The 72,089-nt window shown below is 35.9% G+C and overlaps 3 protein-coding genes and 1 long non-coding RNA gene across 6 annotated transcripts; 2 read left to right on the forward strand and 2 right to left on the reverse strand.

Moving 5' to 3' along the window:
* The first annotated feature begins 13,468 nt into the window (after window positions 1–13,468).
* Mfap1 (Microfibril-associated protein 1) lies at window positions 13,469–16,080 on the forward strand. Its single transcript, XM_073980881.1, has 4 exons — window positions 13,469–13,696; window positions 13,753–14,546; window positions 14,612–14,736; window positions 15,368–16,080. Exons 1-4 carry the CDS (start codon window positions 13,627–13,629, stop codon window positions 15,801–15,803), a joined length of 1,425 nt encoding a protein of 474 aa, XP_073836982.1. The 5' UTR covers window positions 13,469–13,626; the 3' UTR covers window positions 15,804–16,080.
* Window positions 16,081–18,466: 2,386 nt separating this feature from the next.
* On the reverse strand, window positions 18,467–21,204 carry ida (anaphase promoting complex subunit 5 ida). Its single transcript, XM_073987051.1, has 3 exons — window positions 20,934–21,204; window positions 20,339–20,726; window positions 18,467–20,281 (listed from the first exon to the last, which is right to left on the reverse strand). The coding sequence occupies exons 1-3, from the start codon at window positions 21,045–21,047 to the stop codon at window positions 18,522–18,524; spliced, it is 2,262 nt and encodes a 753-aa protein (XP_073843152.1). The 5' UTR covers window positions 21,048–21,204; the 3' UTR covers window positions 18,467–18,521.
* A 1,822-nt stretch (window positions 21,205–23,026) lies between these two features.
* Window positions 23,027–38,452, forward strand: LOC141404366 (uncharacterized). Of its 3 annotated transcripts, none has more exons than XR_012413000.1 (9): window positions 23,027–23,352; window positions 25,574–25,672; window positions 25,746–26,745; window positions 26,812–27,906; window positions 28,014–28,132; window positions 28,222–28,455; window positions 28,526–28,752; window positions 37,902–38,000; window positions 38,074–38,452. It is a non-coding gene; the product is annotated as an uncharacterized lncRNA (long non-coding RNA). The 3 variants fall into 3 exon arrangements; XR_012412999.1 differs by having other exon boundaries at window positions 26,812–27,898; XR_012412998.1 differs by having other exon boundaries at window positions 23,029–23,352; window positions 26,812–28,132.
* A 783-nt stretch (window positions 38,453–39,235) lies between these two features.
* Window positions 39,236–40,436, reverse strand: LOC141404365 (UBX domain-containing protein 1-B). Its single transcript, XM_073987909.1, has one exon. It carries the CDS (start codon window positions 40,282–40,284, stop codon window positions 39,346–39,348), a length of 939 nt encoding a protein of 312 aa, XP_073844010.1. The 5' UTR covers window positions 40,285–40,436; the 3' UTR covers window positions 39,236–39,345.
* Window positions 40,437–72,089: the final 31,653 nt, after the last annotated feature.

Below are 72,089 nucleotides of genomic sequence, written 5' to 3' on the forward strand. Positions count from 1 at the left end.
CGTAGCTTCGCATTTGTTAAGTCCTATGGCGTTAAAAAACATAATATTTCACACATTTGCAGTCTTTTGCCAAGCAAGTGACGATACGGAAGTCAGCCAAACTGTCGAAGGCTTAGCTGCAATCAAGGTTCCCAAATATCATGAAATGCCAACGACCAATCTATGTATGTGGACCTTCAAAAAAATGTTTCAGCTACCTTTAGTAAGTAAAAAAGCACACCAACTTTTGTAGTCCTCAAAGCGACACTCTTGTATGTTTGAATATTCCTCCACTACGTAGCGCTAACATTTGCATACCTCGCTGGTGGCGCATAGCTTACCATAGACCGGCCTACTACTTTGTAAGAGGTCAAAAAGGTTTCTTTGTCAGCACCCCAAGTGTTGAGATAGACCCCGACGACAACATCGCACACTCATCCGCACACATTGCGAACTCTATGTCGTCTGGAGGGTATGGAAATTCAGAAAGGTAGAGGTTAAACAGTTCCGGAGATATTACCCCCTATTGGCGAATAATTCCCTGTTTCACTCTACGGGTCTTATTGGCTGATTATATTATAGTTGTTTGCATGGTTAACCTTCATTATAAGGATTTATTTGACGTATACTAAATAGAATTGACATTTGAATTAAATCCGGTTATATGTAAACGTACTATTAGACTTCTTATTTCTGTAGTGGGACTATCTAACGCATTTTTTTGGTTATCGACAAAAATCGTTAAAATTAAGATGCTTATAATTTCGGTAATTATCGATATTATTCCGTAAGTTAGCGACCAATAAAAAGTAGTCGCAAAGTTCTACCGATAACAACAGTGATGTCAACTTTTACTTGAACTTTTCATTCATCAAGTTGAAAGTAACACCCGTTCTATCATACTTCTTTCCCTGATTCAAGAGTGATTGGTTAGTTTCCTACAATTTACATAATCCTGTACTAATTTTGCATTGCTTGGTTGCCACTAGCCACTTCTTCTGCTTATGTTTGCCGACTAGCCTGTTGGCTTGAAGAGCAATTTGTCCAACTCTTGGGTCTTCAGGGTTGTACGACGACGCTCATCAAGCTCAATTGCTAGTCTCGTCGCCTCGACTGCGAATTTGGTTTGGTGGCTAGTGTAGGCTACAGGTAGTGGCTAGTGTAGGCTACAGGCGACGGTGGGCTTTGTTTCCTGGATCGCGGCGAAAATGATGTTTTTTCTTTGCAATTGAATGGTAGAAACAATGGGCTTCCGGAGCGCTGAACAATAACTTGTGTTAGATGCTGTGCGTATTGTTGTCGTTGGAGAGACTGTGGGGGTGTCTCGACGAAGTTGCAGCAAGGCTAGAGGCGAGGATTCGCTGAGGTAGTAGGGCAAGACAGCAACCCCATTAGTCGCAGCACTAACAAACGGCCCCCTAACTTTTTTTAAACCTCATTAACCTCAGCACGATTTCAGGTTTCTATCTGATCGAATTAGCAAACATCAGGTATTTCGGGTTCTCTGTGATCAAAAAACTTATCCACCTAAAATGTGGCCATTTGGACTTTCGTACAGGAAAAATAGTTATTCCATATAAGTTAGAATATTTCATGGTGGCCGTGAGTCGAACTTCCGAGTTTTGGCGTGATTAAGATTCTGCTGAAGATTCATCTGAAACTAGCGTTATATCTTTGTTAACTGTTGTTTTAGCTTATTTATGAGATGACATATTTTCAGTCAAATCGAATGAGGATTACTTTCGTAGAGAATTTCGACCTTTTAGCTCACTTCCTTCAATGTCCCTTTCGTCCCTTATTTAAAGAATCGCTATAAAAGTACCACAAGATGACGTTTTTCAGCTTTGAAATGTCCTGCAAAAATGTCGCTCAGAAAATTTTTCCCATTGACAAATAATCGATTTTGTCTCGTTTTCATGGTCCTTTTGTGCATTTACCCGGTTTTTGTATGAAAAATCACTGTAAATTCTGTAAAAATGCAAATATCGAGATGATCTTTTTTGTGCTGCGTTGGATTCGCCGAGCACAATTTTTCGTCCATACATTGGAAATTTCCAAATTTACTCGATATTCGCTGAAATTGAAAAAAACCCTATCACTTCCGTAAAAATATGAATTTTTCAATTCCGTTAATTGGTTTGGTTAATTGCCAGTAAATTGTGCTAAAAGTCCCAATTTACATTGGGCGAGTTTACTTGCGGCAATTGTCATTTTGTAGGAGCGAGAGGTGAGGCATATGGTAACCCTTTGCCTCTCAGCACCCTCTCTCACCCACAAACTGACAATTGCCGCAAGTAAACTCGCCCAATGTAAATTGGGACAAAGTACGTTGACAGTCAGTTTTGAATGTTGGTGTATACCCCGCTTTATGCTAAGTTTACATTTACGAAATCCACTCGATTTCATCTGTCAATTCCATAGCTCAAACGTCAAATGAAATCTCAACTGAAATCCATTGGATTTCATTTGACGTTTAACCTATGGATTTGACAGATGAAATCGAGTGGATTTCGTAAAAATAAACATAGCATTACTGATATAAAATCGTTAATTATAACCTTGAGGTTACCATTTCTTTACTTTAAAAATCATGCAATTTATATGAGAGCAGTTCACCACTTTTACCATTTTTTGCCACTGTTACCATTATTAAAAGTAAAGGAACAGACCATATGTTGTAAATTCAATAGAATATCTGTGAAATAAACGTAAATTCCCAAAAAAACCTGTTTTAAATGACGTAAAAGTCCTTATAAGGTTGCTGGTCTAAGTCGAAGGTCACACTAGAGAGTTTCATTGAAACAATTTCATGAAAACAAGGGTTCCTAGGTCGAGTTTCACAGTAGAGTGATATCATAAAGTTGCTGTAGTAGGGAACTCGATCTATAAATACCTAAAAGTTTCACGAAAACCACTCTAGTGTGACCTTCGACTAACATGAATGGAAAGCTATCTAAACAGTTCAGCACAAAATTAAATTACATTTATGGTCTATTGCAGAACTGCAAGAATATACTAATTTTTACTATATTTTTCGATAACATAAAAATTGTTATCGTTGTAAAAATTTGTAGATTCTTGCAGGTTCATGAACAAGCAGTTTGTCAATAGGTCTTATCCCTTGTTCATACCACTACTTTAATTACGTTCGCTCTCACAATTACGTATACGATTTAACCCGTTCATGCGACATGGTACATACTTCATACCACGGTATAATAAAGTATGGGAAGGCTAGGGGCTGGATTCTTGTTCTATAAAAATTTTAAATGAAAAGTATTTTCTTTATAATTTTTTTCATTTGACAGTTTTTTCCTTTATAAAATGTTTCATTTCATATTTTCATAGAAACAGAATCGAGCCACAGGTATGAAAATCGCTGAAAAATACAACCCTGTAGCCATGGCTTAAAACGACAAATGAAATGGAGAAATAATAAAGGTAGATGTATATGCATAGTTAGTCGGTTTTACAAAAACATATGAATTTTAGAACTTCACTCATGGTAGAACAAATATAAGGTAAAGTAAATACCACAACAAATACAACTCGAACAACAACCACAAAGGATTTTTTTTTTTTTTGTTTGTAACGTTACTGCCAGTTGTATTTGTAAACAAAACAAGGAAATGTCTATAAATTATTGGAATTTAAAAAACTAATAATTTTTCACATTTGGTTGAATATTTTCTCTAACGAGAAATTAATTGAAAATTCGTTACATTTTAAATTTTTATGTTTCCACATCATTCCACTAAATGCATAAATTCTCGCAGAAAGTAGAAGTCTTGCAGAAAAGTTTGGGGTCGCTGGAAATTCATAGAAAAAGGAGAAACTGTTTCAATGTTTTGTTTTAGAAATCAAAGAAGCACATGTTTATTAGGGCTTTATTTTTTTTTTAAATTTTAACAAAATACCTCACATATTAACAAACGTTGTATCGCCTCTACAAGCGGGGATTTACTGCGCGGCTTATCATTCGAACTTGGAGGAGGTTACATATCATTGATACGAAGAAGTCTTTCTGGGAAATGGTTTTTTTCCGAAAGATATATATTTCTTTTTCTCGAAAAATATATGTCCCTAATGTACATCGAAATAGAAATAAATGTATAAAATGTCATATGAAATTTGACACTAACGTTACAACCCAGTTCAGTCAGCTGTGTATTGCTGCTACCTTTTCTTATTCTACCATGGCCAGTTTATGTATGTCGATAAGAAAATGAATGCGTAAAGCTGTGTACACATTGTCAGTTTTGAATGACAGCTTTGTTGGTGCTTGCTAGTGTGGCCGTTTATTTTTGTCATTCATCATGTAACCGCAAAATGTTTTGTGGTTGCTGGACGGTTGGACAGTTATCGATAACTGCAAAATATCGACATTCAAAACTGACAATGTGTACTGCACTTAAGGGCTGTTTACACCATCTATCAATGTCATATGAGCTGTCATTTCTTTCACCAATTCGACATTCTCTATGTTTGTCAAAATTGACGTCATACATACAACATTCAATTTGTGCGTTCATACCTACAAGCAAGGCAAATATAGAAGGTAGCCGATTCGGCGAATTGCTACAACAAAGCAACTTTTGCCGTAACATAATACGTCAAAATTTGTAAAGAGAATCAATTCGCCTTGGCGCTTAAATTTGCAGCGATTTAGCTTCGGCCAATCAGAACAAGATGTTTGTTTATATTTCACAATTACAACAATTTTATTTGACATTTCATATTCAATCAGCTGATACGAGTCGGCTACCTTCTTTAATGTGCCTTGCCTACAAGTGTTATTTTCGTATGACATAACCTATAAATATAAAAACAGCTGTTTTTGTCATTGTTTACATTTATTGTTGAGTTGCAAATTTGCGCAATTTTTAATTTTGGTTGAAGGAAAATAAATATCTAGCATGTTTGTTGTGGTATAATAGGCTTTTGGGGTTATAGAGGCATTCATGTTTTTGGCACAAAGCAATCATTTCCAAGACTGCTTCTTTCGACCAGTCGATCTGAAAACAAGTAAGAAAAGCGTTAAGTTCGGTCGGGCTGAACTTTTTATACCCTCCACCACAAATTTCAGCCATTTCGGTGGATTAATGTGGCCACAACCTTCAAAATACCGAAATTCGGAAGGTACCGTTCTATGGGGGCTATATGATGGCGTGGACCTATACCTACAAATTTCTGGGGGAAAGTTTTATACGCCTAAAGAAGACTAAATACCAAATTTCAGCTATCTCGGTGTGATGATGAGGCTAAAAAGTTCAAAATATCGAAAATCGGGAGATATTGTATTATGGGGGCTATATCAACACGTGGACCTATATAAACATTTTATGGTAGAAATGTTTCCTAGCCTCTGGAAACACAAAATACAAAGTTACAACCGATTCTTTAGTCAAATGGGTCTAATACATTCAAAATATATTAAAATGACGCGTACTTTATAAGGGGCCTTATGTGGGGGCTATACCAAAACGTGGACCTATATAACCCAACTTTGGTAGGAATGTTTTCTGGCCTCTGAAGACACAAAATACCAAATTACAACCAATTCTGTGGTCAAATGGGTCTAATACATTCAAAATATATTAAAATGACGCGTACTTTATATGGGGCCTTATATGGGGGCTATACCAAAACGTGGACCTATATAACCCAACTTTGGTAGGAATATTTTTTGGCCTCTGGAGACACAAAGTACCAAATTACAACCAATTCGGTGGTAAAATGGGCCAAATATCTTAAAAATTCCTTAAAACGACGACGCGTCACGCGTCATTTTGTATGGGGACTATACGAAAGCGTCGACCTACATAGCCCGCTTTCAATACCAAAAGTCCTACGTAAATATAACATATTTTCCCAAAATTTCATCCACCTACGTCAATCCGTTCGGACGCTAGAGTGATTTCCACAGACGGACAGACGGACGGACATGGCTATATCGATGTAGAATTGCACGCTGATCAAGAATATATATACTTTGTGGGGTCTACAATGATTATTTCGAGTAGTTACAAACGTAGTGACAAACTTAATATACCCCCATCCTATGGTGGAGGGTATAATAACAATATAAACACCATTTATTTACTTTTCTAAATATTTAAATATACATAACTCTCCATTTTCTTTTTTAAAAGATTTTGTTTTTCAATTTTTTGAGAATGCCAGAAAACAGCTGATTAATTTATGTTTACATACAAGAATGCCGTATCAAATAGAGCGCCCCCTAAATGAAAAATTTACATATGAGTTGCCAAATCATTTTGATAGATGAAAATTTTCATAGTGGTCACACTATGTGTACAACATTCGCAGGTAGAAAATTTGACATCTCATACGACATTGATAGATGGTGTAAACAGCCCTTTAAAGCTGGGTACACATTGTCAGTTTTGAATGTCGATATTTCGCAATTATCGATAACTGTCAAACCGTCCAGCAACCACAAAATATTTTGTGGATACATGATGAATGACAAAAATGAATGGCCACACTAGCAAGCACCAACAAAGCTGTCATTCAAAACTGACAATGTGTACTCAGCTTAAGAAAAACTACCAAATTTGAATGTGTTTTTCAAATTTGCTTTTTTGTTTTGAAGCAAAAGCAAAGGAAATATGTTTTCCAAAACTAAATTTTGGGTGTGTTCCATGCGCACACATTTTCGTTTCGAAATACAGTATAGTCTCGTTAATCCGGACAACGCGGTAATCCGGACATCACTTATTTGTCTTACTTCGATAATCCGGACATCAATATATTTTTCCTCTTTTGAGCATTAGATCATTATTTATTTCATTGAGCTTTTCTTTCTTAGCAATAACAATTGGTGTATAAATAAGAAAATTTATGTTTTTCAAAGTTTTTTTTTATCAAAATCTCGTCTTTTTAGGAAGCAAATGTCAACTCAGTTATACAGTCAATATGGAATTAACTGAATCTGTCAAATAATTTTCCCATCGTTCAACCATTGATGACCGACTAAGGTAAGCAAAAGTATTTTAAATCTTGGGTTGGATATCCTAGTTCCCTGAAAAATCGACGTTTAGTGGTCCTATCCTCTAAAGGAATTAGTCCATTAGCAACCCTATTAGTGAGAAAGTCCCTTGGGACATGTAATGTATTCCAAGGATATTTTACCTAGAAATCTTTAAATCATTTAAAGTGTTATGATTAGGGTGTCCAAAAAACCGGTTTTTCCAAACAAAACGGTTTTCGGTTAACCGAAATTTTAAATTTTTTCTAAAACCGGTTTTCGGTTTTCAAAAATTTTCAAAACCGGTTTAAACCGGTTTTGTAAAATAGGTACAAAATTGCTCATAATTGATAAATATTTGATTAAAAATGCGCGGAAACGGGTAAATCAAGTAAAACGACTTCGTCATTATATAATTATCTCATAATATCCCTGTTAACAACAACAAAAACATTGTTCCACAACATCCCATACGGGACAAGGGAGACTTCTCTCATATCAATGAGTGCACCCCGATTCATATTTAGCTCAATTATATGGGAACTACTGTTTATCGCCGAGTCCGAACGGCGTGTCTTAAGACACCACTTGTGGAGACGTTTTTCAAGGCTGAAATACTCAGGAAATGTCGCCAACATTACTGAGGGGTATTTTGCCACCGTTGAAAAATGTTTGATGTTGCTTGGCCGGGGAATCGAATCCCCGACCTTCTGCGTGCAAGGCGGGCGTGCATACCATTGCACCACGGTGGCACCCCATAATATCCCTGTTATTTGACACTAAACCTCGAAGTGGGGACAGTAAAATTAAGACTGAAGTTGTGCTCTAAAATTGTAAAAACCCTTACATATATAAAATTGTGTACCAAAAGAATTAAGTTTGCATTTTATTAAGTCTGGATTCTCCCTCATGTGTAGAGAACCTCAAATTATAGTGCCGGAATCAAACATGTATTTTGTTATCGTTACCCTTTACAAACTTAAATTCGACAAGTTCTGAGTTTACTGTACTAGTTCAAAAACGTATGAGTAACGTTATTCAAACTACCTTGTCATATTACGTATACGCATTTTCATAGATCGTTCAACTGAACTAGATTGGCACAACTATACATTTTACACAAAATATTTTTCCAATTTAAAGGTATCTGATATTTACAACTTTGCCCGTACCTTGTGTTAGTTAAGTCCCAATTTACATTAGGCGAGTTTACTTGCGGCAATTGTCAGTTTGTTGGAGAGAGAGGTGAGGCATATGGTAACCCTTTGCCTCTCAGCACCCTCTCTCACCAACAAACTGACAATTGCCGCAAGTAAACTCGCCTAATGTAAATTGGGACTAAGTTTAGTTTACTTTCAATTTAATATTATAAATACAGTCGGACCTCGATTATCCGTAATGGTCGGGACCGGAGGTATTACGGATAATCGATTTTCACGGATAATGGAGGCAATGTTTTCATGCAATTTTTGAACACATTTTTAAGTAAAAATGACATAGTATTGTACAATAATAATAGAGTCAGTAATTTTTGTTATATTTCTAAAGGTAATCTACAAAATCTTAGAAGGATACATAATACCATATTCAGAATTATCTGAATTGACTTTGTCCCATGGTTTTCGTAATACCATTAATATACAAATTGTGTAATATGGAAGAATTTCCAGTTTTCTTTTGTTTACCTTTTGTTTGCTTAATCAAATTTATTGGAAAAGCACACTCCCGGATAAAAAAGTTTATAACGAAAAATATAGGAAATGGAAAAAAATACCAACAGTTCTTATCTATCCCGGATAATGGAGGTTCCCGGATAATCGATTCACGGATAATCGAGGTTCAACTGTATTACTATTTTTTTGAAACCGGTTAACCGACACAATTAACCGGTTTTTTCGGTTAACCGAAAATGACCTTTTTGGCGAAAACCGGTTTCGGTTTTGTAACTCAAAACCGGGTAACCGGTTAACCGGTTTCGGTTTTGGACACTCTAGTTATGATTAATAGGTTAGTTTTAATTGGGATTTTATAGATAAGCGAGGAAAATAGTAGAGTCCTTATATAGGAATTTCAATAAATTTAAAACAAAGTTGTATGGCCCTTTTTATTTTCTTTCTCTGACATTCAAAATCACAGGTAATTAAGGATTCTTCTATTGCATTCACGTAATTATGCAACCAATACATTTAAATCACATTTTGTCTTATTCGTAAGCTATAAAATTTATATAAAACAATGTTTATCTTATTGTCGACGAGATGAAGTCATTTGCTGATGTTCATAGAAATCGCTAAGTATTGCCTATAATGAGATGAGTGCATTTGAATTCTTAAGTTCTATCGCGAGTCATAAGAGGCTCATGTTCTATGGACAAGGGAAATCATATGTATGTACATTAGGGATATAACCAAAAAAATACCACGACAGTACTATATGCGGAATATTGTCCTGCTAATGAAAATGCGTATTTCAGTTCGATTCGGTGATAGAGAAAAATTACACCATATTTCATAGTAGTTGTTCATGCTCTACGCGGCTATGCGTCGGTATTTTTGATATTTTCAAAAATTTCATTACAACGAAGTTTATATCCTTTAAAACTTTGGATTAATATAAACCAGTTGTAGAGAAGTTTAAGATGACAAAAATAATCAGCAAATGTCACCTAAATTACGCTGGTGGAATATAAGACGTAAATTTAGTAGCGAGGGAAGCTGTTTCTGGTCTATATCGCAACCCATAATAGTTGCTTAATATGAAATATTTTACCTTATATGTCAAGATATTATCTAGTATAAGTTCATTATTAATGATTTAAACCATGGTAGAACAAATATAAGTTAATACTACAACAAATACAATTCGAACAACAACCACAAAGGAATTTGTTTTTGCTTGTAACGTTACTGCCAGTTGTATTTGTAAACAAAACAAGGAAATGTCTATACATTATTGGAATTTAAAAAAACTAATAATTTTTCACATTTGGTTGAATATTTTGGAAAACATGAATGAAAATTCGTTACATTTTCTATTTTTATGTTTCCACATCATTCCACTAAATGCATAAATTCTCGCAGAAAGTAGAATTATTGCTGGAAATTCATAGAAAAAGGAGAAGCTGTTTCAATGTTTTGTTTTAGAAATCAAAGAAGCACGTGTTTATTAGGGCTTTTTTTTTAAATTTTAACAAAATACCTCACATATTAACAAACGTTGTATCGCCTCTACAAGCGGGGATTTACTGCGCGGCTTATCGCTCGAACTTGGAGGAGGTTACATATCATTGATATGAAGAAGTCTTTCTGGGAAATGGGTTTTTCCGAATTATATATTTTTTTTTTCTCAAAAAATATATGTCCCTAATGTTCATCGAAGTAGAAATAAATGTATAAAATGTCATATGAAATTTGACACTAACGTTACAACCCAGTTCAGTCAGCTGTGTATTGCTGCTACCTTTTCTTATTCTACCATGGATTTAAACGTACAAAATTATATGTTTTTTATTACTCGGTAATCCGGACAATTCGATAATTCGGACATCGTCGAAACATGTGGTGTCCGGATTATCGAGATTATACTGTACATAAACAGGGGGTAAAAAATAACTCTTGTGCCAGACACTGAAAATATAACATGAAAATTGTTTAACTTTTAGGAGAGAGAGGATGTGAAGAAACTCCCTTTCTCCCTTCTTACCAATGGTAGAACAAACCAGGTAAAGTAAGTACTACAACAAATACAACTCAACAACAACCACATAGGAATTTGTTTTTGTTTGTAACGTTAGTGTCAAAGATAAATGTAAACAAAATAAGGAAATGTCTATAAATTATTGGAATTTAAAAAACTAATATTTTTTTTCACATTTGATTGAATATTTTAGAAAACATAAATGAAAACTCGTTACATTTTCAATTTGGATATTTCCATATCATTCCACCAAAAACATTATTTCTCTCAGAAAGTATAATTCTTGCAAATTTGTATGTTTGAGGTCGCTGGAAATTCATTGAAAAAGGAGAAGCTATTTTAATCTCTTGTTTTTGAAATCAAAAAACACATGTTTATTAGGGCTTTATTTTTTCAAACTTGTCAAAATACCACACCATATTAACAAATGTTCTACCGCCTCTATAAGCGGTGTTTTAGTGTGCGGCACGTCGTTCGGACTTGAAGGAGGTTACATGTCATGTATATGAACAATTCTGTATGGGAAATAGTTTTTTTCCGATGAACTTATTTTTTCTTCAAAAAATATATATCCCTAAAATACATCGAACGTAGAAATAAATATAAAAAATTTCGATTTTGACACTAACATTACAGCCCAGTTCAGTCAACTTGTACGTTTTCTTGTTCTACCATGCTTCATACCCATAACTCAAAACATTTGGTATGTTCCCGTACTGCGAGAATCTACTATTTTTTCCGATAACATAAAGGAAAAAATGATATCGTAGTAACAAATAGTAGCTTCTTGCAGGTTCTGGAACAGAGCTATTTTCATGAAAATTTTCATAGTCTGGCACAAGACTAAAAATCACTTCAGTTATGCTCAAGAATATTATTGCTATATAATGCTCTGTTCCAGAACCTGCAAGAAGCTACTATTTTTTACTACGATAACATTTTTTGCTTTATGTTATCGAAAAAAATAGTAAAAATTAGTAGATTCTTGCAGTACTGGAACAGACCATAAGTGTTCCAAAAATAGCAAAAGTTGTACCCAAAACTTAAGACAGTGAAAACAAAAATCCGATTCTCTTATCATCGACTTGAAAAGTTTGTTTGCTCTGTTCCAGAACCTGCAAGAAGATACTATTTTTTACTACGATAAAATTTTTTCCTTTATGATATCGAAAAAATAGTAAAAATTAGTAGATTCCTGCCGTACTGGAACAGGCCAAAAGAAAAATGTTATCAAATATGAACTATTGCTCTGTTCCAGAACTGCAAGAATCTAGTCATTTTTAAGCATAGTACACACGGTCCAACAAAACTGACAGTCAACGTACTTTTACGGCAATTTTCTGGCAAATAAAAACTTTTTGTTAGCTAAAAATGATTGAAGTACAACATTTAAGGTATAATTTAGTGATTAGGAAAGTAATTATTCAGCTAGACTTTGATATTAACGAAATAGACCTCGATGACTGTCAGTTTTGTTGGACCGTGTGTACTATCCTTTACTATTTTTTCGATAACATAAAGGAACAAATGTTATCGTAGTAAAAAATAGTAGCTTCTTGCAGGTTCTGGAACAGAGCTATTATGTTCTCGGAAAAAATAGTAAAAGTTATTAGATTTTTGCAGTTCTGGAGTTTTCATACTTTTTGTTTGTTGATTTTAAATGAAGTTTTAAACAGAAGACATGCAAACTTAGTTGATATGAAACGGAAAAACATCTATTTTATGTTATATACTATACTTTTCATTCATATTTTCTATTTTTTATTAAAATTGTGATGTTTTCAACACATTTTTCAAGTTTTCTATTTTCTAAAATTAAAGAGAGAGAATTTTGTGTGGAAAATGAAGAATGATGATAATAACACAAGCTTGTTCAGTAAAAGAGAAGTGAGAAGTACTTGCAAGTACTTTTTACTTGCGAAGTTATCGAACAGACCTCACTCCTTTGCATGTACATATCGACGCCTCCAAACAATAGTATGCTAAGTCGACTTAGCATGTTTTCAAGTTCTTTACATTTTTACATTTTACGTCCTTTAACTTAAATTCTGTCAAATTTTGGTAATGATCGGTCAATCCGAACAGAAGTTATAAAGAAATGTTTACTCAGAATAGTAGTGAAGGTCAAAGAAAACTGTAAACTTTGAGAGCTTCTCCTGCAAAACTCACTTTTCAGACTTAGCATACTATTATTTGGAGGTGTCGATATGAACGTCATATGAATCTCATATTCTTACCTAAAACTCGTGTTTTAAGTGGCAGTGTAAATTATGTTTCATTTGCAATGAATTTCAAACTTATCTTTGACACCCTGCAAAATAGAGCTGGCAAACCATCGATATTCCCAACATTCGAATTTTCGATATAATATTTTAAAATATCGATTGCTATCGATATTATCGTTAAGTTGCCAACACCATTACTTTGGAGATGAAAATGGCGGAACTGTCAATGCTTTTCTTGACATTTTGTACAAGTAGTTCTCAGTAATGTAAAGGATAATAAACAATTGCTTTTATTTTATAAAAATATTCAAAAAATACATTTTACTTTTCCGAAAAATGTCTACGTGTGACTACGGGCTTACTTTCTCACTCACACAAAACCGAAAAACAGCGAAATTTCTATTTATTTCAATGAATCTTTTGTTGGGGAGTTTTGTTCCGATAATATCGATAGGCAAAACTATCTATCGATATTCAATTTTTAAAAAACAATCGATTTTATCGATAGTGCCATCGATTTTTTGCCAGCTCTACTGCAAAACCGATTAAATATGAAACTTTCAAGAGTTGGCAACGCGCCTCTCATCGACTATCGCTAGGCGAGTGTAATCGACAATTTGTCATCTCTATGACGTACGCATTGTAAATAGTGTAGATTTTTTATTCACTCGAGTAAAAATAAAATTAATATACAAATTTGTTAAGAATTAAAGGAATTTTCAATACACAGTCGAAATGAATAACCCGACTGTGCCAATGGGTATCCAAAGTACGGCTGGAGCTGTGGCCGTACGCAATGAAAAAGGTACATTTGATTTTTTTAATACACAACCTGACTATTATAGATATAAATATTTCCAGGTGAAATTTCTATGCAAAAGGTAAAAGTGCAGCGTTATATATCAGGAAAACGTCCCGACTATGCAAAGTACAATTCCAGTTCCGAGGAGAGTGATAATGACGACTTCTTAGAACATCGTCGTAGACAACAGTACGAAAAAAGACATCAAAGAGAAGTCAAGGATGAAGGATCTGAGGGCGAAAGTAGAAATAGACGTCATGAAGAGAAACATGAGGAGGAAGACGATGATGAAGATGTCGATGACCCACGTCTCAGACGTTTACGAGCCCGTCCTGTGGAACAAGATGAATTGGAAAGAGAACGTATGGAACGTCATCGTCACATACACGAACCTGAACTACTGGAAGAAAGTGATTCGGAAGAGGACGAGGATGAAGACCAAAAGGCAATGCAAAAAGCCACCAATAAAATCACATTGGCTTCCGAATCAGATTCGGATTCAGATGTAAGTGAAACAGAATTGGAGCAGAGGCGTCTTAAATTACGTCAACGTATGTTACAACAACAAAAAGAAGAGGAAATTCTGCAAAAAGAGGAAGAGAAACAATCAGAATCTTCCGACTCGGAAAGTTCCGAATATGAAGAGGAGACAGAAAGCGAAGAGGACAACGAGCCACGTTTAAAACCGTTGTTTGTGCGTAAAAAAGATCGTGCCACAATACAGGAGAAGGAGCGTGAGGCCCAAAAACAAAAACAATTGGAACTTGAGGCTAAACGTTTGGCCAAAGAAAGAAGACGTAACACATTGCGTTTGGTGGAGGAGAGTGTGAAGAAGGATTTAGAAAAGACAAAGGTATAAGTAGAAAATAGAGAGAACGATGGGAGAAAGTATTTAAATTGTAATTTTCTTAATTTTAGAATGACACCGCCGAGCCACAAATTGAAGATGTTTGTACAGATGATGAAAACGATGAGGTGGAATATGAAGCATGGAAACTGCGTGAACTCAAACGTATGAAACGGGATCGTGAAGAAAGGGAAAAGTAAGTAGCCTTCCAATAATTAAGAAATGACCTGAATGTATTTGGTAAAGGTAAATGTTTTAAAATATGTTGTGGTGACAGCCTCTATGGAGCGCTTTGTTCATTTTGGATCGCAAATACAATGGTCTTTCTAACGCTGTGGTATGCCTACCCCTTTAAAACCCAGAGCGATCTGTTTTTATTTAACTGTAATTATCGCAAAATGTGACCATCCAACACAAAACTTCAATAATCTCAAAAAACCATTTGATCCTGAAACATTTCAGTTTGAGGGCTGATCCATATTTTGCATTAAGCGATACAATAATTAGAATGTCCTCCTTAAACGCTGTATGCCGGAGTTCGAATCCAAGGCCAGACATGTTCAGATTTTCCAACGCTGGTTTAACATTATGTTGATTATTCCAGCCATGTAATACCCTTCCACAAGTACTGTCCCATATCATTCAGTTTAGTTAGAATCGGTATACACTTTTTGGTATATCTATCTCATTTTCCTTTCGGAGATATTTATGTGATGTTGTTTTTTTTTTTTAATTTGAATCCAACAATTTTTAATAATGTAATTCGTGACACATAATATTAAATTAAACTTTGTTCCACATTCAAACGATTCCCTTTTGTTTTTCAGTGCAGAACGCGAAAAGGCCGAAATCGAGCGTATGCGTAATCTTACAGAAGAGGAACGACGACAAGAGCTGCGTGTCAATCCCAAAATCGTTACAAACAAAGCCGTCAAGGGCAAATATAAATTCTTACAGAAATACTATCATCGTGGTGCCTTCTATTTGGATGAAGAAAATGATGTTCTTAAACGTGATTTCGCCCAAGCCACACTCGAAGACCATTTCGACAAGACTATTCTCCCCAAAGTGATGCAAGTGAAAAATTTCGGCCGATGTGGTCGTACCAAATATACGCATTTAGTTGATCAAGATACAACAAAATTCGATTCACCATGGTATGCGGAGACAGCCAACAATCTTAAATTTCACAGTGAACGAGGTGGTGGTATGAAACAAGTTTTTGACAAACCTTCTCTCTCGAAACGTAAAAAACTGGATTAAACCGATCGTGCATCGATTATACAAAATTTGTATAAGATTTTAGATTAAGTTATACGATTTTTTAGTTTATAAATAATATTGATTAAGTTACCTCTTTCTTTTCTTGGAATGAACAAAAAAAATATAAAATCGATACAGATGCCACACTAATAGGAGCACATGTGCTACCAGAATGATGATGAAAAATTGACTAGTGTTTTTTGTTATGGATTTAAGAATTGATTTTGCAAAAATAAAACAAACAAAAAAAACAAATAATAAAACCAGAAAAGAAAAATTCTACCATTAAGTGGTGTATTGATATTGTCGAATTTGATTGATCACTTGAGAGTGTTTGGCTTGTAAATCAAAACTCTCAATTGAGATAATCTACAAAGGTCAATATTAGATTAGCCAAAACAATTGTGTGGGATTTTTGTTAAAGCAGCAGGCATTTGAAGTCAGTTCAATGAAAATCGTGCGGAATAAAGCAGTTTGAACCAGTATCAACATATTGTAGTTCGATGACTTTCTTTTTTTATTTATATCGATATTTATTATTGGAGATATTAAAATAAAATAATAATGTCCGGTTGATGAACATGCTGTGAAATAATAAAAATACTTCTTTCATAGTTGGGTTTCTATAACAGAACTTCAATTCTTGAAGCCCAATGTGAAAATATATTTCCAAAAAAAAAAAAACACTGTAAAAAGTCCGAAGTGACTTTCAACTTAAATTTTACATTGAAGTTTTGCCTGTATACGCTATGAAAATGCAATTTGAAATCCAGTGGATTTCGTATCTTAAAAATGTAAATGAAAAATTATTCTAACATTTAAGGCCCTATATGTTTGTGGTAACGCAACGCAACGGTATCCCTTGATTTAAAAGTACAGATATAAAAAAGTCGTAATATCTCCGAAACAAGAAGAGATAGAGCATTATAAGTACACTTATAGAAAAGTCGTCATATCTCCGAAAATAGAAGAGATAGAGCATTAAAATACACCTATAGAAAAGTCGTGATATCTCCGCAACTAGAAGAGATAGAGCATTAAAAGTACACTTATAGAAAAGTCGTGATATCTCCGAAACTAGAAGAGATAGAGCATTAAAAGTACACTTATAGAAAAGTCGTAATATCTCCTAAACAAGAAGAGATAGAGCATTATAAGTACACTTATAGAAAAGTCGTCATATCTCCGAAAATAGAAGAGGTAGAGCATTAAAATACACCTATAGAAAAGTCGTGATATCTCCGCAACTAGAAGAGATAGAGCATTAAAAGTACACCTATAAAAAAGTCGTGATATCTCCGAAACTTGAAGAGATATAGAATTAAAAGTGCACCTATAAAAAAGTCGTGATATCTCCGAAACCAGAAGAAGTAGAGAATTAAAAGTACACCTATAAAAAAGGTGTGATATCTCCGAAACCAGAAGAGGTAGAGAATTAAAAGTACACCTATAAAAAAGTCGTGATATCTCCGAAACAAGAAGGGATAGAGCATTACAAGTACACCTATAAAAAAGTGATATCTCCGAAACTAAAAGAGATAGAGCATTAAAAGTACACTGATATAAAAGTCGTGATATCTCCGGAACTAGAAGAGATAGAGCATTAAAAGTACACTATAGAAAAGTCGTGATATCTCCGGAACTAGAAGAGATAGAGCATTAAGAGTATACTTATAGAAAAGTCGTGATATCTTCGAAACTAGAAGAGATAGAGCATTAAAAGTACACCTATAAAAAATCGTGATATCTCGGAAACTAGAAGAGATAGGGCATTAAAAGTACACCTATAAAAAAGTCGTGATATCTCCAAACTAGAAGAGATAGAGCATTAAAAGTACGCCTATAAAAAAGTCGTGATATCTCCGAAACTAGAAGAGATAGGGCATTAAAAGTACACATATAAAAAGTCGCGATATCTCCGAGACTAGAAGAGATAGAGCATTAAAAGTACACTTATAGAAAAGTCGTGATATCTCCGAAACTAGAAGAGATGGAGCATTAAAAGTACACTTATAGAAAAGTCGTGATATCTCCGAAACGGTATCTCCCTATTTGCTATATTTTGAAGGTTGTGGCCTCAACATCACACTTAAATGGCTGACATTTTGTATAAAGACTTCTTTGTGGGTATAAAACATTCCACCTGAAATTTCTCGATATAGGTTCACGTCTTCATATAGCGCCCATGGAACGGTACCTCAGGATTTCTGGTATTTTGAAGGTTGTGGCCTCAATATACCTCCCGATTTTTGGTATTTTGAAGGTTGAGGCTGTGGTTATACATTTCTCTATTTTATTGACTTGTCTGAAAAGAATTAGCAACATAGTTCCTCACATAGACGAGTCCAGAGAAACCCCTTGAATGTACCCACTCCTGGCATCAAGTGCATCTAACCGAAGTTTAAGTGTGGTGGAGTGTGTGTGATGTGACAAACCGAGCACATCCTTATTGGTCCTGGGTTTTCCTCCGTGCCGGCATGGACCAAAAGAATCCAAAATAAATACCGCCCTCAACACAGAAAAACGATACAAATACAAACATATGTACACTGAGTACTGAGTTGTAACGCGCTTATCGGAGCACGGGAGTTTTGTGATTCGGTTAATACGGTATAAAAGATTATTCTGGCTATATGTTTCCCGCCATATTACATAATGCCTAGTTTTAAGAGACGCAAACATTTATTTCGATTTATTTTTATTCCAATAACATTAACATTAGTAGGCCATGCCTAAATATTCTCGTGGTACAGGATTCTCAGAGTAGTATTGTTTAAATTTACATGCATACTTGTTGCGCTCGGCAATAAAACCGAACGTATTAAAAGTCTTCGATATGTAAACCAGAACATCCAACACCTTAGCATGGGCCTCCAATTTACGAAACAATTCAATGGCTCGTTCTAAAACCGGCAACGATTTCAAGAGGCGTTTGTGTTGTTGTTCCCGATCTCGTCCCGCCGCCACTAGACAACGAGCAAAAATAAAATCGGTTTTTGCTCGATCATATATCCCTCCGTTAGTGTAAATTGTTTCAACAGAATTTCGTAAAGCTTGTAGCGCCTTTTGTGGTAATCCCATTTGCAATAAGACTTGGCCCATTATTACATCTATCATGGCATGTTCATACTGCATATATGCCGATTCAGCAATGACAGATGCACGCATTAACAAATCTATGGTTTCTGAGGATACCTTGTTTTCGTTTAAACTATTACAAGCTAAAAGCATTAAAACTCGAACTTGCCGCAACGTATCGAGTTCGTTATCTTGCAGAAGATTTTGTAAAATTTTACGAGCTGTGTTGTTGTAACTTTTGGATATGTATACAATAGCTCTTTGTATGTTGCCATCATGTTTGTCCAGCAAATATAGTTGACAGCACCAACGTAAAGCATCTTGCCAACGACCTCGATAGATAGCCTGTTGTATGGATATGTGACATTCGCTGGTCATCCAATCAGCCGCAAAAGGGTGTCTAGGAAATCTGGTACGGGAGTGATATAGTAGTACGGCGCTTAGCTGATGTTCACCCTGTGCATTGAACCACAATGCAAGATTTGCCAATACTTTGCTAACACTTTCTGAATTACTAACATCACCAAAAACCCAGGTTTTCTTGAGATTCAACAACAGCTGTGAGTATAGAGCTGACATTTCGTAACGACCATAGAGAACCCACAGAGTTGAACGTAAAGCCAACGAATCGGAAACGTGTTCTAGCAGAGTATTTTTGTTGTTCAACTCATCACTCTTCAGCAAAAGTTCAAATAAATCCAGCGGCAGAAAACCACATTTAGCACCAAATGCCACCACAAATTCGATGGCCAGCGATAGACTTTGTATGAGTCCAGGATCTTGAATGTCAGGCAGACTCTTCTCAAACGGTCCTATACGGCTACTGTTCAATAAACAATACCACGAATTTGCCAAATCTAGACATCGTTTATCACCACATTCTTGAGCTAACATTATGCACTCTTTGAGAGCATTCAATGCTTCCTTTTTGTGATTAAATGTGGCATGCAATATAGCCAAATTAACACTAAAATACTGAAAACCTTTTTGGTCATTTTGGGTAATCATATTGGGACTGCGATCGAAAGAGCGATGAAGGGCTTCCAGGGCGCCAAATACATCACGCAAACGCAATTGATTCATATAGCCCAAGAAGTAAGCCTTGACGTTTAGTGGATTGTCCTGTATGATTTCATTAAGTTTTGTTTGCATTTCAATTGGAGGTAGGGCGCGCAATTCATTCTTCTCCAATAGATTACATTGTTGGCTGACAAATAATTGCGCCTGTTTGGGAGACCATTTGCTGTGAGGATTTCGATCTTGATGAACAGTCTCGGTATCCAATACAGATTCCTCTATAGTGTTTTCATCATCGTCTGTTATATTGATGGCGGTATTACTTGTAGTCGATGGTAGGCCACAATGTGGTTTACGTGGTCCCAAGGTTAATGATCGAACACCTTTAAATGAGAGTTAATGTTAATTGAGATACAAAAAGCAATTTTTTGCATACTCACCTTTCTCATAGTACAAACATATATTTTTATGTAGTGCCATCATTTCTGGAAAGGATAGTCTTTCCAAAATCACACCAACTCTGCGTATATACAATCCAACCAAACTAAATTGACTAACACCCAACTGTTCAGCCAACATCTTCTCGATATTATCCATTTCGGCAAAATCAAATAACGTCTCAATGCCCAGAGAGAAAACATCGGCCATAACCTTTTCAAAACCTTCCAAATGTACTGGATCGATTTTAAATTTTGGTGAGCACAACAATTGATATAAATCATTATAGGTCATGTCAGGATATTGAATTAATTTAAGTAACAGCATACAAAAATTTCGCCGATACTTGGTGGGATAGAAAAGACCAGTGTCGGTGGCAGCTTTTTTAGCCTAGAGGAAAATATTGGATATGTTATTCTATGGATCATTGATAGGAATATGCAAAAATAAGTTTAATCTAAACAACTTTTTCTATCCTCCTCTCCACTATTTCGGTACTTTAAAATGTGTTTCCATTTGCCACATGTATCAATGCAATGGATCTGAAAGTTCCTTATTTGTATTGCCGACATTGAATTCCTGAATTCCCATACTAACCTTTATGTATTGTTGCACCAGAATTAACACTGAAACTTTGTGCGGAGTAGGCATTTCAATCCTAGACAATGTTGGATTTCGAGGATCCAATGCCTCCAGCTCTTCAAAGTGCATTGTTGCGTTTGAATTCGTTCAATGGAAAGCTGTATCTATCTTTTTTGATGAATTAAAATCAATTGATTTGCACCGGCAAAAAACGTAAACAAAACAAATCAGTAAGACGATAAATTTGGCTATCATATGGTATGTTTCAGTGCTGCAAGAATGCACCAGTTCTTACTATTTTTCGATAACATAAAGGAAAAATTGTTATCGTAGTGAAAATGTGTAGATTCTTGCAGGTTCTGGAACAGGCATATAATTTATTCATATGACATTCCAATGCCTTGTACCAGACATTGAAAATAACACATGAAATTATTTTAGCTTTTGGCGGCCCATATACTCTGGGCATGCAGGACAGCATTTGTACTAGGATTAGTAAATTTTAAAGAATTTGTCAATGTATGTGGGAATACTTCAAGCAGGATAAAAATCAAAATGATTTTGAAAACGAAACCCTTTAAATCGTATGAATTTTGTTTGTTTTGTCTCCACTCGGAGACCTTGCGGTCCATTGTGTTCATCCTGGATATTGAAACTGGTTGAAGATGTGATGGAGATGCAGATGTGTGACGATAGTTATGTATAAATGAAGATTGTAGGTGATGTGGTTGTGAGTGGAGCATAATGGGACTGCTTGTCGTGATTGTAGAATTCCGATGTCCAGCCTATCAGTCTTATTACGGTTGGCGTAGTCGTATCCAAAGTTGCAAGTTGACGTGTCGAAACGACTGATTGGTATTATGAATATATTCGTCCTTAAAAGCTAAAATATCAAATTTTAAAGAATTCTTTTGGTAAAAAAATTAAAAGAATGGTTAGTAGATCATGTTTAAACTTTTAATCCAGAAGAAACCCCAACCCTACAGTTTTTACAATCAAAATAATTGGTTGGCGCAGACGTTTTTGTAGTCATTGGCGTAGTCGTTGCCGTAGGGTTATTTTATGGTATCACGAAAAATTTACCACAACGACAATTTTTTTCTCATACAAAATTAAAAATATACATACAATATTTTTTTAAATGTAAAATAATTCGTTCGAAATCATCTTTTGAACAAGAAATAAGAAATTTGCATTGCTTGAATCGTTATACAAAGACTATACAGATTTTCAATAGAAAGTTTGTCATCTGATAAAAACACGAAATTTGTAATACGAAAATTTTTGTATTTATTTTAGTTATGTATATTCCAAAATATTTCACTAATCATTGCCAAAAAAATTCATTTGAAATTGATTTGTTTTTATTTTTATATGCAGTCGTTAACAAAATCGGTCACGACTTTTTCCTCGTATTTCAACGCCATACGTGATATATATAAATTATATTTTTAATGCCTCGAAATTGGTTTATTTTGCGTTTTCAAATTTATCAGATAGTAAAAGAACACATATAATAATGGCCCCAAGTTTATTTGTTTTCTTTTTTCGAGATACAGCTACCTGTTTATATAAGTTCGACACAGCGAATTCAAATGACAAATATGAATTTTGACAGCTCAAATTGAAATCATCTGATTTTGCCGGAGGACCTATAATTGGGCCATGGCTTTCTCAATCAATTTTTAAAGCCCTCGGCACATACGGTCCGTTTAGTGACACGTTGGGACACGCGTTGTCCCAAAACAGTTAAATTATGTTTAACTTTAATGCGTCAGCCATATTGTTGTTTTTCAAAAAACTTGGCTTCACTTACACTTTTTTCATGTGGTTGTTGTAACACAACGCACAACTCGCCGTATGTGCCGAGCGCTTAAGAGTTTTTTACATTTGTCGATGGTGGAATAAGAAGGTGTTACATCAAATCATGTCAAACGTCAAATTTGCTCACAATAATGCATTACTGTGAATTGGTTGTTTACATTTTGTATGTGATTTTATTCACAATAACGCATTTTGACAACTGGTATGAAGATCAGGTGTTTTTGGCGTTACACCTTATTATTCCACCATGTATTTGTCACAATATTGGTATATTTTGCTTCCCAACAAAAAATCGTTGAAATGTCAACAGTACCAGCGATATTGACATCACTGTTATATATCATAATTTTACAACTGAGTGAACTATTTATTGTGGATTATTTTGGAGTAAAAACTATAAATTATACAATTTTAGTGTATTCCCACTGTTTAGTGTACCTCAGTATAATGCAGCACATATCAAGGAACATCATTGCTTCTTAAAAAGAAGAGTAGTTCCGGTTTCTCTAATATTTTAAGTGGAAAACTTGTTGCATGACCATAGCAGCTGTCCTCGCTGTTCCCAATGAAAAATGAATCTACAATCCTTATTTAGAGATTTTAATCCCAGGTAAGCTCAAATGTCATGGATTTTGCTCAAATAAGTGCTGATCTAAAAGCTCACATTGATAAAATGGAAACCCAAGAGCGTAAAGCCAGCACTGATAACAATGAAGTTCCCAAAGAATTGCGTACAGTACCAGTTTTCAAGAATACACCCAAAGAACCGGAACAAGCAACTGTAACAACTCCACAAAAACCAGAAGAAAAGAGAACCATACCAGTTTATCATCAGGGTAAGTTGTAAGCATATAGATTATTGAATGTGTATTTATCTGTTTTTTCTCTAATTTCCAGATGAACTCCAAGGTTCGGTTCATGCCATGATGGATGGCAATGGCCATTAAAGCCCCAAATGAGAATAACTCCAATTTCCATTTCCTTTTACCCTAAATATATCGTCTTTGTAGTGTTAGTGTAAATGGCATTGGGTTAAACACAAGCCTATATCTATATAACCAAAATATGTATGTTATGTAGTTTATTAGCTGTTAATATAATATCCTTATATGTATTCCAATGTGTATCGTGTTATGAAATCTCCCCCTAATCGACACTATATAATTTGAAGAATAAAACATTTTAAAGAAAGAAACAGTGAAGAGTTCTGATTATGTCCGTTCTAATATGCTGTTTATATTAGAGCTTTTTGCAGGGTTAACCTTCTTTGAGAGGATTTGTTTGAAATATAACCAATGGAGTTGACATTTAAAACCCAGTCGGTTTGTTAAATCCGGTTATATATAAACGGGGTATAATAGAATATTGTGCAGGCAAATAAGACAGTACTTGGTGTGTTTTAGAAACAAATTCTTTTATAGAGCTACGGGACGGTGAACCACGGCCTGTAGCGATATTGAAACAGTTGAATGGCATCGAGTTACAACGATCGGATCTTTCACCACTTCAATTTCACTCATGAAAATTCGCACTCATGCAAAAGAACCAGTGGAATCATGATTTCACATGGAATCACTTCCATTTAATTTTGCTGGGGATTGTGGTTGGAATTTCGAAACTATCGTGGTTTGGCTTCGCTACACAAAGTGTTATTGAATCTGAGATTTAATTTGACGTGGAAGGATTTCGTCTCGTAATGTAAACCAACTACTGTTTAAAATGTTACTTTCTGTTACATGTAGTATAAAGTACCCATATACCATTCCATGGCCAAAAACCATACCATGGCCAAAACTACATTATAAAAAAATTTTTTTGCTCATGGCCAAGGGTATAGATTGGCCATGGTATATGGGTGCTTTATACTACATGTAACAGAAAGTAACATTTTAAACAGTAGTTGGTTTACATTACGAGACGAAATCCTTCCTGAATGTGTTTCTTTCGATATTTTATGGATCTTTAATGCAGGATCATAATAAAATGTGTTATGTTCCGCCTAATGCGGCGCTATGGTGGGGTTCCAACTCGCTCAGTCGGGGCACACACATTCAGGGGGTTCTTAACCCTGCCACCATCAGCCCTAGGGGTCAAACAATAATGAGAAGGGGGAATACATACACAAACAAAATAAAACGACACAAACATAACATACTAACATGACCAGGGAACTTGCTGTCTTCGTTCCCACACTTGCCCACCCTACCTTGACTCTTTCGTCCTAATAGAAACATTTTTTTTAAGAGCCCCGAAAGCCACACACACTTACCGAACAGTAACTTACATCCTATTCACTCCCTCACAAAGAAACACTTAGAAATTCATTATAATGACATAAAATCAAACATTAAAATATTTTATTGACATTTTTTTTTAAACTTAAACCTAACAGCAAAACATTTAAACAAAGTCAATATTTTGAACTCCTAACACCGACGCTTCTATTGTGAGCCAATCGCTCAGGCTACCTACTAATACGCTTAGGAATATTTTTACGCCAATATGGCCACTTTTAGAAAAGACTACAACCTCCTAATAGAGCTCTGTTACGAAGGTATCATGGACGTTACCATATGTCCATAAACAAAATCAATTCCAATTATTCCTATCGTACATCAGTGTAACCCTACGCTCACGTAAACTCTAAGGCGTTAGAAATCCTAACAAAATTTTGAATCTTAAAAGTAAATTATACTAACTACGGACAATCACACTTAACCTAAACATAAATAATTCTTAATCTTCTTGTTTTGTTTTTTTAGTTATTGGTTATAATTTAAAGCATAAGTATCAGCAAAAATTTTAAATCAATCGTTTTCTTTCAATTTCAGATATCAAGCATCATTACAGGCGCGCATGCGCATTCCAATAAAGAAAAGGAATCAGATGCAAACCAGTTGGCCTCAGATGGTTGTTTGAATTCGGAGAGTGTAAGTATTCACATCAAATAAATTACCTGGTGGACCAAGTACTTAGGTCTTTTTTTTTTATATATGCTTTCAGATGATGAGGTTCTTCTGTCTTGGGCTGAGAAATGTTTTAGACGCCACAACAGCAAAATGATCCCCGTCCCTGTGCAAATGGCTCCACCAATAAACTTTGGCAATTAATTCTGGTCTACTTTGGCAATTAATTCTTCGCAGGATTTCCTTAAAATTTTGATGACCTCCTCCACGTAAACATTCGGAGGGGTCAGAGTTTTGATATGTGCTGTCGTTTTTTCCTTTGGCGTTATCTTTAACAAAAAGAACCACATTGTAACACCAAACTACAACTCACAAAAAAATAAGCCAGACAACTTACATGTTTTTGTACGCACAAGCACATGAAAAACAACACAATCAATTTAAATAAAATTATAGGATTTTTTTTTTTTCCTTGAATATTTAATGGTTATTTTTATTTAATTTGGGGATTTTCGGGTATTTTTATTATAGTTTCTTTAACAATCAAGATACGCTTTGTATTAACACCAATAACTTAAATGGCGAATTTTCTCTCCGTTACGCCTTATATACGGCGGCCATCACACCGAATTTTCCCTCTTTTCCATCATTTTCTCTAATTTTCCTGACATTTACTAATTCTCTTTCATCGCCCCGTACAAACCCAGTATTGCCCACACATGGTTGTATTGGGGCTCACGTTACGTTTTCACTAATTACCCTCTTATGTGGCAACACTGATTTTTTTCAAGCCCTACTCTATCAGCCGCTTCGCGTATCCGGTTTATTTCTCTTTTGCCGATAGCTTGGAATATCACGTTGTGGAGATGCTGCCGGTAGATAAGAATTGTAAAATTTAATGCAATTTTGGGACCACACGCAACAAAACTTCGCCATTTCCAAGGCATCCGGTGGAGATGGCGATGTGCGTGTCTAGTAAAGGATGTTTTCCTACGGATCATGGAGAATTTCTGGCGAGGAAGTTATTACCTCATAGAAACCACGAGGTAACGCAAACATATTAAAAGGACTGGACCGTTTTGGGCAATGTGATATTGGTAAGCCTGGATAAAAAATAATTTTATTATGCGTGCTATTCTAAAACATATTTTTTTCCATTTCAGATAAAACTCCCATATCTTAAATTGGCATTATTGTTGGCGTTTGTATGCTCGAACATACGCACAGAAAAATTTAGCGTGGTTGCTGTCTCCCATTCACCCAGTAAACCAATCGTACCGATATCGTAACGAAATCGGAACAAATTTCGGACGTAACGTCCGATATCTGATCCGAAATCGTAACGATATCTTAACGAAAGTTGTATGAAGTGGTTGACATAATTTCGGAACGAAATGTCGGAGCGAAATCGGATCGATTTCGGTCAGAATTCGCAACGAAATCGGAAGAAAATCCTTGGGAAATTCGGAATTCGAATTTTTTCCTCCGAATTTTCGTACAGATTTCTGAACGATTTCCGAATAATGTCGTATGAAAATCTGAGGTACCTTCCGAACTTTTGTAAAGATTTCTGAACGATTTTGGAATAATTTCGTATGATTATCAAAGGAACAAATTTTTCTCTGATGCATCTTTTTTATTGATAAATTTTCTTTGTTATGTTTTTTATTGGAAGATTATAATTTCAAAGATATCTAATGATTTTCACTGTTATTATCATTTTGTAGTTATAGTAGAACAATGTAAACTTTGTGTACGAATATATTGAGTCTATCAGCACTAGCTTGAATTATTATATGTTGCATTTATATTTAAAATATTTAAAAAATGTATATGCGAATTTTATAACCAACCATTTTGTTTTTCGACAACAAACTAAAATGTTGCTTGTTAGATATATACAAAAGGTGGTTGTTGTGCGAAGGGAAATTTGTTTCCGACATATCGATCCGAATTCGTAACGAAATCGGAAGAAAAACATTAGCAAATTCGAAGGGAAATTTACTTCCGACAATTTCTCCGAAATCGGAACGAAATCTGAACGAATTCCCCTACTAAAAATCTTATAGAAATCGATACGAAATCTGAACGATTTTTCTTCCGAAATTGTTCCGATATGTCGAACATCCGACATTTGGTTTGCTGGGTCATATATGCATGTACATAGGTGTGTGTGTGTGTATATGCCGCCTAACCGGCATTCATCGCTTAATGGGTTTAACACTCATCAATAGAGGCTGCCTCGTTTGTGTGAGTGTGTATGTGTATTCTTCTTTAACATTTCGTAATGAAGTTTGTACAACTTGCACACACACACTTAATGCACACAACTGTTTGACGTCATACATATTTGCAATCTCTCCAGCTGTACATAACCGGTTGAAGCCATATAATATTTGCGCCTTTTTTCCTCAGTCAAACATGCATGACGAGAAGCCACACGAACATGTTTGGAGATTATTCATTTTTAAACAAAGAAAATCGGTGAGTATTGAGTTTTTTGTTTTATGACTCTCCGTATTCTTCCACGTCTAACATTGTTGTTGTTTTTTTTCTTTTTTCTTTTCTTTCAGACTTTTCTTGTTATCAACGTGCCAATTGCCCTGACCGATGTTGCTGTTTATGTCGTTCTTCTACCAACATCGCAACGTAAACATAAAAAAATAAGATGTGCTATGGAACAGATGGATGACAATTTCAATTATAAGAGTACAATAGAATAATACATCTGTACAGGACAACATGTTTCTTATAGCTGGGAACAGACTACTTTTTTTTTTTTTTTTCTTTGAAGAAACACGGAACAGGTAAGGTGCTCATTTTCTTTGTGCCAGACGGACATACATTCTAATTTGTTTTCATTTTTTTCGATTTCAGTTTTTGGGGTGTTTGCTTGCAAGGATGTAAACATAATCTACCTGCGTACAACCGCCTACATTGTTGTGTGTTTTTCCGGCCGAACTACAGGCATTTTAATCCGTGGGAGAATACGTGGATGTGGAATATTATCAACCCTCTTATTTACCACCAGCCATGACATTGAATTTGTACACATTTATGGACCCAAAACACAGCAGCATGAATGGATATTCTACACTTTTCCGGTGAGTTTTTAGCTTTGCTATTTCTTGGTGAATATTTTATTGAGTGTGTTTACAATTAATTCTACATGAAAACATTTGAAAACAAAAGTGCAGTGCAATTTTTTTTGTGTTGTGAGCAAGTGCTATAAACAAAGAATGTCTAAATTAGTCATACCAAGGATCACAACAATTATTGTTATAACCAATGGTGGTTAATATTTCATTGAATTGTGACGTCAATATTTAATATGAGTCGGTGTCGTGTTATAATAACAAATACATGAATTTATTTGTCATCCATAACAAATAAACATACATTTTCTATGAATACTAAATTGAATTATGGACGAGTGTCCGTCCATACACATCGATTATTCTGTGAAGAATTAATGTGATATAATCAGTGCTGCGTTATAATAATACATTCATTTATTTGTCATCCATAACAAATAGATGCGCGTTTTCTATGAATGTGAAATTATCTGCATTATTCAATTTATCAATACGTGTTGTTGTGTGGCTGCAAAAATGTTGGGATTTTTTTATAAGTGCACATGTACCTGACATTGCAGTTGAAACGTTTTATTGTTGTTTACGAATTCAGGCCATTGCAGTGCCTGTAAAAACTGTTAGCCAGTAGCAACGAAAAGAAACTTCAAATGTTTGCCTATAACATATTCTCATTTATTTATTAAACGTTTTGTGGCTAATGCAAGCAACCTAAAAAAAATGCACCAATCATTTATTTAAAAATTACTGCAATTTTAATTGGTTTTCTCGCGTATAAAAGGGAATGTTGTACAGTGCGTGTGTTCTAATGTTTTCATGTAGAAATACTTATTCTTTCTATGTTGTGTGTGTTATTCAGCGGGTGGTGATAAATATGTAAAGTTGTCAACAATCTAGAATATCCGTTCACAAATTGATTTGATTACTCCGTGCATAAATACGCAAACAAACAAAAAAAAAATTGTGGGGAATGAAATGTATAACAGAAGTGTATGGCAGAAGAGGCAAGACAAATTCCTACCGTTTAAATGTTCTTCATAATTCTACACAAAGGCAAATATTATCAATAATTTAAGACAACTTCGGTATAATAATTGACTATTTAAAAAAAATGTGAAAACTTTCCAGAATAAATGAAAACATTATGGATGAATATAAGACATTGGTTTTACCACAATGATCATAAATTTACCTTATAATTTTTATTTCATTTCTTTTCGGTGTTACGGTAAGACAAATTTAGTTATGTTTTGGCTAACATTGGAACATGTTAGAAAGAACAAATTCACGAAGTGGAAATTTAATAAAATTAAAACATTTGTTCAATTAATCTGTGGTGGGACTTCAAAAAAAAAAAATAACAAAATAATTTTCTGTGTATCGGTGGGCAATAAAAGATACCATGAAGAAAAGATATGAACTAATCCATATTATACTATAAAATGCCGACTGTTGTGAAAAGAACCTCGATATCATGGCTAGCTATTTTGGTCAGTGGAAGCGTTTATATGATGGGAAATAAATTGAAACTGCTTTTGTGTTCACTGTTGTGTGGTAACAAAATTATGATTTTTCCTACGGAATTCAATACTTTCAGGATCTTTTTAAAATACATGGCCGTTTTCCATAAGAATATTACACAGGAAATTTGGGGGGTTATTTTTGTATGCAAGTATTTTCGGCTGGTTATGCTTTAGATGCACATGCATTTTTTTCTAAATTAATTTAGTTTATTAGCGCTATTATTAATTAAATTAATAGTACCAGTAAGGCTTTTATAGATTAGAGACAGTTGCAGACGATTTTTGGGTAATGGTTTTTTTAGGAGTCGTTTTATTTTGGTGTGTTTCTTTTCTCTGTTTTCGACTATTTGTCCATTAATTTCCCAACGTGGGGAACTCCCACGCCCTGTCTTGTCTCAACAGCCGGGCAATCCTATTTATTTCTTAGCCTACTACAAAACATAAAAAGTGTATAATTTGTAATAATAATCACGATAAAGGCAAAATACTTAAAAAATGGACGTACACCAACATTCATTTCTTAATCTATATTGCACTTACGTTTCTATTATCACAGTATCATTGCACTTTTTATATTTTAGTAGGTTTTGCGTAGAATTTTCCCAAAGGTTATTGAAAAACTGGACAGACAAAAAATATATTTCTAATAAAAATACAGATATAAAAATGACAATAATTCCTCATATAATCGACAGAAGTGCAAAAGGCAAAAAATGGACGTACACTACATTCATTTCCTTACCCTATATTGCACTTACGTTTCTACATATCACAGTATTATTGCACTTTTATATCTTTATATCCTTGGCGTGGAAATTTCCTAATGGTTTGCCCTGTAGTGTTTCTAGTTCATAGATGTTATTCCCTACCGGCCTAACCACCCTACACTTTAAAAATTTTTTGCAAAATTTGGCATTCAAGTTGTTTTTGAAATCTGATAGGATATGGTTTCTCCTATAGACTTCTTGGCCTGGTAGAAATTTAACCATACGTGCCCTTTGGTCGTATCTTTTGGCACTGCTTTCATGTGCTTGATGCATATTGCTCTTGATTTTCTCTCGCAAGAGTTCGAGTTTATCATTTTTGTGGAGATTCTCTATTTGGTGGTCCGTGAACGATAAGAGTTTTTTGGCTAATTTGTAATCCGTGCCACTTGTAAACATGTTATACCCAAAGAGGGCAAAAAATGGGTTCACGCCTGTGGATGCATGCACTGATGTTCGAAGGGCCTGTTCGATCTCTGGTAAATATAAATCCCAGTCGCGGTGGTCAGATTCAACATACGTTCGTATAGCAACTAGTACTGACTGATTAACACGTTCCGAAGCGTTTGCTTGTGGGGAATAAACGGCCGTTTTTAGGTGTTGTATCTTATAATTATTAATCATTTGCTCGAACGACTTTGAGACAAATTGCTTACCGTTGTCGCTGTGGATAACCTGTGGTACCCCGAAGGTATGGAATACCTGGCTTTCTAAAAACTTCACGACGTTTTGAGCAGTTGCTTCCTTCATTGCGTGCAAAAAGGTGAACTTTGTGAAATGGTCCACAACTATAAAAATGTAGGCGTTTCCTTGCTTTGAACGGGGGTATTTTCCCAGAAAATCCACATACAATTTCTGGAATGGCCTTTCGGTAACCACTTCACTCCCAATGGTGGGGTTCATGTGTTGATTGGAAGATTTTGTTTCTTTACAGGTGCTGCAGTTTCTCACATACTGCCTCACCTGTGACACCATCTTAGGCCAGTAATAGAATCTTCGCAATCTATTTAGAGTTTTGTGCATGCCATCGTGGACCGTATTATTATAGTTATGGGCCTTTTCTATTAGCACGTATGTGATATCAAGGGGTATCCACAACTTCCATTCGAACTCTACTACATCAGGATCACAATTTTTAATTTTTTTGTAGATTTTATCACCTTCTACTTTTAAATCGGGTAAAGCTTCGTTGTTCTGGATGATTGTCTCGCGCAGTTCTGCGTAATCTTCGCTCTCAAAAGCCGTTGTCTCGAAGTCTAAAAGGTCATCATTATTTAGTTCTTCAATTACGATGCCAGAGTCAACTGGTACTCGGGATAGGGTATCTGCCACGATGTTCTCTGATCCCTTTTTATGCTCTATTGTGAAATCATAGGCCTGAAGCTGGAGCGACCATCGGGCTAATCGGCCACTGAGATCCTTCAAGGACATTAGCCACTTGAGGCTTGCGTGGTCGGTGAGGATTGAAAATTTCATCAGTTCGACGTAAGGTCGAAATCGTTTTACGGCTAGCACTGCTGCTAAGCACTCCTTTTCTGTCACCGAGTAGTTCCGTTGACAGGCATTCAGTTTTTGGGAGTAAAACGCGATGGGATTTTCCTCACCATCGTCGTTTTTCTGAAATAATACGGCTCCGACACCATACTCAGATGCATCGCATTGAATATAAAACTCTCTCCTAAAATCAGGGTGTCGGAGTACGGGTGCGGATGTAAGAGCTTGTTTCAGAGTTTTAAAAGATTCTAAGGCCTCGGGAGTGATGGCGAACTTTTTACCCTTTTTTAATGTATCGGTGAGGGGGGCTGATATTGCGGCAAAATCTTTAATAAACCGCCTATACCATCCCGCGGTACCGAGAAAACTTCGGACTTCTCTGGGCGATTTCGGTACCGGGATTTTTTGGATGGCACTGACCTTATCGGGGTCTGTCTTCAGACAGCCATTACCTATTATGAATCCGAGGTATTTTAGTTCTCGAAAGCAGAACAGTGATTTTTTTAATCCTATGGTAAGGTTGGCCTTTTTTAAACATTCCGCTACCTCGCTTAGCAGTCTCAAGTGGTCGTCAAAATCTTCTGCAATTATCAGCAGATCATCTAGGTATGTAAAAACATTGGATTTTAACTTTCCGGGTATCACCTTATCCATCAATCGACAGAGTCTCTGAGCCGCATTACATAAACCAAACGGCATTACCCGGAATTGGTACAGCGGTCGACCTGGAACCGTGAAGGCAGTGAAGGGCTTCGCTTCCTCCTCCAGCTCAATCTGCCAGAAGGCATACTTCAGGTCGACGCTGCTTATATAATGCGTTTGGTCTATTCGGCTCAGGATTCCATCGATATTCTGTAACGGATAAGCGTCTTTGATGGTCAAGGCATTTAGCTTCCTGGCATCCAGGCAAAAGCGGTTTTTGCCAGGTTTTCGTACGACCGTAGTGCGGTTACTCCAAGGAGAATCGCTTTCTTCTATGACATTCAAGGCAAGCATGTTGTCTATTTCATTGTACACAATCTCTTGGACCGCCGGCGACAAGGGATAATGTTTTTCCTTGACCGGATTTGCCCCTTCGACTAATTTTATAGCGTGCTTTTCCAATTTTGTGCACCCTAACCCATTTTCTTCGAATGTAGAGAACTTTTTTACAACGTCATTTAATTTTTTCTGTTGCTCATCAGTAAGTACGTGCATTTTCGTTTCTAGGTTGGTCGCCGAACCATGAATTTTTCGAATCAAATCTAGATCTACCTCATCTACAGGAAACACTTCTGGGGCTATTTGAAATAGTTTCCAGAAATCAGCACCCAAGTATAGCTCCTGCTCTAAATCAGGGCACAATATTAAATTCATTCTGGCTAATTTTTCTTTGTATTCAACTTCTACCTCTATGGACCCTAAGATTCTGTGAAGCTGTCCTGAGGCCGTACTGACATTTGCCATATATGTTTTTATGTCGATTCCTAACTCTTCAACCACTTCTCTACAATTCTTGCCTAGTAGGCTAACTGTAGCGCCAGAGTCTAGAAGACCTCGAATTTCTTTTCCTTCAATCTTTACGTTCACAAATGGTCTAGGATCTTTCCTTCTATGGCATCTTAGTATCGCTTCCGAAACCGATCTTTTTATGAGTTTGTTTTGTTTTTGTCTTTCTCTTAGTTTAAGGATTTTGCTTTTCTTTTTGTTTGCTTTATCATAGTTTTCGTTTGCGTTTTCATTTACTCTTGGGGAATTATTTTCATCATCAGGTTTATTTTGGAAAATCTTTGCCCTAGTTTTTCTATAATTTTCTTCCCTAACTTCTAATGGTAGGTAATGCCGAAGTTTAGAAAAGTTGGCTTTTTCCTGGTTTTCACTCAGTTGGGTTGGGGATTCGGAACGGCGGGTTGTTCGGAGGAACGCTGGTTCCCCACCGTAACCGCGTTCTTCTTCCCGTTTCCCGAACGGCAATTCGCACATTTTGGGGCGGTAGTGTTGGGTTTTCCACACCTAAAACAGAAATAGCTTCGTTGGGATGACATGCAGTCTCTAAACCCATGACCAATACTTTGGCAATTCCAACATACTATTGGGTTGTTTACTGCCGATACATCAACATTATCTTCCAGTTCTTCGAATCTTGGTAAGCCCTCTACTTCCTCATCCAGGATCGCGTTTACCCTTATAGGTTTATTTATGTTTTGGGACGGCATTGGAATTAGGTCTTTTTTACCAAAAAAGGTTCTCTCTACTTCTAGACATTCCACTCTAAGCTGTTCCAGGGATGATACATTCATGGAGTAGACTATGCTAGAAAGATTTTTTCGCAAATTCTTTTTAACCAGGGAAATCATCTCAAATTCTGAAACAGGTTTTTCCAACTTGGACCTCATTGAATTTATTTCGTGGAAAAATTGATCGATGGATTCCCCTGGCATCTGCTTTCTTTCTAGCAAGTCTCTCATTTCCTCAAAACATGTACGCCTAGTTTTGAAACGCTCTAATAACCCATGTTTCAGTGATTCCCAACTTGTAATGGTGTTACTTCTTTGTTGAAGCCAGAACCATTCTATTGCTGGTCCTGAAACGAGATTATGGAATTCATTTAAAATATCTTCCCAGGCTAGATGATAGTGCCGTTGAAAATATTCTAAACGATAAATGAAATCCTCTACCGAGAGGCTGTTAGATCGGCCGGAAAAATTTATCCCAAATCTTTCTACTCTGATTCCATACCCGCTAGGAAAACTTTGAAATGATGGAGTAATAGCATTCCTATAATTTATCTGTGGATTCGGATTATTAGTTTGCGGTTGAGATTGGCTGGTAGAATTGTTGGGTGGAAAAGACTGAGATGTGTTGTTATTTGTTAAAGGTTGCATTATAGGACTATCTGTTCGTTGTTGAGATTGCGACATAGTGTTATGTTGTAATTGAGGTGCCGTCTTATGAGGAGCAGAGCTACCACCTATGGACAACTTTGACACTGCGTCGTTAAGTTTACTTATCATGCCATACATTTTCTCCATCTCTTTGTTCACGCTTTCTTGCACCAAAGACTGAAGGTTTGCACGGGCATGATCTAGGCTGTCTTTGACAAGACTTCTAACTAACTTGTCAACTTCAGGGGGATGAACATTAGGTGGAGGAATATTCGGAGCCAATCTGGCTGCTGCGCTAGTGCTTGGACCATTGTTTATAATAGAGCCAGATAAGTCCCGAATTGACGGGTCACTATTGGGGTTGGCGTTTTGCATTTTCTTAGTTTTTTTCTTTGATTTCTTTTTTCTTGGTGACAGAATAGATCTGCTTAGATCAAATGTCAATGATCGATTTCTTTTGCGATTTCTTTTGATTTTAGCGGATTTAGAGTCGCTCATTAGAGAGTTAAGTTATATTGGTTGTTATTGGACAGATTCAATATATTGTTGTTGTATAAAATGGTGAATCTTAATGAATACTAATACTACTTGCTAGTCTTCTTAATGGTTATTAGTTCTACCAACATTTAACTGACATATAAGAGATAAAAGTTATTGAGGTATTAAAAGGAATGTAGGTATTTTCTAAAATAGAACACAAAATATAATTTAGCAACAAACACAGATACACATATGGGAGTTCATAGGATGTATTTTCGGCTACATGTGACGTAAAGTGTGTGGTGTTTTTTTATATAATGTAACAGAAAAGTTATATTTAATATAAAAGCGTCCTAACTCGGTGATCATGGTGTATTGACATACTGGACTTACACAATTGAACATGAATTATTTGAAAGGGTAGCACCGTGGCAATTTTATACTATTTTAATAAAAAAGATCTCACGTTAAAGATACTATGGCACAATACAATCTATGATCAAAAATTTTCATGTCGGATATTGCACCTTTGTTTCTATGTTATTCCTAATCTATCGCAATTTCCTGAACTAAGGTGACATCACGGCAGTTTCCTCCATAGTTGTCGAAAAGAGATCTCGTGTTAGGAATGTGACTGCACAATACAGTCCAGGACAACGTCATCATGGCAGATATTGCACACTCTTTTCCTATGCTAACCTTAATCTGTAGTAACTACGCTAGAACAAAAACAACATCACGGCATTTTTCTAAACTTCTTGATAAAAAAAAAGATCTCGTGTAAGAAAGCTATTGCACAATAAAGTCTATGACAAAACTCGTCACTGAAAATATTGCACTTAGTATCCTATGCTAGCCCTAGTCTATTTTAATTACTCTAATACGGGAAAATAAATACAGATACATAAACACAGGTCATCAACACAATACATTCATTGTTACAATTAACGAACAAGAGCTATTGTACTAGACCCTATACAGTGGAACGACATATCCTTATTTTCTAACAACTTAAGCTAAATATTGCACTATTATCACCGTTTTGTTAATTCAAAAATGTGGATGCAATATCCGTTAGTTTTTAGAAAATGCGATATTCGTTTTTGGCTATTTAACCCTATGGTCTATTGTTTAGTGCTTAGGTGTTATTGCACGAGCTTGAAATTACTGTTTATAATTTGGGCGCCATATTGTTATGTTCCGCCTAATGCGGCGCTATGGTGGGGTTCCAACTCGCTCAGTCGGGGCACACACATTCAGGGGGTTCTTAACCCTGCCACCATCAGCCCTAGGGGTCAAACAATAATGAGAAGGGGGAATACATACACAAACAAAATAAAACGACACAAACATAACATACTAACATGACCAGGGAACTTGCTGTCTTCGTTCCCACACTTGCCCACCCTACCTTGACTCTTTCGTCCTAATAGAAACATTTTTTTTAAGAGCCCCGAAAGCCACACACACTTACCGAACAGTAACTTACATCCTATTCACTCCCTCACAAAGAAACACTTAGAAATTCATTATAATGACATAAAATCAAACATTAAAATATTTTATTGACATTTTTTTTTAAACTTAAACCTAACAGCAAAACATTTAAACAAAGTCAATATTTTGAACTCCTAACACCGACGCTTCTATTGTGAGCCAATCGCTCAGGCTACCAACTAATACGCTTAGGAATATTTTTACGCCAATATGGCCACTTTTAGAAAAGACTACAACCTCCTAATAGAGCTCTGTTACGAAGGTATCATGGACGTTACCATATGTCCATAAACAAAATCAATTCCAATTATTCCTATCGTACATCAGTGTAACCCTACGCTCACGTAAACTCTAAGGCGTTAGAAATCCTAACAAAATTTTGAATCTTAAAAGTAAATTATACTAACTACGGACAATCACACTTAACCTAAACATAAATAATTCTTAATCTTCTTGTTTTGTTTTTTTAGTTATTGGTTATAATTTAAAGCATAAGTATCAGCAAAAATTTTAAATCAATCGTTTTCTTTCAATTTCAGATATCAAGCATCATTACAGGCGCGCATGCGCATTCCAATAAAGAAAAGGAATCAGATGCAAACCAGTTGGCCTCAGATGGTTGTTTGAATTCGGAGAGTGTAAGTATTCACATCAAATAAATTACCTGGTGGACCAAGTACTTAGGTCTTTTTTTTTTATATATGCTTTCAGATGATGAGGTTCTTCTGTCTTGGGCTGAGAAATGTTTTAGACGCCACAACAGCAAAATGATCCCCGTCCCTGTGCAAATGGCTCCACCAATAAACTTTGGCAATTAATTCTGGTCTACTTTGGCAATTAATTCTTCGCAGGATTTCCTTAAAATTTTGATGACCTCCTCCACGTAAACATTCGGAGGGGTCAGAGTTTTGATATGTGCTGTCGTTTTTTCCTTTGGCGTTATCTTTAACAAAAAGAACCACATTGTAACACCAAACTACAACTCACAAAAAAATAAGCCAGACAACTTACATGTTTTTGTACGCACAAGCACATGAAAAACAACACAATCAATTTAAATAAAATTATAGGATTTTTTTTTTTCCTTGAATATTTAATGGTTATTTTTATTTAATTTGGGGATTTTCGGGTTTTTTTATTATAGTTTCTTTAACAATCAAGATACGCTTTGTATTAACACCAATAACTTAAATGGCGAATTTTCTCTCCGTTACGCCTTATATACGGCGGCCATCACACCGAATTTTCCCTCTTTTCCATCATTTTCTCTAATTTTCCTGACATTTACTAATTCTCTTTCATCGCCCCGTACAAACCCAGTATTGCCCACACATGGTTGTATTGGGGCTCACGTTACGTTTTCACTAATTACCCTCTTATGTGGCAACACTGATTTTTTTCAAGCCCTACTCTATCAGCCGCTTCGCGTATCCGGTTTATTTCTCTTTTGCCGATAGCTTGGAATATCACGTTGTGGAGATGCTGCCGGTAGATAAGAATTGTAAAATTTAATGCAATTTTGGGACCACACGCAACAAATGCAAACTACGACTACGCCTACGACATTTGAACGCATACAACTACGCCAACTGTAATAACCCCCTATTGTAATCTGAAATACTACTCTATACTCCCACATACCCACATTCCATCGGGTGAACCTGCAACAACACAGTAGTTCCAGATTGTTTACTGGTTATATTCCAATCTACTACTCTATCCCTTCCAGTAGTCCATTGAAGCTAGGGTCTCAATTACCTTTATATAAACAAAAATCTATTCATCATTAATGGTATCAAACTGTTTATTAGAAAACAAAACCCAAATCTGCATTTTATTTTTGCAGTATTTGAAATAAATATACATACATATATAAAATTGCCGAGTTTTACCGAAAGTTTATTAAATATTTTATTACTTCTACATTTTTACTTTTGTTAGATTCCAATCCGCAACTACGACTTCATATTGCTCGATATTCCTTCATACATTGACTTTTGTCATTATGAGAACAGCAGACGGCACCAATCCTAGAGCACTTAACGGTTTCTCAAAGTCATCACAGTCAAACACTTTGCGAGGAAATGTTGTCATGAGACCAAAAGGAATTTCACTTCCGGTCTTCATTTGGATGAATACACGCACAGCGGATAGTTGTTCGTTAACGTTAAATGTTTCGGTAAGAGTAGATCCATCTTGGAGACGTATTTGAATGCGGGTCTCCTTATACTCTTTTGGAGGAGATTTAACGCTGACATCAGTATTTGTTGTGGTAGAGGACACCGATGACGATGCGACCGGTGTTTCGGCAGTAGGTGATGTCTGGCTGGCTTTGCGTCTAGCCTTATCCGCTTCAATTTGAGCTTTAACACGTTCACGCGCAGCCTTTTCTTCGGCCTTTTCCCGTTTGCGTTGTTCTATAATTTTCTTCATTTCCAATTCCTCGACACGTCGACGAGCCTCTGACATATCCTTGCCGGATTTAATGCGATTTCTTTCGCGTTCCAAAGCATCTTGTCTTTCACGTTCTTCACGCTCCAACCTTTTTTGCTTTAGTTTTTCTTCAATCAAAGCCAGCTGTTGCTTTTTTTCTTCTTCTGTTAATGGTTTTTTCTCCTCAGTGGATTCAGAAAAATTACTATGACCAGTCTTGGCAGCATGAAATTCTACCTCTCCCTGATCTTTGCACAATTTACCACAATCGTCACATTTAAGTGATTTTGCTTCCCCGGCAACTTTCTCAGAACTGGATGTGCTGGGCGATTCCTCAGCAGCCTGCTGCTGTTGTGGAATAGGTTCATCGACATGAGCCAACAACCACTCCATAGCCGGCTCAACTCCTTTATTATTAGTAACCTTAAGTGCATATTCTGCTCTCTCCTTGGGGAAGCCCATTTCCATTAACATTTGTACATCGCCCATTTTGTTTGCAACCTGATCCTTATACACAATCAATCAGTAGTTTGAAATGAAATTTAGAGATTATTTGCGAACTGAGGTAATATACAAAACAAAATTTGCAATAGATGATGACTTTTTGGATAAAAAAGGCAGGGAGCACTATCGATGATATCGATAATTTTAATTATGCGCTTATATCGATTGGCAGTTTAAACTATCGGTCTTAGAGCTGGCAAAAAATCGATGTCACTATCGATAATATCGATTATTTTTTAAGAATTCAATATCGATAGATAGTTTTGTATATCGATATTATCGGATTAAAAACCGCTAATGTCTTGTTCATACTAAAGTCCAATTTACATTAGTGTTGGGCAATCTCGTTCATTGAGCGGATCGATCTTTTTCATTCCGTTCACTAAAAAGATCCGGGTCGTTCACTTCGTCCGTTGGCTCTTTTTCATTCAATAAAACATTTTAGCCCATCCTTTTCTTTTGAATATCGTTCATGGTTCCTCTTCTCTACATTGATTGTTTTGTGTGTGTCAGTTTGTGATGCTTGCGTTAACGCAGCTTGTGTGAGTTTGTTTGTGTTCAAAAAATGGGGGTGGTTTTGAATTTGATCGAAAGAAGCTAAAAGAACGAGATGAACGATATGATTTACTGAACGATATGAGCTAACTGAATCATTGATTGTTTTGTGTGTGCAAATTTGTGATGCTTGCGTCAACGCAGCTTGTCTAAGTAGATTTTGTGTGTAAAATTAATTATAGTGGTTCTGCTGCTAATTTTGTAGGCAGCAATGTCTTGGCCATCAGGGATCTAAATGAACGACATAAACAAATGTGCTGGATACGGATCCGTTCGTTCTTTTCACGGAATCATTCCTTGGAACCGGTTCGTTCATGAACGACACAACTCTAATTTACATATGCATATTAAATGATTTCGTTTTACGAAATCCTAGAATCAAATGAAGTGTATTTACATCTGTTTTTTTGCGTCATTTGCTTACGCACACAATCGCACATACACACTTATACAATAACAGAAACACGCGCACACAATATATTTATTCAGAAAAATAGGAATTTCACAACACAAATGTGTATCAAATAACTTAAATTAATTCCAAAAACAAAAAAAAAAACATGATTTTTGCAAGTTTTTTAACCATTTATTTTCACTTTTGTCATCGTTTGAGTATTTTTGTTTTTCTACAACACACAAACAAAAAGTCTGTCCGGTTACTTTCCCAGCAAGAATTGTCCAGCAAGAACTTTCCCAGAGAGTAAGGAGTTTTTATTCTCTTTTGCTAGAAAATTGTAAAAAGTAAACAGACACCTTCGCAGCAAAAACCAGCAAGCAATCAGCTGACTTGCCAAAACAGAACAATTTGTCCGCCAACAAAGGAAGCAAACACGTTGTATTTTATTAAAAACAAAAAAAGAAAATGAAACAAAAAAGAAAATGAAACAAAAAAGTATTTTTCCACTTTACAAATTTGTTCTCCATAAAACAATACAATTAGACTATGTTATTTCCACAATAAAATTGTTTTTAATGTTCACAAACATAAATCAACAAAAAACTAAAAACAGCTGATTGATTGTTTTCAGGAAGAATAAGAGCTTGCAAGTGCTTGCTAGAAGAAATTTGTCCAGCAAGAATTTGCAAGCTCTCAGTGAAAGAACTGTCAAAATGTCTCTCTCGAAACGCTCTCTTTTGCTGGTTTTTTGTGTTAACAGACGACTTCCAGCAACAATTGGTACAAATTTTAGGGTAACCAGACACAGCTAAAGACATAATAAAACAGTTGCATTTTTTGGTAGTTTATGACAAAAAAACAGGGCTGCTTACAATAGTATGGTGTTTTCGTGCGTTGTTTAGAATAAATGACGCAGCTATCGTCAATTATTTTTTGTATGGTAAATGACGCAAAATGTTGCCTGTTTTAGCAAATAAATGACGAAAAAGTTGCTAATGTAAATTGGACATAAGCCTAATTCGCTGTCTATTCGTTGTTCGAAGTCAAATTACTATATAATTACTTCATTTCCCACATGGTATAAATATAGAGGTAGATTTAAATGAAAATAATCTATCTATGGAACCCTTGTTTTTCCTGAATTCCTAAAACGTCAAAATTAGTAGACACAAAGACAACAAGTGGGTTTGTTTACAATACCATTTTTGAGTATTTTATAAAAAACGCGAAAAATTAATGAAGTGTCAAGGTTTCTCCACATAATCGAGTTGTGGATATGATAAAATGTTTGCTTCAAACCGAAGCCCACGAATTTCTTCCATACAAATGTTCTAAAAACAAATTTAAAAAATCATTGAATTCGATTGTTTATAAAATTGTTTGGCATATTATTCAAACAGCACACACACATACACAGTTTGTGTATATGGTTTTGACGTTTTAGGAACAGTCGAAAAAAAATTTAAATTGACAGAATGCTTTTGCCAAGTTTACACTTGCGCTCTAAAATCCACTGGATTTCACGAAATCCTGAAATACATCCCGATGTTTACACTTATTTTTTTGTTGATTTCAAAATATCACAATGATCAAGGTAGATGCATATGCGCAGCTGATCGAACATGAATTTTCAAAACAAGTTGTTGTAAATTGAATTAGTCATCAAAAATATACGGCAATATAGAACTTTACAACTTTATTTCGAAAATTATCGTAAAATTATCTATATATCGTATTAATTGTGTATAGCACTAACAAATGAAAAAATATAAAAAATGATTTTAACGTTGTGACATAATAATAAATTTTGATAGATAAAGCTGAAAACAGATACAACGTTTGATTAAAGTTTTGCGTTGGGCGTCGAGAAAAAAACAACAACAACAGGGCGACGACGATACCAAAGTCCAGCGTTTATGTGTTTGCCGGCATATATTTCAAATGAATTTGAATTTTTCGGCATCATGCCCAACAGTGTAAAAACGGCCAAAACGACCAAAACTTTACCCAAACGTTGTATCTGTTTACAGCTTAAAAGTTGTGTTTCGAACTTGCAGCAGTTTTCCCGTTTAGTACTTAAAATGCGTTCCCGTACTCTGAAGTCTAGCAAGACTTGCAATTCTCTTTAAACAAAAATAGCGCCGAATAACACCCTATTCTTCTGTTTTCTGCCATACAATTTTGGCATAGTAAGAAATTTGTATGGGGAAGCAATTTTTGGCAATTTGCTCTTTTTTCTCACATTACCATTAAAAAAGTACGAGAACACAATGAAAAATAGCATTGTAACAAAGTAATTTAATATTTTTTTCACGTTGTTTACAAATTTTGATACTAAAATTTTTTGTTGCAGCAATTAACCATCTACCTTGTTTATTGTGATACGTGAAAAGTGTTGCAACTTTTGGTACTTTTTCAGCCAAAAGCAGGGTTGTATGTCATGTGTACTGTGATTTCGATGTTGATTTCGCTGAAATCACGAAATGAGATGATTTCATTTTTGTATGCGAAATCATGATAATTTTTGCTTGATTCCGCGCGAAATCACGAAACGCCTTCGAAATCACGAAAAGACACCGAATGTAAACCAAACATTAACTAACCTTTCTTATTAAACCATGATTTCCCATACAAAACTTAGAAAACGAACAACGATTTTTTACGTTGTTCCATTTAAATTGTTCTCAGAATGACGATAAAATATGTCCCATCTCTAATGCCTTGTTCAGACTGACGGTGTTTCGCTCTCTATTCGTTGTTCGACCCCAAATTACGATGTAATTACTTCATTTCCCATACAAATTTACAATTTAAATTACTGTCAGAACGACGATAAAATATGTCCCATCTCTAACAAATGAGAGAATTTATCGAAAAAAATTAATTATGACAGGAAAAATACAAAATTTAAAAATATATTAAAAACCCAAACATTTTTAGAAAAACTGCAAAATATGAATGAAAAGTAAACGGTTTAACAACTAGTATATATTCAAATCACAGGAAATTGTGTGTTCTCTATCATTGCACTTGCATTTCTTGTCCATCGTTTCAAATTCGCGTACAAATTTAGAAACAAAAATCAAATGCCTGCAAGAAAGCCTGTATACCAAAAAGTTATTTTGGCAGGACTCTCTCTCTTTAATTTTGAAAATAGAAAAATTAAAAAATGTTCTGAAAACACCAAAATTGTGAGAAAAAATAGAAAACATGAATGAAAATAATATAATTTAGTATTAAATAGATATCTGAAAGAAGGATAAATATTTTTTCAGTTCATATCAATTAATTTTACTTGTCTTTTGGCTGCAACTTTCTTTAAAATCAGTAAATAAAAAGTAGGAAAATATGAATCATGTTGCTATGAATTGTGTACCATGTCGTATGAACGGGTTAATTCGTGTACGTAATTATGAGAACGAATGACGTTATTCAAATGCTGGTATGAACATGGCATAAGAGAATTTATCGAAATAAGTCCCAATTTACATTAGGCGAGTTTACTTGCGGCAATTGTCAGTTTGTGGGTGAGAGAGGGTGTTGAGAGGCAAAGGGTTACCATATACCTCACCTCTCTCTCCATCAAACTGACAATTGCCGCAAGTAAACTCGCCTAATGTAAATTGGGACTAAATTAATTATGAAAGGAAAAATACAAAATTTAAAAATGTATTAAAAATCCAAACATTTTTAGAAAAACTGCAAAACGTGAATGAAAAGTAAGCGGTTTAACTACTAGTACACATTTAAATCATATCAAATTTTGTCTTCTCTTTCATTGCATTGCTTGTCCATCGTTTTAAATTCACGTACAAATTTAAAAACAAAAATCAAATGCCTGCCAGAAAGTCTGTATATCAAAAAGATATTTTGGCAGGCCTCTCTCGTTAATTTTGAAAATAGAAAAATAAAAAATGTTCTGAAAACACCAAAATTGTGAGAAAAAATCATGGTACAACTTTTGGTATGTATGTATGTGTGTTTGTCAAGTGCCACTATTTTGATATTGATTTGTTTTTATAAACTGAAATAAAAAAATTTTGTTTAAAAATTATGTTTTCCTGGGACTGGATTCTTGTTCTATGAAAATTTGAAATGAAAAATATTTCGTTTATATTTTTTTTTTTCATTTGACAGTTGTTTTCATTTCACATTTTCATAGAAACAGAATTGAGACCCTGGGGCTGGATTCTTGTTCTATGAAAATTTTAAATGAAAAATAATTCCTTTATAATTTTTTTCATTTGACAGTTTTCTCCCTAGTCCCGGTCCACACTAGAGTGATTTCATTAAAAAAATTGCATGAAATTATGCGTCTCTAGATTGACCTCCATAGTAGAGCAAAATCCACAGTATATACAGTAGGACACTCAGCCCAAACTAGTTAGCCCTGCCTATTTAGTTTGCTGTCAAATACACTATTGTGACATAAAATACAAAGGAAATCAAATCACAATAATGAACAATCTATTATGTTTGTTGTCAAAAGTTGTTAACAGAACTCTGAATGGCCGACCTTTTGTAGGCCTTGGCAAAATCATAAAATTGCTGTAGTGGGGAATTCGATTTAAGAACACCTAATTTCATGAAATTTTTTAATGAAATTCACGCTAGTGTGGACCGGGACCTAATAAAAGTTTTCATTTCACATTTTCATAGAAACAGAATTGAGCCCCTGGTCGTCAAAATGTACAAACGGGAAGTAGGTATATTAAAGAGGCTGCTATTGATGTAACCTACACTGATCCGCTGTTGGAGGAACTATGTACATTTGAAGAAATCCCTCATTGCTGATGGTCAAGGGTTTTACGCAACCAGCGTGCAAAGATTCGGACAAATATCAATCTGTTTTGGGTACTCTGGCTGAGTTATAACGGACTAAACCTCAAGAAATTGTCATCCACCACGAAAAGGAATTTGGCGAATGCCCGGTCTGTGCAAAGTGGCAAGGAATGCAAGCCATTTACAGCCGTTCCGTTGTTGTCAACGAGAATTTCGGAGTAGAAACCCAAGCTTTGGATGACATCAAGGAAGCTGTGTTACAATACCGTGTAACTAAACCATATCTGTAATAGATTTAACAGAAGTGAAATATCATTTGTTATGTTCAAAACATTTTATTAATAAAAAAAGTGACTAAAAATTAACAACAATTCTTCCTGGACTGTCTGCGTCCACAAATTGGGGGCGGTCCCAATCCACATGTCGGACATGTCTACTGAGGCGGCTGCATAGTCCGGATCATAACTGTCTTGGCAGTTGGCGTTCTTCTGCTGCGATTGATGGGGCGGAGGAAGCCTATCCTATAGATAGTGACAGTGAAGCTTAAGGAGATAACAGATAGGCAGTTACTGCATCGACAATATCTTGTTTTGTTGATGTACTGGTGAAATCTTCCTCTCCTCAACAAGATGGTCCACTGGTATCATGAGGAGCCACCCTGTTGCAGTCGGAGCTGCACTCTGGCAGGCATTCCAGGATGTTGAATGCAGCTCAAACAATCGGTGCAAACGTAGTGCTGAACGTCTGCGATGCGGCGTCGACACATAGGGAGCTATTGCCAAACTACGGTGGAGGTAACCTTCATCATTTCGGCAACAATCTTTTCGCTTATGACATGTACCACCTCCTGGTAAATATAGTGGGCACATTCAAAAATGGAGCAATAACATACAAAAGAACCAAGCTTAGTTTCTTCTTTGTGGAACCTTACTACGAATTTAAAGACTATTTCCGGAGAAAATATGACTTCGCGTCGTTCAATATCGAGAAATATCAAAAACTCATCAATGACCAAGTTGTGACTGACTTAAAGGCAATGGCGGAGCTGTTCGCTGAAGTTTTGAATAAAACAATATTTGTTGAAGTAATGACACTTTTTATTGCAATGCTGTCAACAGAAGCAGAAGAAGATAACTTGTTACATAAACTTCTAGTAATACGACGTATGAAGGAATTTCTGAACGAGACGGACTATTCTTTAAGGCCTTTGTTTTTTTCATCTTTAACAGCATTAGATAGAATGCTATGTAGGTATGGAAACAACAATATCAACAAATTTACAACCCACTTCACAGTGGAACAATTTATGTATGACATAAGAAAACGGGTAGGAGTGAAGCCAAGTCCTGCGATAATGCTATACATCAAGAGAAAATTTGATGCGGCTGTTGAGTCTTCTTCTTCTCTTGAAGATGCATATACACTATTTTCTATTGATAAGATTGATATATATTGTTACGAATGTAACTGATAGGTTTAAGTTAATTTAGTTTAATTTCCGTTAATTTAAAAATTTGAATTGTAACGTAACGTTTTATTACGCAGTTATTTTATTTAAGCAACAACAACTACCATGTAGAACTCTCTTCATCATTCTAGTCGTTACATTACCACCTTTTGTTAATGTTCTTTTGTTTGTTTTGCCAAAATCATGTAATTATCGTTTAGTTTGTTACTTCTTTTCTTGCATTTATTTGTTGTTGTAATTACGTCATTCATCATCCCCCATGTATGTGAGTCTGGTTGTTCGCTTAGTGCGAATGTGCGTCTGTGTGTTCGTTGTACATATTCGAGGAGTTGCCAGACATTTTCTAGAGGACTCTCGAACAGGAAGACTTTGGGATATAAATACAGGGGAACTGGCAATGACGAGTTGAGTTGTCTTTTAAGCGTTGAACTGAACAGATCGGTTAAAGAATAGCTGCGTGCTAACTAGAGACTTGCTGAATATGTGTAATAAAGTAAATAAAGCATTGTAGAAACGTAATCTAAAACTGTTTTATTTGGTACAAATCGTACTGGGAAATAAAACAACGTCTACACGGAGATTAGTTAAATCTAATTCCGCAACAATTGGTGTCAGCAGTGAGATTACGATCATCCTACAATGAAGTTTAAGGATCTACGAGTGGAAGACTTGAAGAAGGAGCTAAGTAAGTTGGAGTTGTGTTCTAATGGCAACAAGGCCGAACTACAAAAACGCTTGTTGGAAGAGTTCGAGCGCCGTGGAATGAACATCGACGCATATGAGTTCGACAGTAAGGAGGAAGTCGAGTTATCGGCAAAGGGCGAATCCTCCGTTGAGGAAGTTTCATCGGTAGCTGCCAGTGGAGACGATTTGAAATCAATGCTGGCTATGATGATGCTGGAAATTAAGAAAATAGAAGGTAGCTCCATGGAAATGAATAAGAAAAATGAAGAAACTTCCAGACTTATGGCGGAAATGAAATCTGACAACTGTAAGATGTTAGAAGAGATGTCTAGAAAGAATGAAGAAACTTCCAGACTTATGATGGAAATGAAAGCAGAAAATTGTCGAATGAGCGAAGAAAATTCCAGAAAATTGGAGGAAAGATTTGCCAAATTCGGCGACAAATTAGAGGAAAAGTTAGAAGAGAACTCTAGAAAAATTACCGAAAACTTAATGGCAGAGAATTCTAGGATGTTTGAAGAAAATTCAAGAAACTTAAAAGAGGAGTTGGAAGAGAATTCTAGAAAAATTAACGAGAAACTCGAGAATATCACGATAGTGATTGAAAAGAGAGTAGAAAACGTGGAGGTACAAATGAAAGAGTTGGATAAAAAGATTTTGTCTGTTGACGATAAATTTCTGGCTCAAGATGAGAAGATTCTGGGCATAGAAAAGAAAATGTCGGAACTGGAAATTAAAGGCGGTCCAGTGAGAGCTATCCATAACGAGTTAAAAATTAAGCCTCCAGTTTTCGACGGCTCTACATCTTTAAATGTGTTAAAATTACAGTTCGAGACATTGGCTGCTAGAGATTCTTGGAACGACAACGAAAAGGCGGTATCACTACTTATGGCATTGAAGGGTGATGCTGCTGACGTATTACAGAGTATTCCCGCCGCTTCGAGAAACAACTATGGAGATATAATGGCTGCTCTTGAACGTAAGTACGGTGGTGCACACAAGCAAGAGATCTACCGAATGGAACTGAGGGGAAGAGTCCAGAGGCCAAATGAGACCTTACAAGACTTTGCGGCTGATATAGAGCGATTGGCGCAGCTGGCATATCCAGGAGAGACACATCCATTGGTGGACCGCATAAAGATTGAAACATTTTCTAGTGGTATTCGTGATCCAGAGATAAAATTTGCGACGTATGCGGCACCGATGGGAACATTTGCAGAAACCGTGTCATTTGCCCTGGCCCAAGAAACCGCGAAGATGCTGGTGAAACCTAAAGCTTACAACGTGCGGAGGCTGCAAGTTGAGGACAACAATTCCCAGACCGTTGTCGACCTGCTGAAGGATGCACTGATGCGTGTGAAACGAGGGGCTGCTAGAACGAAAAAGACTTGTTATAATTGTCGGAAAATTGGACACACGGCCCAAGAATGCAGATTGCAACAAGCAAGGCCCAGATCAGCCTCATCGCCTTCAAAAAGTGACGACCAACCGGTGGCCAAGAATCTGGAAAGAGAGACATCAGGTGAATCAAATAAAGTGAATTCCGTCAATCACGAGACGCCGCTGGTAGAGGATGAAAATGATGGTCCCACAATCTCTATAGCCATAGTCCAGCAGAAGAATCACAACTTAAGGGTTAAAGGCTTCGTCAATGGTGTATTGCGTACCTTGACATTGGACACCGGTGCAACAAAGTCCATTATTAGACCGGATTTGGTAAAAGGGAAGGTATTGCTATTAAATGGAGTCAAATTGCGGACTGCCACAGGCGAGACTACAACGGTGCATGGAAAGGCCTACCAAAGGCTAAGTATGGGTAGGAAATCGGTAAATTTCGATTTTATAGTGGCCGATATTATGGACGAAGTTATACTTGGTGTAGACTTCATGATTGCCTTCGATATCAACCTGGACATAAAGCACCGTGTGATGACTTGGTCCAATGTGGAAATACCGATAAGTGTGGGCTACAACGAGAAAAGCAAACATTGCCCTAAGGCAGAATCCGGCGAGATCGCTGTCGATGTCCGTACGCTGAAGGTGGAAGCCGCCGACAAATGGCCCGTAGGAAAGTGGAAAAATCTCGCAACGAGGAGGAAAAAGCGAAGATGTACGTCGAGGAAAGGTCCATCGAAAAACGGCCGTACGACAAGGAAGGACAAGTCCGAGGAAGACCAGGTGGCACTTAGGAGGGTGACCACAAAGAAAGAAGGTATAGCGTCACGATTCCTGGAGAGAAAGCAACGTCGTCCAGTAGAGCAAAAGTCCAAAGCTGACGCAGTAGAGGTTACATCTAAATTAGTTGCCACCACTATAGAACGAGAACTGCGTCTAGTCAAGAGGAACAGGCTTAAGCGGGAGGCAGTGTTACCAATGCCCATACCACAGAGAGGGAACTGTGCCTATTCGGGACGAACAGGCTTAAGCGGGAGGCAATGTTACGAATGTAACTGATAGGTTTAAGTTAATTTAGTTTAATTTCCGTTAATTTAAAAATTTGAATTGTAACGTAACGTTTTATTACGCAGTTATTTTATTTAAGCAACAACAACTACCATGTAGAACTCTCTTCATCATTCTAGTCGTTACATTACCTTTTGTTGATGTTCTTTTGTTTGTTTTGCCAAAATCATGTAATTATCGTTTAGTTTGTTACTTCTTTTCTTGCATTTATTTGTTGTTGTAATTACGTCATTCATCATCCCCCATGTATGTGACTCTGGTTGTTCGCTTAGTGCGAATGTGCGTCTGTGTGTTCGTTGTACATATTCGAGGAGTTGCCAGACATTTTCTAGAGGACTCTCGAACAGGGAGACTTTGGGATATAAATACAGGGGAACTGGCAATGACGAGTTGAGTTGTGTTTTAAGCGTTGAACTGAACAGATCGGTTAACGAATAGCTGCGTGCTAACTAGAGACTTGCTGTGTGCTACAAATCGTACAAATCGTACTGGGAAATAAAACAACGTCTACACGGAGATTAGTTAAATCTAATTCCGTAACAATATAAATATGAGAGAAGTCTCCCTTGTCCCGTATGGGATGTTTATATATATATATATATATATATATATATTAGGCCGGGGCGATTTGTATGGAAGGAAAAAAGTGTTATCGGGCGCCTGGAGTTTCTGATTCTTGGGATTGTACTGAGCAAAAAAGTCAACTAGACCCTATGTCTACGGTGAAAATCGAGCCCCCGGATTTTGACTTGAAGTTATTTTTCAAGAACTTTTGGATACTTTGACATATAAGAACCAAACCACTGAGATTTTCGATCCAACACAAAGACAACAATTGTAGCCAAGACAATAATAAAGAACTCTCTAGTACATCGCAAAAGCATTGGAACGCTCCTTCAGGTAGTTATGGCCTCGAGAAGGTGCACATTTTTCGGAAAATATCGATAAATGACACTGTGCTACAAAATGGGACTCAAAGTCAGTGGGTGGAAAATTCCTTTTGGAGATGAAAGCCCTTGGTGAGTGTACTAAGAACCCAAAAGGAAATATTCACCATAGGTCAAGTTTCCGAGATATCGCGTGATTAATGGTTTAATTTTGGCCCCTTAATTTGTGAGAAAATAGCTTCATATCTCTCTAAAGCGTTATTGTAGCTTCATTTTGACATTACATTTCTTCGGTCAAATCGAATGGTGAATCTTTTTGTAGAATATTTCATCCCTCTAACTCAATTCCTTTCATGTCCTTTTCATCCTTTATTTTTTGAACCGTAGTAAAAGTAACACAAGACGAGATTTTACAGCATCCAAATATTCTACAAAAATGTTGTTCAGAAGATTTTAGGTACGGTTCCCATTGATGACCAATCGATATTTCCCCGTTTTCATGGTCCTTTTTGACATTTACCCGGTTTTTGTTGAGAAAACTATGTTTTGTTTTTTATGTATATTCGTTGTTGGTCTGTGGTGCTTCTGAAATACTTACCATAAATAGCTCTTGTAATGACGAACACGTTAATAACAAATTTTATTTGAGGATAGATCCGGTTACCTATATTTTTGAATCGGATATTCTGATATTAAAACCGATTTTGGAACCGGTTTTAACTAACCGATTGGTTCCGAAGCTAGAACAAAAAACAGCTTTCTTAAATCGATTTTGATGTAAAATATAGGTCAGATAGGTCAAACTTCTGAGTTATGGCGAGATGAATTTATGTTATGTTGTTTTTTTTATCATGCACTTTCATCGCCAAAAAGAATTTTTCAACCCAGTGATATTTTACATCAAAATTGGTTTAAGAAAGCGGTTTTTTTGTTCTAGATTCGGAACCAACAAAGTTGTAATCATGTAATCAGCTACTTGCTGTCATTTGATTGACCATTTTATTAGCTTTCCAATGATATACATATACGATTAATCGGTTACTTAAAACCGGTTCCAAAATCGGTTTTAATATCAGAATATCCGATTCAAAAATATAGGTAACCGGATCTATCCTCAAATAAAATTTGTTATTAACGTGTTCGTCATTACAAGAGCTATTTATGGTAAGTATTTCAGTATTTCAGCACTTTAATATAAAACAAGTAAAAAAAGCATTAAGTTCGGCCGGGCCGAACTTTTCATACCCTCCACCATAAAATATTCATTCCTGTCCCCAACTTTAAGTGAGTACGTTAAAATGTCAGATAATGTACATGTACATGTACTTCATTCGGGAGGCCCTTTTTTATGGTGCCTATATCTAACTGTTGACAATTTTTGGTGGGCTAGAAATTGGGAGATACTGTTATATAGGGGTTATAATAAAACATGGGCCTATGTTGACAGTTTTTGAAGGGAGCCTTTAATGTCAAATAACTCCTAATTCGGTTAAAAATTGCAGCTAGAATCCTCAAAATACCGAATATTTGTACATAACATGGGAACTTCAAATGTCATTAACAGCTAGTTCGGAGGTATGTGGGCTATACGAAAATATGAACTTAAATGAACAATTTTTGTTGCAGAATTTTTGTTGACTTTTAAATTTCAAATTACAGAAAGTTCGTCCAAAAAATAAAGCTAAGGTACGGAAAATCGGGAGGTTTGTTTTGGGGCTATACAAAAACATGGACCTACGTTCGGTTAAACATTTTAAGTAAAATCCTCAAAGTACCGAAATTCGGGAAGTATCGTTATATTGGGGCTATGTTGAAAATTGTTGATGCAGATGTGTTGTGACCACTACAACCTTCAAATGTCAAATTACAGTTAGTTCTGTTAAACATTGTAGCTAAAATTGCCAAATTACTGAAAATTGGGAGGTACCGTTACATGGGAGCTATATCCGAACATGGACCTATCTTGACAATTTTTGATGGAGAGGTGTTGCGACCACTAAGAACTTCAAATGTCAAATTACTGCTAGTTTGGTTTAGTATTGTAGCTAAACTCATCAAATTACTGAAAATCGGGAGGTACTGTTATATGGGGGCTTTCTTGACAATTTTTGGTGGAGAGGTGTGGTGACCACTAAGAATTTCAAATGTCAAATGTTCAAATTACAGATAATTCGGTTAAAACTTGTTGGTAAAATTCTCAAAATACCTGAAATCGGGCGGTAACGTTATATGGGGGCTATTCCAAAACGTGGACTTATGTTCACTAGTTATATAAGTTTATTGACATTTAAGAACCCTAAATGTCAATTGATAGCTAAATCGGTCTGAAAATGTAGATAAAAACGTCAAAATGCCGTAAATCGGGGGTACCGTTATATGGGGGCTATACCAAAGCGTGGACCTAGGTCCACAACTTTTGTTATATAAGTTTAGTTACACCTAAGAACCCTAAATGTCAAATTATAGCTATATCGGTCTGAAAATGTAGCTAAAAACGTCAAAATACCGTAAATCGGGGGGTACCGTTATATGGGGGCTATACCAAAACGTGGACCTATGTCTACAACCTTTGTTATATAAGTTTGTTGACATTTAAGAACCCTAAATGTCAAATTATAGCTAAATCGGTCTGAAAATGTAGCTAAAAACGTCAAAATACCGTAAATCGGGGGTTACCGTTATATGGGGGCTATACCAAAACGTGGACCTATGTCCACAAATTTTGTTATATAAGTTTATTTACACTTAAGAACCCTCACTGTCAAATTAGAGCTAAATCGGTCTGAAAAAGTAGCTACAAACGTCAAAATACCGCAAATCGGGGGGTACCGTTATATGGGGGCTATACCAAAACGTGGACCTATGTCCACAAGTTTTGTTAAATAAGTTTAATGACACTTAAGAACCCTAAATGTCAAAATATAGCTACATCGGTCTGAAAATGTAGCTAAAACCGTCAAAATACCGTAAACGGTACCCCCGGTTATATGGGGGCTATATCAAAACGTGGACCTATGTCCACAACTTTTGTTATATAAGTTTATTGACATTTAAGAACCCTAAGTGTCAAATTATAGCTACATCGGTCTGATAATGGGCCTAAAAACGTCAAAATACCGTATATCGGGGGGTACCGTTATATGGGGGCTATACCAAAACGTGGACCTATGTCCACCACTTTTGTTATATAAGTTTTTTGATACTTAAGAACCCTAAATTTCAAATTATAGCTAAATCGGTCTAAAAATGTAACTAAAAACGTCAAAATTCCGCAAATCGGGGGGTACCGTTATATGGGGGCTATACCAAAACGTGGACCTATGTCAACAAGTTTTGTTATATATGTTTATTGATACTTAAGAACCCTAAATGTCAAATTATAGGCAAATCGGTCTGAAAATGTAGCTAAAAACGTCAAAATACCGTAAATCGGGGGGTACCGTTATATGGGGGCTATACCAAAACGTGGACCGATATAGCCCATCATCGAACTTGACCTGCCTGCAAACAAAAGACGCATTTTCCCAAAATTTCAGCGTCCTATCTCCATTTTTGTGGATGCTAGAGTGATTACCACAGACGGACGGACGGACGGACGGACGGACGTGCTCAGATCGACTTAGAATTTTACCCTGATTAAGAATATATATACTTTATAGGGTCGCAAATGAGTATTTCAATGCGTTACAAACGGAAAAACAAACTTAATATACCCTCCATACTATGGTGGAGGGTATAAAAAAGAACAAACATAAATATATTAAGTTATATATATATATATACTAGCAAAGTGCCCGCAACTTTGTATGCGGAAAGGATACAAAAAATGAACAATATGTAATATGGAAATTGCAAACACTGAAAATGTTGTTGCACTAATACCAATTTTAATCAATATTTATTTTTATTTTAGTACTGTACGTACCCCTTTAGTTCGATTTTCAAAAAGATCGGCCGTATCTCACCCTTACACATTAACAGATCAACGTTGCACACCAATACTCACACTAATTCCAAAAAAATACAGATTCCAGCACTGTCCCTACACCCAAAAACAAACTGAGTACCATTAAGTACTTTTCGTATACTTATGGTACGTATTTCGACGACATATCTCAACCCTACACTGACATTAATACAAAATAATAACAATAATCGTAATTCCAAATTTCAAGATTCCAGCTGTATCCGTTCGTCCAATTCCTAATTGTACCAAACATATTATTATTTCGTACTCTTCGTATCCACAAGTAAGATTTTCCAAGACTACATGAATCCTTCACTTTAACAGTAATCTTAATTCCAAATTTCAGGATTCCAGCTGTATCCGTTCGTCCAATTCCTAATTGTACCAAATTTGGAACAATTGAGAACTTTCGTACCCATAAGTACGATTTTTTAAAACTTCCTCAATGCAACAGGGCTGCAATAATCATAGTTTCAAATTGCAAGGTTCCACCGCTATCCGTTCACCTAACTACAAATTGTACCAAATTTAGTACTTTTCGTACCCATAAGTACGATTTTTCAAAACTACCTGAATCCTACTCTTTGACTGTAATCGTAATTCCATATTTCTGGATTCCAGCTCTATTAATTCACCCAAATCCAAGTTGTACCAAATTTAGTACCATTTAGTACTTTTCATATCCATAAGTACGAATTTTCTACCTTAATCCACTCTCCAACAGCAATCTCAATTCCAAATTTCGGGATTCCAGCTCTATCCGTTCACCCAAATCCCCATTGTACCAAATTTAGTACAATTTAGTACATAAGAACGAATTTCCAAAACTACCTCAATCCTACACTCCACCAGTAATCCCAATTCCAAATTTCGAGATTCCAGCACTATCCGTTCACCCACAGCACCATTGTACCAAATTTAGTACCATTTATAACTTCTCGTTCCCATAAGTACGATTGTCGAAAACTACTTCAGTCCTACACTCCAACAAAAATCACAATTCAACATTTCATGATTCCAGCTTTATCCGTTCACCCAAATGCCCATTGTACCAAATTTAGTACCAATTAGTACTTTTCGTACATAGTTTCCGAAAACCCTTTAGTACATCTCTCTTACTCTTCATCAGTGACCCTCAGTCCAAATTTGAGGAATCGAGCTCTATCCGTTTACCGAAATCCAAGCAGTACTAAATTTAGTACCATTTAGTACTTTCCGTACCCATAGGTACGAATTTCCAAAACTCCCTCATACCTACACTCCACCAGTAATGTCAATTCCAAATTTCGAGATTCCAGCTCTATCCGTTCACCCAAATCCCCATAGTACCAAATTTAGTACCATTTGGTACTTTTCGTACACATAAGTATGAATTTTCCACACCATCTCCTTTTAGAAGCACCACTTCCCAACCATGATTTCCATACCAAATTCCATGATTCTAGCTATATCCGTTCAAAATATACAACTGGTACTAAATTTTAGTACTTTTCGTACACTTAGAGGTCGAATTTCCAAAAACCCTTTGGTACATCTTTCTAACTCTCAATCAGTTACCTTCATGCCAAATTTCAGAATTCTAGCTCTTTCCGTTTGCCCAATACAAAGGGTACCATATTTAGTACCTTTTAGTACTTTTCGTACCCTTCTAGGTCGAATTTCCAAAAACCCAGCCTTATCTCACCCCTACACACCAACAGCAACCCACACCCAAAATTTGGAGATTCTAGCTTCAGCGGTTTCGTCTGGGCGATGATATGTCAGTCACTCACTCACTCACTCATCACTAAGCTCTTTTATAGCTGTGTTCCAGAACTAAAAAGTTTTTACAATTTTTACGACTTTTACACATTTTACTCGAAAAAGCGTTCCCGTACACAAAAAAGTTGTAAAATGTTCACTTCTCTTTAAACAAAAATGGCGCTGAATGACGCTCTCTTTAAAAACTTTTTACACGACAAATTTGGGCGAGTAAAAAAATAGTAACATGGTTGGCGGCGTCTGATTGGCTGATACGCCGACTTTGACATTTGTTCCAGTTTTTTTGACGTATTTTCCATTTTTCCGTTCCCGAACTAATTCAAAAAACGTATGTGTGAGAACAAATTTTTTGCAGTTCTCTCTTTTACGAGTTTTACCATTAAAAAGTACGGGAACGAAGCTTATATATATAGATATATATATATATAAAAATTTCTCTATAATTTTTAATAAATAAAAATTAGATAAATATAATTTTATACATTTATACATATGTACATATAACAATTTCAAACCAAAATATACAAAAAAAAAATACAAATTATTCAATATTGCATGTTAATAAACAAATATTTATTAAAATTAATTTTAATCATTTTTTTTATATTTTGTTGTTGAAATTGTTGTAAAAGGAATTATTATCTATTATCACATTAGCGCTAAAATAATATTAAACAAAAATACATCTATTTTTTTTAGTAATATAAAAATAAGTATAAAATTTTTGTCTAAACGTTATAAAATGAACGAAAAGTTCCAATTTAATGAATATAATTTGATTGTTAATTAAAATATTAGAAATGTTTTGATTTTTGAATTCAAAATGGGTTGAATTTTTGTTAGGTTTGTGGTAAGTTTCATTAGGGGTATTTTCCAAATATTAGATGGCAGGAATATACCACGGATGACTGTAATATGTCATATGGGGTGGGCAAGAAGCCATCGAGGTTAACATCCAGAACCTCAAATTGGTTGGAAATCTAAACGCTATTCATTTTAAGTTGATTTGATAAAAGGTTATTATATTTGATTTACATCCGTTTCCTCTTTGTTTGCTATTATAAATTAAATTTAGATTCAATTTAAATTCCCGCTATGAACAAAAACATCTATCATGGTACACAAATTTATATGGACAGTTTAGCGGAAAAAGAACCTACCCATTCCGGCGAGCTAAGCCGCAGCCAAAACATAAGTACCATGTCCGCTCAATTAGACTGTCACAATGTACTGGTGAAATCTTCCTCTCCTCAACAAGATGGTCCACTGGTATCATGAGGAGCAACCCTGTTGCAGTCAGAGCTGCATTCTGGCAGGTTTTAGTATTCTTCGATTGCGTAACGCTAACATTTGCATACCAATCTATTGCTTTAAAATGGGTCAACAAGGTTTCTTTATCAGCACCCCTCCAAATTGCCGACCAGCTACTGCAGCACTTTCTTCCTCCTTCCGATCTAATCGCAAATAGAATTCTCAGAATTCCGTCGTTATTTCTGCTACAATACTTGAATAACACTTAAGCTGCAAACACATACAACGTTTGGGTAAAGTTTTGTGTCGTTTTGGCCGTTTTTACACTGTTGGGCATGATGCCGAAAAATTCAAATTCATTTGAAATATATGCCGACAAACAGATAAACGCTGGACTTTGGTGTCGTCGTCGCCCTGTTGTTGTTGTTTTTTTCTCGACGCCCAACGCAAAACTTTTATCAAACGTTGTATCTGTTTTCAGCTTTACTAGCGTGAATCTGCATGATTTTTCAAACAGTTCCTGTGTTTCTGTGGGGTTTGGTAGCTGCTGTTCTAGAATTTAATATCATAAATGACTTCAACAAAGGCACTCATATTTGGTAAATACCTTTGGTGTTGTTGCCTGCAGATTTCGTTGTTCCATAGCATCTATAACGGCGGGATAGATGAAATTCGGTGGTGTCAAAAGTGGATTTTATAAGGGCCCCTTACCAGCCAGCGGATTTACTGAAATGTTCAATGACTTTTTTTGAAGAACAAAACATAACAAATTTAGTTTTTTATTTTTATTACGAAATGTCATGTCAAATATTTGTTTTTCTTTATTTGACACGTTCTTGTACAGACATACAGAGTTGCATAAACATTAATTTCATAGATGAGATTACCTTTTATCATTCTACCCATGGTAGAATAAGAAAAGGTAGCAGCAATACACAGCTGACTGAACTGGGTTGTAACGTTAGTGTCAAATTTCATATGACATTTTATACATTTATTTCTATTTCGATGTACATTAGGGGCATATATTTTTTTGTGAAAAAAAAAAAATATATTGGGAAAAACCATTTCCCAGAAAGACTTATTCATATCAATGATATGTAACCTCCGCCAAGTTCGAACGATAAGCCGCGCAGTAAATCCCCGCTTGTAGAGGCGATACAACGTTTGTTAATATGTGAGGTATTTTGTTAAAATTTAAAAAATAAAGCCCTAATAAACATGTGCTTCTTTCATTTCTAAAACAAAACATTGAAACAGTTTCTCCTTTTTCTATGAATTTCCAGCGACCCCAAACTTTTCTGCAAGAATTCTACTTTCTGCGAGAATTTATGCATTTAGTGGAATGATGTGGAAACATAAAAATAGAAAATGTAACGAATTTTCACATATGTTTTCCAAAATATTCAACCAAATGTGAAAAATTATTAGTTTTTTAAATTCCAATAATTTATAGACATTTCCTTGTTTTGTTTACAAATACAACTGGCAGTAACGTTACAAATGGTTGTTGTTCGAGTTGTATTTGTTGTAGTACTTTACCTTATATTTGTTCTACCATGGAAAAAATAGAAAACATGAATGAAAATAATATAATTTAATATTAAATAGATAGACATATCAATTAATTTTTACGTACGTACTTATGAGAGCGAACAACGTGATTCAAATTGTATGACCATGGCATAATGTACATACTATATAATTTAATGAACAAGTATGAGCAAAATAAAGTGAAAAATAGACAATTCTATATCAAAATACGAATTCAGAGGCCGCTGACAACATCCGTGGTGGAACTTCGACAATTAGACATTTTGTGGAACCTTTGGAGAAGATTGTGGGGCCTGACGAATTCAGTTACTGTCACTGAAAATGATGCAACCTAAAATAAAAAAATGTAAACGTTGAGATTTTTTAACAACTCGAAAAACAATTTTGTGGGCTGAAAAGTTTTTTTAAGATGGCATACAAAAATATCCCGTTTACTACAGTACCGTTATACTAAAATTTTAACGGAAAACTAAAAATGAGCATTTTTAAAATGAGCATTGAAAATGATGTATCACTATAATAATATATATATAATTGTTCCACAAACATCCCAGACGGGACAGGGGGACTTCTGTCATATCGATGAGTGCACCCCTATTCATATTAGCTCAATGATATGGGACCTACTGTTTATCGCCGAGTCCGAAGGGCGTGTCTTAGGACACCACTTTATAGAGAAGTTTTACATGGCTGAAATACTCAGGGAAATGTCGCCAACATTACTGAGGGGTATTTTGCCACCGTTGAAAATTTTTGATGTTGCCTGGCCGGGAAATCGAACCCACGACCTTCTGCGTGCAAGGCGGGTGTGCATTGCACCACGGTGGCACCCAATATAATCGATTACACTATAATCGATTAATAATTTTAATTTTTTTTGTAATCGGAATAGTAGAATAATTGGTTCCCTATAGTTTTCAGTAGTGTTGTCATTGATTCCGATAGAAAACATGATGTTCCTGACGTAAATTTGGCATGATTGTAATTAATGTCCCTTTGTAGGCAATTTGACTAGAAATTTCTAGTTTTTGAAGTTATTTGTCCAAAAAATGACTATGAAAAATCATTAAGAGTTGTGTCCAGAGTACGTGCAAACAATCTAATGATATTGTTATGGAATTAGATTTAACTAATCTCCGTGTAGACGTTGTTTTATTCCCCAGTACGATTTGTACCAAATAAAACAGGGTTCGTTTTAGATTACGTTTCTACAATGCTTTATTTACTTTATTACACTTGTTCGGAACCGACTTTAATTACTAGGCACACAGCTTGTCTCTAGTTAGCACGCAGCTCTTCTTTAACCGATCTGTTCAGTTCAACGCTTAAAACACAACTAACTCGTCATTGCTAGTTCCACCTGTATTTATATCCCAAAATCTCCCTGTTCGAGAGTCCTCTAGAGCACGTCTGGCAACGCCTCGAATCTGTACAACGAACACACAGACGCACATTCGCACTAAGAGGTAGTTTACACTATCTATCAATGTCATATGACACGAAATAAAAACATTCCATATCTACCCACGGAGGCAATGTGGAGACGTAATTTTATTATATTTTTGCTGGGGTGGACGCATACAATAAATGGCGTAAGGAAAATCTCCAATATACCACATATTACTGAATATTTAACTATGGAAAATTTCATGTCATATGACATTTACATATAGTGTAAACTACCCCTAAGCGAACAACCAGACTCACATACATGGTGGAAGATCAATACAAGTAACAAATACACTAATGACGTAATTACAACAACAAACAAATGCATGAGTGCGAAAATAGTCGTGAAAGATCCGATCTCTTTCATCGAATTTTCATGAGTGAAATTAAGGTGGTGAAAGATGCGATCGTTGTCATAATATTGTCATTGTCATGAGTTTAAATAAATTGATAAGTACCCGCACAATAAATTATCAAATACTCATGTACCCGAATAATTTTTACTTGCAAAAGTAGTAGTTAAAATGAAAATAAAAGTCACATGAAAGTGATCGATAGTGGCAAAATTTATATAACAAAAACAAAACATTGTTCCACAACATCCCATACGGGACAAGGGAGACTTCTCTCATATCAATGAGTGCACCCCGATTCATATTTAGCTCAATGATATGGGACCTACTGTTTATCGCCGAGTCCGAACGGCGTGTCTTAAGACACCACTTGTGGAGAAGTTTTTCAAGGCTGAAATACTCAGGAAATGTCGCCAACATTACTGAGGGGTATTTTGCCACCGTTGAAAAATGTTTGATGTTGTTTGGCCGGGGAATCGAACCCCGGACCTACTGCGTACAAGGCGGGCGTGCATACCATTGCACCACGATGGCACCCATTTATATACTTTTAAATTTATATACTTTTATTAAAAATACAATCTAAATTGATATAAAACAAAAGAAAAATATATTTTGTGTTTGGAAACCTGTTTCGTTTTGTGGATATTAAAAAGAAGTACGAAAAAGACCCGGTCAATCCCAGCAAAAAGTTTGCATCCGCGGATGCAGTTAAATCACTACAAGTGTACTGTACATTTGCCCTTGGAGTACATCTTTTCTTATGAATTCACTTATGAATTTTACAAGAGAGCGCGCAGCTAGGATGCAATCCATTTTGCTTCCAAAGCACACAGCTAGGATGCACTCCGTTTTCGATCCAAATCACAACTTTTTATGTAGTATTTTGGATTGAATTTAAAGACACTCTTCGGATTGTGTTTTTAATCAATCCAAAGACGCAGTAAAAATGCAAGCTATTGCGAAATATCCCAGAATAAATAAACAGCCTTATCATGAACGGCAATTCCCCGTGAATTTTTTCCCTTTCCCCCTTCGGCTTATCATGAAGAAGATCGGAAGGGAAAAAATCCGCCAAGTGTGAAAAATAGCTATCACAATCGAAAGGGAGAGCGAAAAATGTTTGTGAAAAAATTCGCAAATAAATTGATGGGGAATTGGGCAAAAATATTAATAAAAACATCATATTTTGCAATATTTAAAACAAAAATGACTTTAAACACGCTTCTTAAATACAATGCTACAATTTTAATGCATTTAATTATTAATCAAATAGGTATTTTTCTATGAAACTCAATTTTTATTTCCACATGAATAGGCTCGAATGTAAAGTAAACAAAAAATGCGCACACACACTCGTTTATTACATGAAAGCACCACACAGATTTACTGTGTAGAGTTGCCAAATTTGTTGTTATCGCTTAATTTTTTTGTGGGAAAGCAAAAAAAGTGTATGTCCCACGAACATCCCCAAACAGCCCACAGAAAACTACAGCATGGCAACACTAGAAGTTATCTAAGGTTTTATCCACAGTTTATACAGTTGGCCATTCAGCCCAAACTAGTTAGCCCTGACTATTTAGTTTGCTGCATGGCACAATTACCCAGGTAGTGGCATCGTAAAATTTTGAATATGTTATGTCAAAACTTTCTTTATGTTGTTGGGGGAAATTACAACAAAAATAATTTTTTATAAAGGGATTTGACTTTTCATATTCGATCAGCTGGTGTGATACCACTACCTGGTAGTTCTGCCATGGTTTGCTGTCAAATACATAAAATACAAAGGAAATCAAATCACAATAATGAACAATCTATTATGTTTGTTGTCAAATGTTGTTAACAGAACTCTGAATGGCCAACTGTATAAACTGTGGTTTTATCTTTTTTGTTTATCTCTTTTTCGCATTTTTTCCATCTCCCCCATGGACCACGATAAGGCGAAAAAGTGAAAGGGAAAATTGTTTCACTTGCGAAATTTTTCACTAGTGAAAATCTATGATAAGCCTAAAAATGTATTTATTATTTGTGTAAAACAAGAATACAAAGAACTTTATTAAACACAAATTAAAAAATTTTCCATTAAATTCAATCACATTTGAGTTCACTTTCTCCGTTCTCCAATTAATCCAAGCGCATCTGATTTTGCTTCATCACACTAATGGGTACTTTACACGATATGTATTTTACGTATGGGTTGTCTTGTTTGCGTATACATTTTGTATATAAAAAGTGACAACCCATATGTAAAATACATATCGTGTAAAGTACGCATAAAGGTTTTTTATTTTGACTTCCCATCACTAGTTCAGCTTTCGACATGTACTCCACTCCATTAAAAATTTCCGTATAGTAAATTACCACAAAAATGTTCGCAACTTCAGTTAGTATAGCTCTGTTCCAGAACTAAAAAGTTTTTACAATTTTTACCACTTTTACACATTTTGTCTTCCCGTACACAAAATTTATATGAAAATAGTTTACGACTTTTACAACTTTTACCACTTTATAAAGTACGGGAACAGGCCATATTTTTTATTTTATAACAAATTCTTCGAAAAATATTCACACTTGTTTCTCTATGTCCCAATTTACATTGGGCGAGTTTACTTGCGGCAATTGTCATTTTGTAGGAGAGAGAGGTGAGGCATGTGGTAACCCTTTGCCTCTCAGCACCCTCTCTCACCTACAAACTGACAATTGTAGCAAGTAAACTCGCCTAATGTAAATTGGGACTTTTAAAGAAATTATGTCGGCAGCGACGACTAGGGATCAACCAACTGTTTTTGTTTTGTAGGGATCTCTAAAGCAACTGCTGTTACATGACCTGTTGTAGGGGAGTCCTTTTTTTACATGGGCACCGACTAGCTTTGTCGCCTCTCTGGGTGTGGTCCCAACCCATAAACCCCTACTCCTGACATGCAGCAATCATTTAATGAAGACTACACAACATATACACTTAACTAACACAAGATGCATCACCTCCTACAGTACCCCCAACTGTTGACCCATATATCGCCCGCCCAACCATGACCACTACCTCCTTTTTTTCCACTTAGTGACCCCACGTCCCGCCCACATCACATCACTTACCTCGCCCTTTTGTCCCCTTCCAAAAACTTTAACACATCATCATTTTATATCCTTACACAAAAAAGATCAAATCATATTTATTTGTTTTTTTAAAAAAAAAATCCTAATGCTAACATATATTTAAACACTAATACTAACGATAACAAGTCTCACAGTAATCATTATAAGTCTTTCTAAATAATATAAATTTTGTTTATGATAAAAGGAATTATAATAAAGAAATTAAAAATTATTGTTTATATGTTTTTAATTATCCAGATTAGGAAATTTTAAACTTAACGCCTATTGGCCCTATGAAAAAAAATAATATATTTCTTTAAAAATCAACGGCTATCTGCCGAATTAACTATAAAACGAAAGGTCTGTTGACCACAAACATATACCCACTGGGGTTTATTTTTGCCACTTTTTTAATGGACATCGACACATACGCATTAAATTAACACTCGCAAAGCGATATTATGACTCCACAATGATAGTGGTTATACCATATTTAAAACCTCAAATTTTCAAACCCACCCTAGTATCCTCAACAAAAGAGCTCTTTTACTAAGAAATTTGATGGGGAAAAACTATAAAATATTTCCAAAAGTTAAGCTTTGAGAATGATAAAAAATATTAAACATGCAATAAACAAATCTTATTTCTAAACAATAATAAATAAAATAGGTCAATAAAAATACTATGAATAATATGAAATAACATGCAAAAGTTAAAATAGGTTATAGTCAATAAAATATCTTAATAAAAAAAGGTCGCGTTTGCAATTACTGGATTTTCTCCTTTCCCCGTATCTAAATTGTCATTTCCAAGCTTTTCACGTCTTCTTCTAATCATTCGGTCGAAAATGTTCAGTATCACGGGATATTAGCATTGGTTAAATGGTTAAGATATTCTCGCTTGGAAACATCAATATTTCATTATAAGTAGTTTTTGGTTTCGAAGCACTGTGCCATAAATATATGGTATGTGGAATCTATGCAGTGTCTTCAGTTAATGGCAAATCTTTGTGGCGTTGAACTGGGAGATTTGTGCTGATCTTGACCGCGACTCATAGATGGCGGTCTGCAGAGATATTTTTGCATATAGGGAAATACAAATTTCCTACCTTATTAATAGTGGGGTGATGTCCGGGATGGTTTAGTTTCCTCGGTTTCCAACAGATACCACTATGTGTCGGTAACACAGTTTACAGAAAATTTGGCCGGCCTAACAAAATTTATCAAAATTAAATATCTTGCTTTTTCTTAATAATTTTCTGATTTTTCCATTACCTTTTATCTTTTGCCGATTTTCTTATCACATTGAAGATTCAGACTATGTCACCAAGGCTCTCTCGCACAAAATACACTCCGTTCACTACCTAATTTTAAATATTTTATTAACACTTTCTTATAACACTATACTTGTTGTGAAAGTTATTAACTACCTTTTTTTTAACTGCTATTAATGCTCCTTTTATAGTTTTTTTTTTTTCTTATTCTGTTTTATTTAACTTTTCACACAGAAAATAAACTTCGCTAGGCAATTAAAAGGTTATTTTGTTCAACGCCACTTTTAGAAACTAATAACCTCTCTTTAAATGCTACTCCCTTTTATAAACTCTTTTGTGCGCAAACGTAGACTTCCACTAAACGACATTTTGCAGACAGACATCATTTAAACACCATTTATCCTTCTCTAAATTAGTATAAATGGGTCCCTTTCTATAGCCATTTTAGAGTTCGGTTTCACTCAAAAAAGTGAGAACATAATTTTCTTCAAAAGTGCTATTTAAGAGAACACAGCTCTGTACCGATAACACCGTACCCTACTATTAGTTAATTTCATGGTTGGCAACGCTAGTCCCTATCGTGTTATTAGTCTCCTGTGCATATCACCTATTTGACAGCCCGTCAGCTGATCTTTAGTTTTTGTTTGTCTCCACACATTTGTATCGTTCCGGGTTTTTTCTTTTTATTAAGTACAATTAATTAAACTTTACTAATCTATTTCTTTTTCTTTCTTTACAGGTATTATCCATGTGACGGCGAACTTCCCATGCAACATCGGTAAGCTCACATATCCTTCCTCGGAATAATATGTGAATTTATCGATAGAGTATGGAATCTCGTGCATTCCGTCACATGGACAATTTTTGCTGGAAATTCGACAAAGCAAAAGTCCTGGCATAGCATACCCAGGCATTATGGGTGTATAACAAGTAACTTCGCCAACACCCCAACGATTTCCTCGAAACCAAACATTTGCCACCACGACTATGTGGCAAATGCAAACAAATTTTTGCCACCCCTAACACTAACAACACTAACATGGCATGGCTAACCTGCAACGTAGTAAAGGTTACCCCTAGCAAGTGCCTCATTAGAAAAATACTAACCCATTCACTAATAATTAGCTATCCCTAGCTCCTCCATCTCTACCGGCAATCGGGGCTAGGGATCTTTTAAATTTTTGACGTGGTTTTGAGACCGCCACGAAGGCAAAAAAGGTCTCCTCTAAGGTACCCCCACGCAAAATTTTTTTTTGCTGTCCAGGGCTGGACTTTGCATTTAAAGGGCCTCGCAACAAAACTCCACCACTGGCCAATGTATGCCGGCAGTGGTGGTGTGCGATGGGCCTAGTGAATCATGCGGAATGTATTGTGACTAATATCCAACGTGGGGAATTCTCACGCCCTGAGATGAGCCGGGCAATACAATCAGGGAAGTATTTTATTGTATTTCGTCATAAGTTCAGATACTTGGTGAATTGTGCCTTTCATTGTAGGTGTTGGGCATTAGGATATGCTTTGTCACTGACGATTCGAACCTTTACCCCTACGACTGAGGATGGGATTCACTCGGACCGTGGGTTCGGTAAGTTTTTGCTTAAAAGCATGTTTTCTTAAGAACGGGTGGTGTATATTTAGGAATCAGGTAGAATTAGAAAAGTGTATATCAGGAGCAGTATATAATTAGGACGAGGGTATAATTAGGAAAGGAATAATTAAGAAAGGTGTATAATCAGGAGTAGTGTATAATTAGGAAACGAATAATTAAAAAAAGGTGTATAATCAGGAGTAGTGTATAATTAGGAAAGGAATAATTAAAAAAAAGGTGTATAATCAGGAGTAGTGTATAATTAGGGATGGTATATAAATTGGACATTCACGAACATTCAAATATCAGGTACTTGATTTATCACAGGTACTAAATCAAAATATTGCACTATTATACTAAACCTAAACACTATTAGGACAACACAAACATACATGCTTAGTTCTAATAGTATCACAGGTTCAATACAATATTGCACATTAGGATTTAATATCCTTTACATGATAAATCCCTATGGGATGTCCTTTAAGATCCTCTAGTTCATACATATTTGCCCCTACCGGTCTTACAATCCGACATTTAAGAAATTTCTTACAAAATTTTGCGTTAATATGCTTCGCAAAGTCAGATTGAACAATGTTCCGACGATATACTTCCTGACCGGGTCTGAATTTTACTACTCGGGCCCTCCTGTTATATCTATCCGCGCTTCTTCCATAAGCTTTATGGAGGTTTTCTTTTACTTTCTCTCTGATCATCTCTAGTTTTTCATGCCTCTGGAGGTCTTTCAACTCATGGTCTGTCATAGTCATTAGCTTCCGCGCCAGATTATAGTCAGTTCCACTGGTAAACATGTGGAACCCGAATAATGCAAAGAATGGCGTCATTCCTGTTGCGGAATGTATAGAACTACGTAACGCACATTCAATTTCATTTAAATAGAGGTCCCAGTCCCTGTGATCCTCCTCTAGGTATGTCCTTATAGCGGTGATCACGGACTGATTCACACGCTCAGAGGCGTTGGACTGGGGGGAGTAGAAGGCAGTCCTTAAATGGGTAACTTTGTATGAATCGATCATGGATTGAAAAGTTTTTGACACAAATTGGGCCCCGTTGTCACTATGAATAACTTCGGGGACCCCAAATTTGTGGAATATTTCTTCTATCAGAAACTGGACAACATTTGCCGCCGTAGCCTCCTTCATGGCCTTCAAAAATGTAAATTTTGAGAAGTGATCGACAACAATGAAAATATAGGCATTCCCCTTTTTTGATCTGGGGTACTTCCCCAGAAAATCTACGTATAATTTCTGGAAAGGTCTGTCCGTAATCACTTCTTTCCCAATCTCAGGCATTAAATGTTGGTTGCTAGCTTTTGCTTCCTGACACTTTTGGCAATTTTTGACATATAGTCTCACCTGGCTGGTCATGTTTGGCCAATAGAAAAATCTTTTGATTCTTTCAAGCGTTTTGGTTATACCCCCATGACACGCTGTAAGGGACGTGTGTGCCTTTTCAATTATCTCATGAGTGATGGCTGTTGGTAACCAAAGCTTCCACTGAAATTCATCACCGATTATCGGATTAGGAAGAATCTTCTTATAAACCATACCATTGTCTATCTTGAGATCAGGTAGTCTTTGGATATTCTCACTAATGTTCTTTACTAGATTTATATACTCATCGCTCTCAAATTCAGTTGTCTCAAAGTCGAGAAATTCTTCCATATTTAGTTCATTTACTTCATTATCTATGGGAGCCCGAGACAACATATCGGCCACGACGTTCTCCGATCCCTTCCTATGTTGGATCTCAAAATTATAGGACTGTAATTGGAGAGACCACCGTGCTAACCGACCGCTCAAGTCCTTTAAGGACATTAGCCATTTTAAGGATGCATGGTCGGTTATCACGGTGAAGGGCATCATTTCTACATACGGGCGGAATTTTCTAATAGCCATCACAGCCGCCAAGCACTCTTTCTCGGTCACGCTATAATTTCTTTGACACGAGTTGAGCTTCTGTGAATAGAAGGCTATAGGGTGTTCTTCCTGATTATCGCTTAACTGATATAAAACGGCCCCTATGCCATACTCAGAGGCATCACATTGTATGTAGAAATGCTTTGTAAAGTCTGGGTGCCGTAGCACGGGCGCTGAGGTAAGGGCCTTTTTGAGATTTTCGAATGCTTTGATGCCTTCTTCCTTAATCTCGAACTTTTTTGATTTTTTAAGACTGTCCGTCAGTGGAGCTGATATAGTTGCAAAATCCTTTATGAACCTGCGGTACCAGCCCGCGGTTCCTAGAAAACTTCTAACTTCACGTGGGTTTCTGGGCACTTTTATGTTTCTAATAGCTTTTATTTTATCTGGATCGGTTTTTAATTTCCCTTGGCCTATGATGAAACCTAAATACTTTAGTTCCTGAAAACAAAATTGGGATTTTTTCATTCCTATGGTCAAATTAGCTTTCTTAAGGCATATTGCCACTTCATTTAGGATTCGAAGATGTTCTTCGAATTCGCTGGATATTACTAAAAGATCATCAAGATAAATAAAAACGTGTTCTTTTAGGCGCTGAGGGATAACTTTGTCCATAAGTCGGCATAAGCGCTGCGCTGCGTTACAGAGCCCGAAAGGCATTACCCTAAACTGGTATAATGGCCTCCCGGGTACCGTAAACGCAGTACAGGCTTTACTTTCCTCATCTAGCTCGATTTGCCAGAAGGCATATTTTAAATCGACGCTACTTATGAAGTAAGTTTCGTCTATTCTGCTTAATATCCCATCAATATTTTGAAGTGGGTAAGCGTCTTTCACAGTTAATTTGTTCAATTTACGAGCGTCGAGACAGAACCTGTTTTTCCCCGGCTTCCTGACTACAGTGGTACGGTTACTCCAAGGGCTCTCGCTCTCTTCTATTACATTGAGCCGGAGCATATTATCTATTTCCTCGTACACTATAGCTTGGACAGCTGGGGATAACGGATAATGTCGGTCCTTTACAGGTTCCGCTCCCTCCACTAACTTGATGGTATGTTTTTCTAAAGTAGTTTTGCCCAAACCCTTTTCTTCGAAAGTGTCAAAGTTTTCTATGACCTTGTTTAGTTGTTGTTGTTGTTGGGGTGACAAATCATGGGGGTGAAGCTTATAGGCTTCATCATTTAAAATGTCTTTTGGCAACTTTTCGACATCTATTTCGTTTACTTCCAGATCTCTGGGCACCAAATCATATGATTTCCAAAAATCAATACCCAAATACAATTCTCTTTCTAGGTCGGGACAAAGAAAAAATTCTAATTTTCTGATTTTCTCTTTATATTTCAATTCTAGTGTTACTTTGCCAATAATCCTATGTTGTTGACCAGAGGCAGTTTTAACATTGGTAAACAGAGGTTTAATATCGGCATCAATGGATTCTAAGAATTCCCTACAACTTTTCCCAAGGATACTGATTGACGCCCCTGTATCTAGCAGGCCCCTAATTTTGACCCCTTGAATCTCTACCTCGGCAAACAACCGTGGATCAATTTTAGAATTAAACCTATTTACGGACTCAATCACCATTTTTACTTCATTACGCTTATCCTTAAATTTCTGACGCACTTTTTTGATTTTTGATACAGTTTCCTTTGGAACTTCACCTTCACCCATTATTCTCGCTCGGACCCTATCATAATTTTCTTTTCGAGTTTCAAATGGTACATAATGTCTCATATCGGGATTATAGGTCCCATCATTAGCTTTAGTTATATATCCTAATATAGATTTCCCATTAGTTTTTGAACGATTTTTAAAATTTTGAATTACCTTTAGGGGTTCGCAGTTGGACGTGGCCCCCCCGTAGTGTCCACGCCCCTGTTGCGGTTTCCCTGCTGACAAACATCGCACTGTGGAGTTTTTGTTCCGGGTTTACCGCATCTATAGCAAAACAGTGCCCTGGTTGTTGACTCGCATTCCCGGAACGTGTGCCCAGATTTTTGACAGTTCCAACAACTAATATTTGGGTTCCTTTGTCGCCCCGATTGTAGGGCAGAAACCTCTTCGATTCCCCCTTTATCCTGGTATTCTTCTTCATGATAGTAACCACTGTCAAGATCTATTTCATTTGCCTGTCTTATCGGTCGAGATGGGGGTGGAATGTAAGGTCTGTTTTCTCTCCTAAGAAACGTCTTTTCCGCTTCGTTACATTCTATGCGGAGTTGTTCGACAGTAGAAACCTGAATGGGATAAACAATACGGCTTATATTTTCCCTAATATTCCTTTTCATTATTTTAATCATGTCGAAATCTCGCACTGGTTGAAAT

This window comes from Musca autumnalis, unplaced genomic scaffold (genome assembly GCF_047663935.1).
Source record: "Musca autumnalis isolate F117 unplaced genomic scaffold, ASM4766393v1 scaffold_4, whole genome shotgun sequence".
NCBI lineage: Eukaryota > Metazoa > Arthropoda > Insecta > Diptera > Muscidae > Musca > Musca autumnalis.

Bases quoted from the DNA above. Each gene is read 5' to 3' on its own strand.
- LOC141404365 (XM_073987909.1), bottom strand. From the start codon at position 40,284: ATGGGCGATGTACAAATGTTAATGGAAATGGGCTTCCCCAAGGAGAGA.
- Mfap1 (XM_073980881.1), top strand. From the start codon at position 13,627: ATGAATAACCCGACTGTGCCAATGGGTATCCAAAGTACGGCTGGAGCT. The intron at 14,547-14,611 runs GTATAAGTAGAA...TCTTAATTTTAG, and splicing joins AGGATTTAGAAAAGACAAAG to AATGACACCGCCGAGCCACA. The intron at 14,737-15,367 runs GTAAGTAGCCTT...TTTGTTTTTCAG, and splicing joins GATCGTGAAGAAAGGGAAAA to TGCAGAACGCGAAAAGGCCG.
- ida (XM_073987051.1), bottom strand. From the start codon at position 21,047: ATGCACTTTGAAGAGCTGGAGGCATTGGATCCTCGAAATCCAACATTG. The intron at 20,727-20,933 runs GTTAGTATGGGA...ATTTTCCTCTAG, and splicing joins TGGTGCAACAATACATAAAG to GCTAAAAAAGCTGCCACCGA. The intron at 20,282-20,338 runs GTGAGTATGCAA...TCTCATTTAAAG, and splicing joins ATGTTTGTACTATGAGAAAG to GTGTTCGATCATTAACCTTG.